The sequence below is a fragment of the Dendrobates tinctorius genome, unplaced genomic scaffold (assembly GCF_039654945.1).
Source record: "Dendrobates tinctorius isolate UK_male_01 unplaced genomic scaffold, ASM3965494v1 ptg000103l, whole genome shotgun sequence".
In the NCBI taxonomy this organism is placed as follows: domain Eukaryota; kingdom Metazoa; phylum Chordata; class Amphibia; order Anura; family Dendrobatidae; genus Dendrobates; species Dendrobates tinctorius.
The window spans coordinates 44,220,944-44,293,032 of record NW_027361771.1 but is presented as its reverse complement, the minus strand read 5'-3'; the positions used below and the strand labels follow the sequence as shown (position 1 = coordinate 44,293,032).

At 44.9% G+C, this 72,089-nt stretch overlaps 1 protein-coding gene across 1 annotated transcript; it reads left to right on the top strand.

The window, feature by feature from the left end:
• The first annotated feature begins 53,794 nt into the window (after window positions 1–53,794).
• LOC141100095 (uncharacterized) lies at window positions 53,795–69,247 on the top strand. The gene is made up of 9 exons (XM_073588310.1): window positions 53,795–54,021; window positions 54,834–54,939; window positions 57,305–57,389; window positions 58,588–59,358; window positions 61,191–61,307; window positions 65,090–65,155; window positions 65,237–65,291; window positions 65,778–65,826; window positions 69,047–69,247. The coding sequence occupies exons 2-9, from the start codon at window positions 54,849–54,851 to the stop codon at window positions 69,061–69,063; spliced, it is 1,251 nt and encodes a 416-aa protein (XP_073444411.1). The 5' UTR covers window positions 53,795–54,021; window positions 54,834–54,848; the 3' UTR covers window positions 69,064–69,247.
• Window positions 69,248–72,089: the final 2,842 nt, after the last annotated feature.

Sequence of the window (72,089 nt, the reverse complement as noted above, 5' to 3'; positions counted from 1 at the left end):
CTTAAATGCTCTGAAATCATTTTTGTTACCAGAAAATGTATCTGGCAATTTAATTGGGGATTCGGGTGGGACTAAAATGACATCTCTATTCCCCACCTGCTGGAAGCCTGCGGAAAGTACCCCCTGAACTGAGTCCTCAACCCGCCGTTGGGACTGGGCCAGAGCTTGGTGTTCCAAACTAAGCTTCTGCAGTGACTGAGTCAAGCATTTCATCTGCTCAGATAAAGCACACATTGGGTCCATGCTGCAGAAGTGAGGAAAGAAAAAAAAAATAGCAGGCCAGTTATAATGTCAGAAACACCGCACTGAACTTGCTCACTGAGCCAGTGCGTGTGTCCTGAGTAAAGCGAACTGTGCTCAAAGATACCTGTGGAGCGGGCAGCAGCCGAGTAGATGCGTACTTCAGAGCCGCAGGACCTGAAGCACGTGACTGCTAGGGGCGTGGCCTAAACTCCAGAGAGCTAGGAGCTGCAAGAGAACTCCTAGCAGGGTAACTGCGAGACAAAGTTACCAAGGGGCATAGACAGGGAGGATAGTCAGGGCGTAGCCAATGAGTCATACACAGAGATAGCTGCACGGTACAAGAGGGGCGAGCAGAGAGTAGTCAGATCACAGGCAATAAGTCATACACAGAGAGGATAGCACAGTACAGAATCAACAGGCAAACTCACAACGGGAAACAGAACCGGGTCAGAACCATATAAACAAGCTATAGCAACGAACAGGCACACAGAGGTCAGCACACTTGGTCAAAGGCAAAAGTATAACTGGCAGGGATTGGAGCTTCCCAGGGGTTTAAGAGGCTCTCCCAGAACCAGAAAGAGGCCTCAATCATTAACCCCAGGTGTGCAGGTCAAAACCTGCACTGAGCTCCAGGCATTAACCCCTGATCATGTGACCCCTGACTCCTCCCCTCCTGTGACCTCATTACAGGTCCTGTGGCACAGCTCTCGGTGTGTGCAGCCGGACTCTACTGTGCTGTTTGCCATGGTGCTGGATGAGTAAGTTTATGTGTGGGGTCAGGGGGGGTTTTACAGGGTGGATGTAGCAGAGCCACGCGTGTGCGAGGTGTACGGAGCAGAGCCATGTGTGTACGAGGTGTACAGAGCGGAGCCGCGCGTGTGCGAGGTGTACGGAGCAGAGCAACGCGTGTGCGAGGTGTGCAGAGCAGAGCCATGTGTGTACAAGGTGTACAGAGCGAAGCTGCTTGTGTGTGAGGTGTACAGAGCGGAGCCATGTGTGTACAAAGTGTATGGAGCAGAGCCGTGTGTGTACAGGGTGTACGGAGCGGAGTCGCGCGTGTTCGAGGTGTACGGAGCGGAGTCGCGCGTGTTCGAGGTGTACGGAGCGGAGTCGCGCGTGTTCGAGGTGTACGGAGCGGAGTCGCGCGTGTTCGAGGTGTACGGAGCGGAGTCGCGCGTGTTCGAGGTGTACGGAGCGGAGTCGCGCGTGTTCGAGGTGTACGGAGCGGAGTCGCGCGTGTTCGAGGTGTACGGAGCGGAGTCGCGCGTGTTCGAGGTGTACGGAGCGGAGTCGCGCGTGTTCGAGGTGTACGGAGCGGAGTCGCGCGTGTTCGAGGTGTACGGAGCGGAGTCGCGCGTGTTCGAGGTGTACGGAGCGGAGTCGCGCGTGTTCGAGGTGTACGGAGTGGAGTCGCGCGTGTTCGAGGTGTACGGAGTGGAGTCGCGCGTGTTCGAGGTGTACGGAGCGGAGCCACGTGTGTACGAAGTGGACGGAGCAGAGCCTTGTGTGTACGAGGTGGATGGAGAGGGGCCGTGTGTGTACGGAGCCACGTGTGAACGAAGTGGACGGAGCAGAGCCATGTGTGTACGAGGTACGAGGCTTCCATCGGGCCACTATGCCATAAAGGCCATACTGGTGGAGGGCTGCAGTGATAGTTGAGTTTGTGGAACTTTCTCCCATCTCCCTACTGCATCTCTGGAGCTCAGCCACAGTGATCTTGGGGTTCTTCTTTACCTCTCACCAAGGCTCTTCTCCCACGATTGCTCTGTTTGGCTGGACGGCCTGGTCTAGGAAGATTTCTGGTGGTGCCAAACTTCTTCTATTTAAGGATTATGGAGGCCACTGTGCTCTTAGAATCCTTGAGTACTGCAGAAATTCTTTTGTAACCTTGGCCAAATCTGTGCATTGCCACAATTCTGTCTCTGAACTCCTTGGCCAGTTGCTTTGACCTCTTGATTCTCATTTGGTCTGACTTGCGCTGTGAGCTGTGAGGTCTTATATAGACAGGTGTGTGCCTTTCCAAATCAAGTCCTATCAGTTTAATTAACCCCTTTCTGCCATCAGATGTACTATCCCGTCCATGTGCCCTGGGACTTAATTCCCAGGGACGGGATAGTGCGTCATAGCGATCAGCGGCGCCCACGTGGTGAGCGCCGCTGACCGCGGCCGGGTGTCAGCTGATTATCACAGCTGACACCCGGCACAATGTGTCAGGGACTAAGACACAGAAACAGAACACAGTATGACAAACGTGCATAAATACTCTGCTGTAAAACATATGTAACTGTAAGTAGCAAGTGCTAGTAAAAGATGTTAACAAAACCAGGGTATTTTGTTGATACGTTTTTTTGCAAAAAAATGTACGCTAAGCCACTCCGCCGCATCAAGGCATACCCTTCTCGGAGCAGTCCTATCTAATATATTTAAAAACCTGAACATGTGAATAATACCTTCATGAGCAGGGTTCAGAAAGGTGCTGCCCGGTATGGGCTCGCTGGGCAAAATGGCTTTTTATGCATGTCCCAAAAGAGAGAGGCAGGGATCTCCCAAAGCTTGCATAAGCAAGAAATCAATGGATTCAGAACACATGTGTCATGTGTTCTGAATCCATTGATTTCTTGCTTATGCAAGCTTTGGGAGATCCCTGCCTCTCTCTTTTGGGACATGCATCCCTGCCTCTCTCTTTTGGGACATGCATAAAAAGCCATTTTGCCCAGCGAGCCCATACCGGGCAGCACCTTTCTGAACCCTGCTCATGAAGGTATTATTCACATGTTCAGGTTTTTAAATATATTAGATAGGACTGCTCCGAGAAGGGTATGCCTTGACGCGGCGGAGTGGCTTAGCGTACATTTTTTTGCAAAAAACGTATCAACAAAATACCCTGGTTTTGTTAACATCTTTTACTAGCACTTGCTACTTACAGTTACATATGTTTTACAGCAGAGTATTTATGCACGTTTGTCATACTGTGTTCTGTTTCTGTGTCTTAGTTCTTGGGTGGTGTGAACAGGGTCTTATTGACCCGTTCAGTTTTTGTGCATGTGTCATGTGTTCTGAATCCATTGATTTCTTGCTTATGCAAGCTTTGGGAGATCCCTGCCTCTCTCTCTTGGGACATGCATAAAAAGCCATTTTGCCCAGCGAGCCCATACCGGGCAGCACCTTTTTGAACCCTGCTCATGAAGGTATTATTCACATGTTCAGGTTTTTAAATATATTAGATAGGACTGCTCCGAGAAGGGTATGCCTTGACGCGGCGGAGTGGCTTAGCGTACATTTTTTGCAAAAAAACGTATCAACAAAATACCCTGGTTTTGTTAACATCTTTTACTAGCACTTTACAGTTACATATGTTTTACAGCAGAGTATTTATGCACGTTTGTCATACTGTGTTCTGTTTCTGTGTCTTAGTTCTTGGGTGGTGTGAACAGGGTCTTATTGACCCGTTCAGTTTTTGTGCATGTGTCATGTGTTCTGAATACAATGTGTCAGGGGTAGAGTTGAGCGACTTTTTCTTTTTTAGGGTCGAGTTTCGTTTCATGAAACCCGACTTTTCCAAAAGTCGGGTCGAGCAAAATCGGCCGACTATAGGGAAAAGTCGGGGTCCGACCGAAACACGAAACCCAATGTAAGTCAATGGGGAATTAAAGTCGGCAGTGAGAGGAGGACAGGAAACACACCTACAGTGCCCATTTGAATGCCAAAAGCATCAATTCTTCTTAATTAAGCTTGTCAACCTTAATTAACTTCGTAATACAAGTTGCGCACTGAAAAATGGGGGTTATTTGGCTAAAGTTGTGGGGGCGTAGGGCTGGCTCCAGGTTTTCATGTGCCCTGGGCGAAAGAGCGCCCCTTTAACACATACCACAACTCATCATGCTCCGATACAGCAGAGAAATAGCGGTATAGTACAATGAAAAATACTTCACTTTTTACATCTCATGACGAGGCCCATCTATTTCTCCATACAGAATCATTGGTCTCATATAATGTTTGAAACAGTATATGATGAGCTCCACATAATGCTACAGTATATGTTGGTCCCCATGGATGAAGCTCCACTGTCTTATGGGCCCAAATAATACTCCAAACATAATGGGCCCCATTTCTAATGCTCTAGTGTATAATGGGCCCTGTAAATGCTGCTCCAGTGTCTGATGTCCACCTTTGGAATGTTCCAGTGTTTGGTGGGCCCCATCTATCATTCTCCAGAGTATAGTGCTCCCCAAAAATTGCTGTCCCAACATTGAAAACAATGAAATAAGTCTCCTCGCTAGGGAATCCCTGTACTAGTCTGGACTCCTCGTCGTCCCCATCTTCCATCTCACTGCACAGTATTTCAACCTTGCAAGTGCTGTGATCCTGAGCAAGCAAGGGGGGCCCACTCGTTGGCGACGGCACTGGCACAGGGCCCCTGATAGTATGATAGTATGACCCCTGATAGGTGGTGTGTCTGACGGTGGTTGGGCCGAACCTGCACTTTCATCTGCAGCTTCCTCTTTGTCACCGTGTAAGATGGAACTGTATATGGGAAGGGTAACCTGAGTTTCATCAGGGTCAGATTCAGGCCGTGTAGCTTGCGAGGGGAATGTAGTGGTCTGGGTCAATGTACCAGCAGATTCATCGAGCAGTGGCTGGGCATCAGTGCACTTGTGTCGCCCCCAGGAGTACGGTCGCCACAGTGGCATTACCTTCCTCCTAGGGAGTGTGATGTCATGCTTGAGAGCAACGAAGGATCTCTCTAGCAGGTTAACTGACTGGGCGGCGATATTCCCACGAGTCACGACCCTCCAAACAGCGTTCATGAATGCAAAGTGTTTGTTTTACGTGGGCAGTATGGTTGCAAAGCTGAACCTTAAAGGAATGTCCAGAAGGGCTCCACCAGGAGTGGAGCCTACGGCGCAATTTGACTCAACACGGGCAACGTCAACCATCCAGCAACAAAAAAGATGCACACATTGCAAGCTTAATTCCGTTAACGAACGAGACTCCGTCATGCCCCGCGGTCCGAGTCCGGCTTACTAGAGGGACACGCGAGGCTCTGGCACATGAGATTGGCCAATAACTGGTGTGTCATGCCCTTACATGTCCATGGCTGCATGTGCGCTACACTGAAAAGGCCAGCGTTTGTCGCTTACAGGTGCAGATAACCCGCTGAACAACGTTAGTGATGGGGATCTGTGATTACAATTATTACCCGCGAACGATGATTTCCCAGTAAGTGCAGGTCAACCGCAGTTCCGGAATTAGGCCTAACCGTCATTCCTGAAAAAATGAAAAACTTACGTGTGCAAACCACAGGTGCTGTAGCTTGCTTAACAGCTCGCCAGCCGTTCTCAGGCCCAGTATGGATTACACGTGATTGCACAAAGGTGAGAAAGGGTACCGTATCCCCGGATAACATGTATGGATAGCATATTGTACACATTCAAAATATATGTCTATAGATCAGGAGGCAGGCTCAGACGGTGTCAGGCCCAGTATGGATTACACGTGATTGCACAAAGGTGAGAAAGGGTACCGTATCCCTGGATAACATGTATGGATAGCATAGTGTACACATTCAAAATATATGTCTATAGATCTGGAGGCAGGCTCAGACGTTGTCATGCCCAGTATGGATTACACGTGATTGCACAAAGGTGAGAAAGGGTACCGTATCCCTGGATAACATGTATGGATAGCATAGTGTACACATTCAAAATATATGTCTATAGATCAGGAGGCAGGCTCAGACGGTGTCAGGCCCAGTATGGATTACACGTGATTGCACAAAGGTGAGAAAGGGTACCGTATCCCTGGATAACATGTATGGATAGCATAGTGTACACATTCAAAATATATGTCTATAGATCAGGAGGCAGGCTCAGACGTTGTCAGGCCCAGTATGGATTACACGTGATTGCACAAAGGTGAGAAAGGGTACCGTATCCCTGGATAACATGTATGGATAGCATAGTGTACACATTCAAAATATATGTCTATAGTTCAGGAGGCAGGCTCAGACGGTGTTAGGCCCAGTATGGATTGCACGTGATTGCACAAAGGTGAGAAAGGGTACCGTATCCCTGGATAACATGTATGGATAGCATAGTGTACACATTCAAAATATATGTCTATAGATCTGGAGGCAGGCTCAGACGGTGTCAGGCCCAGTATGGATTACACGTGATTGCACAAAGGTGAGAAAGGGTACCGTATCCCTGGATAACATGTATGGATAGCATAGTGTACACATTCAAAATATATGTCTATAGATCAGGAGGCAGGCTCAGACGGTGTCAGGCCCAGTATGGATTACACGTGATTGCACAAAGGTGAGAAAGGGTACCGTATCCCTGGATAACATGTATGGATAGCATAGTGTACACATTCAAAATATATGTCTATAGATCAGGAGGCAGGCTCAGACGTTGTCAGGCCCAGTATGGATTACACGTGATTGCACAAAGGTGAGAAAGGGTACCGTATCCCTGGATAACATGTATGGATAGCATAGTGTACACATTCAAAATATATGTCTATAGTTCAGGAGGCAGGCTCAGACGGTGTTAGGCCCAGTATGGATTGCACGTGATTGCACAAAGGTGAGAAAGGGTACCGTATCCCCGAATAACATGTATGGATAGCATATTGTACACATTCAAAATATATGTCTATAGATCAGGAGGCAGGCTCAGACGGTGTCAGGCCCAGTATGGATTACACGTGATTGCACAAAGGTGAGAAAGGGTACCGTATCCCCGGATAACATGTATGGATAGCATAGTGTACACATTCAAAATATATGTCTATAGATCAGGAGGCAGGCTCAGACGGTGTCAGGCCCAGTATGGATTACACGTGATTGCACAAAGGTGAGAAAGGGTACCATATCCCCGGATAACATGTAGGGATAGCATAGTGTACACATTCAAAATATATGTCTATAGATCAGGAGGCAGGCTCAAACGGTGTCAGGCCCAGTATGGATTACACGCTGCAATGAAACAAAGAGTGAAAAATTTAAAGGGGTCTTAATACTTTCGGTACCCACTGTACATTGTGTTGTGTGCAATTCTCTCAATCAAGAGAAAGTGTGGCAAAAAAAGAGGAAATAGAGAATACAAACTGGGTTGCCTATAAATATATTTTTCTGTATGGTTTTGCAATTTTCCTCCTATTTCCCCTTTTTTGTGCCTTGCTCATGCACTGATGTCCTCACAGTAAGGCCAGGTTCACATCACGTTTCAGCTAAATGTCAGTAGCTCCATCATGACTTCTGTCTGAAGCTATTAAAAAGACAGCTGACCAAGTTTTTGCGCACACCTCAAAAAGTCAGACACTGGGAAAAATTAGGTCAGACAGAGCACAAAGAGACTCCACCTGCTTCATTAATGTCTTTGGCCTAATCGGCAGTTATACTTGATTCTTGTGTTTCAGGCCTTCAGGCAGAATCCCCCTGTTGTGTGGCTAAAATATGATGTAAACGCGGCCTAAAGCAAAATATAAATCAGTGCTTGCATTTTTCTTTGTCCAAAACTAGTGATCTACAAAAAAAAATGACTATATTTAACTACAATAACAGAAATGGTTCTAAAACCAGTTATTGCTTCTGGACATGAAAACCAACATGAATTTCCAATACTGCAGTTTTTGCAGTTTTTCTTTTGTATGCCAATTTCATTTTCTGTGACCCTGGGATTGCGATCTCCACCGTTCACATTTTTTTTTACCCTTGCTAGGAATGTTTGTGCCTCATATGACAACGAAGCCCTTGATAAGGGTTGTAAGCTTGAATATTAAAGGGGTTGCCTGGGACTTTTACATTGATGGCTTATCCTTAAGATAGGTCGTCAATATCTAATTGTGGGGTGTGGCACCTGGCACCCTTGACGTTCGGTTGTTACAAGTGACAGATGCATCCAGATGTTAGCAGTTGCAGAACTGCACAGTACAGATCCATCAACTGCATTGCGGTCTTGGCCTTGAACTGCACATCCTCCCACTATTGCTTTGAATAGTTGGCAGATGTGTAGTACCTGGCCACAACCATTAGACAGTTGAAGGAGCTGTTCTGTGTAGCTCCACAATTGAGCACTTCCAGACACTGCCGACTCTGAAAACAGCTGATCAGCGGGGGTGCCAGGTGCCGGACCCTTGCCGATCAGACACTCATGACCTATCCTAAGTATAGGCCATCAATGTAAACGTCCCAGACAACCTATTTAGAGCCAAAAGGTTGCATGCTGAACTTGTGATGTTTGGATAGAATCTATGTGACATAATTTTCGTACCATACTTTTCTTTTTTTCGGGCAACCATTAACACAAACAACTGAGGACTTTTGGGCAAAAGCAGCTTGTGAGTTGCCCTTCTGTTATAATGCCTACTGAAGGGAGTTTGGGAGGATGGATTTAAAATAGAGTACAATAGCAGCTTTACTGTATCATTTCATGCACAGTAAGTTCCACTATTGGCAGCTTTAAGCATCAAAAATCATTTAACAGTGTGTAAAAGTCAGCAAAATATTTGGAGCTCTGCTCCAGAAAAATGGAGCGTCTATCCCTATAGTGGTATCCTGATATTTTTGTATTTAAAAATACATTGGAGTCACATTTTAGTTTATAAAAGCATTAAATAAATAACAGAATGTTGGAACCAGATGGAAAAATGTAATGTTGGAAAAAGATGTAATTGCATAAGTCAACTATAACAAGCAGTGCCGCCATCAGGTCATTATAGATAGTCCTGCCTCAGTGGACTTAACAACTGAGCAAACACACATACACAGAGCACACACACATGTATGTACAGAGCACATGAAAACATGTATGTACAGAGCACACACATACTGTACATGAATGAACAGAGCACACAAATCTATAGAAAGAGCACACACATATATGCAGAGCAAATACATACACACACATACACAGAAGTACATACAACCTCAAATGTATACACAAGGCACAAACACACACACATGTACACAAAGCACACACACGTATTCTTTTGCAAATTGCTCCAGGTCTCTAAGGTTGCCTTCTCCCAACAACAATTTTAAGTTCTCTTCACAGGTTTTCAATGGGATTTACATCACTCATTGCTGGTCACTTCAGAACTCTTCAGTAGAGATGGGCAAACCCCTGGAAGTTCGGGTCCGGTGGGTTCGGCCAAACAGTTAAAAAAGGATTGAGTTTGGTGCCAGAACAGTACCCAGACCCAAACCAAATCCCGGACACCATTCACTTGAATGGGGTGCCTGAACATCCACTGTTTGCCACGCTGTCATGTGTAGCATGGAAAACACTGCTTCTAATCGGTGGTAAATTCATTACTGACGATCAGACAGCCACGGTTCTCTCGCTTTCAAATTACAGCTATAGCCTGCAGCTATGATCAGAGGTAAAAAGTTTACTTCTGTTTACTGGCATTGGCTGATGGGTCTACTAGACACACAACAGCCTATGCCTGCTGCCGCTAATTGCAGCAAGAGCAGGCGGCTGCTGATGGGAGTATGCACCAGCTGGCGCCTGTGCTCTAAATAAATAATTTATAAAAAAAAAAGTGTAGGTTCTCCTGTATTTTTGCTATCCAGCCAGGCAAAACTGACAGCTGGGGGCTACAACCCTCATCTGTTAGCAATTGCAAGGCTGGTTATCAAGTATAAAGGGGTCCCCATGCAGTTTTTTTTAATTATTTAAATAAATACTTTAAAAAAACGTTGTGAGGTCCCCCCCCCATTTTTGACAACCAGCCAAGCTAAAGCAGACAGCTGGGAGCTGGTATTCTCAGGCTGGTAAGGGGTCATGGACATTGGCCCCCCAGCCAAAAAATAGCATCCCGCAACCGCCCAGAAAAGGCGCATCTATTAGATGCGACAATTCTGGTGCTTTGCTTGGCTCTTCCTACTTGCCCAGTGGCAATGCAAGTGGGGTTCATATTTGTGGAGTTGATGTCACCTTTGTATTATCTGGTGACATCAAGCCCACAGCTTAGTAATGGAGAGACGTCTATAAAACACCTGCCCATTACTAATCCTATAGTTATATTGTAAATAAACACACAGCTAGAATAAAGTCCTTTATTTGAAATAAACTTTTACTTTTTTATTTAAAAAAACAAACACAGTTCTAATCGCATAACACCCATTCCATTGAAGCCAATGTCTCCTGTAATAACAGAAAAATAAAAAACAACCATATCCCTCACCTGTCCATTGTTCCTTCCCATGCCATAATCCATGTCTGGGGGTAAATAGCTTTCAACCTGGATGGTACCAAGATGGGACCATCCAGACTGAAAACCACTGATGAATAAGCTGCTGCTAGCTCAGCCTCAGTGATCAGCAGTGACCTCATCGAGGTTAAGATAGGTCACTGGTGCTGCGTTCCCAGCCAGACCAAAGAACTGCAGTAACCTCGGTGAGATCACCACTCACACAGTGAGAAAGTCTCACGGAGCAGAAGTGAGTTCACCGCAGTTCACCAGGAGAAATTTCTCACAGTGAACTGTGGTGAACTCACCACTGCACCGTGAGGCTTTTTCTCATTGTGCTAGCGGTGATCACAGTATTTCAGGGGCCCGCTCACTGCAGCTCATTCTTTCTTGCTTCTCAACATGAAGTGTCGGTCGCATGATGTCACCTTTCATGCTGAAGAGCACATGTCGCACAGATAGATTATGGCATGGGACACTATGGATTCCAGCCTTCCCTTCATCCAGCCACCTCTCTATCCATCCCTCATCCATCCATCCCTCATCCATCCATCCCTCATCCATCTATCTGTCCAGTTATACCTCTATACATCCCTACATCCATCCCTCAACCATCATCCCTTCATCCATCTATCCAGCCATCCATCCATCCAGCCATCCCTCCATCCCATGCAGCGTCAGTGACCGTTTTTAACCTCGATGACGTCACTGCTAGTCACTAATGCTGTGCTCCCAGCTCATTCTCTCAGTTGTTCTCAGCCTGGACTATCACATCTTGGCACTGTCCAGATTGAAAACTGTTTATCCCGAGACATGGATTACATCAGAATGGTGAGGTATATGGTTGTTATTTATTTTAATACAGCAGACAAGGGCTTCAATGGAATGGGTGTTAGGTGAGTATAACTGTGTTTATTATTTTTAAATAAAAAATGAAAAGTTCGGTATGTTTTGTTTTCATTTCAAATAAAAGACTTTATACTGGCTGTGTGTTTATTTACCATACAACTATAGGATTAGTAATGGAAAGGTGTTTTATAAATGCCTCTCCATTACTAACCCATGGGCTTGATATCAGCAGACAATACAAAGGTTACATCAACCCCACAAATATGAACCTCACTTGCCACCGCTACAGGGGAAGTGGGAAGAGCTGGGCAATGCACCAGAATTGACGCATCTTTTCTGGGTAGCTGTAGGCTGCTATTTTTAGGCTGGGGGGGCAATATCCAGGGTCCCTGAGAATATCAGCCTGAGATCCCATGCCTTTTTTAATTTATTTATTTAGAGCGCAGGCGCTGGCTGATTAATACTCCCATCAGCCGTCGCCTGCTCTTGTTGTCATTAGCAGACACAGTCGTAGGCTGATGGGAGCAGTAGTCCCATCTGCTGATGCCAGTGACCGGAGGTAATGCTGTCAATGATTTTACCGCTGAACAGAAGCAGTGTTTGCTGCACTGTCATGCACATGACAGAGTGTAAAACACTTGATGTTCGGGGTGCCGAACCCGAACAGTAACACAGACTTCCTGGTTAAATCAGTCTTCCTTGTTCTTCCCGAACAGTAGGTGTTCGGTACGGATGCCAAACTTTATTATTCGGTTTCGCCCATCTCTACTCTCCAGCACTTTGTTTCCATCCATTTCTGGGTGTTTATGGAAGTATATTTGAGGTCATTGTCTTACTGGAAGACCCATGACCTAGGAAGCAAACCCAGCTTTTTGACACTGAGAACTATATTGTGACCCAAAATCCTTTGGTAGTCTTCAGATTTCATGATGCCTTGCATGCAGGCAAAGCATCAAGAGCCAGAGGCAGAATAACAACCCCAAAAGATCTTTGAACCTCCACCCTATATGACTGTAGGTACTGTGTCCTTTTCTTTGTGGGCCTCATTCTGTTTTTGGTAAACAGTAGGGTGATCTGCTTTACCAGAAATCTTTATCTTGGTCTCATCTGTCCTCAAAATGCTTTCCCAGAAGGATTTTGACTTACGTACATTTTGTCAAACTGCAGTCTAGCTTTTTTATGTTTCTGTTTCAGCAGTTTGGTCCTCCAGGGTCTCCTGCCATAGCATTTAATTTCATTCAAATGTTGACCGATAATTTGTGCTGACACTGATGCATCCTGAGCCTGCAGGACAGTTTAAATTTCTTTGAAAATTGATTGGGACTGCTCATCCACCATCCAGATTATCTTGCATTGCAACCTTTCATCAATTTTTCTCTGCATCCATGTCGGGGGAGATTAGCTACAGTGGCATGGGTTGTAAATCTCTTGATTATGCTGCGCACTGTGAACAAAGGAACATCAAGATCTCTGGAGATGGACATGTAACCTTCTCAAGTTCTCAGATAGTTCTCTTTTCTTCTGTTCTCTATGCTTAGTGTGGCACACACAGACACACAATGCAAAGATTGAGTCAACTTCCCTTTTTATCTGGTTTCAAGAGTAATTTTCATATTGCCCACACCTGTCACTTGCCACAGGTGAGTTTGATGAGGTGAGTATCAGATGCTTAAAACAAAATTGTTTACTCACATTTTTGAAAAAGTGCCAACAATTTTGGCTGGCCCATTTTGGGAATTTTGTGTGAAATTATGTCCAATTTTCCTTTTTTTCTCAGTTTTTTTTTTTGTGTTGTTCACGCAAAAGAAATGTACAGTCATGGCCAAAAGTATTGACACCCCTGCAATTTTGTCAGATAATACTCAGTTTCTTCCTGAAAATTATTGCAAACACAAATTCTTTGCTATTATTATCTTCATTTAATTTGTCTTAAATGAAAAAACACAAAAAGAATTGTCCTAAAGCCAAATTGGATATAATTCCACACCAAACATAAAAAAGAGGGTGGACAAAAGTATTGGCACTGTTCGAAAAATCATGTGATGCTTCCCTAATTTGTGTAATTAACAGCACCTGTAACTTACCTGTGGCACCTAACAGGTGTTGGCAATAACTAAATCACACTTGCAGCCAGTTGACATGGATTAAAGTTGACTCAACCTCTGTCCTGTGTCCTTGTGTGTACCACATTTAGCATGGAGAAAAGAAAGAAGACCAAAGAACTGTCTGAGGACTTGAGAAACCAAATTGTGAGGAAGCATGAGCAATCTCAAGGCTACAAGTCCATCTCCAAAGACCTGAATGTTCCTGTGTCTACCGTGCGCAGTGTCTTCAAGAAGTTTAAAGCCCATGGCACTGTGGCTTACCTCCCTAGATGTGGACGGAAAAGAAAAATTGACAAGAGATTTCAACGCAAGATTGTGCGGATGTTGGATAAAGAACCTCGACTAACATCCAAACAAGTTCAAGCTGCCCTGCAGTCCGAGGGTACAACAGTGTCAACCCGTACTATCCGTCGGCGTCTGAATGAAAAGAGACTGTATGGTAGGAGACCCAGGAAGACCCCACTTCTTACCCTGAGACATAAAAAAGCCAGGCTGGAGTTTGCCAAAACTTACCTGAAAAAGCCTAAAATGTTTTGGAAGAATGTTCTCTGGTCAGATGAGACAAAAGTAGAGTTTTTTGGGCAAAGGCATCAACATAGAGTTTACAGGAGAAAAAAAGAGGTATTCAAAGAAAAAACACGGTCCCTACAGTCAAACATGGCGGAGGTTCCCAGTTGTTTTGGGGTTGCTTTGCTGCCTCTGGCACTGGACTGCTTGACCGTGTGCATGACATTATGAAGTCTGAAGACTACCAACAAATTTTGCAGCATAATGTAGGGCCCAGTGTGAGAAAGCTGGGTCTCCCTCAGAGGTCATTGGTCTTCCAGCAGGACAATGACCCAAAACACACTTCAAAAAGCACTAGAAAATGGTTTGAGAGAAAGCACTGGAGACGTCTAATGTGGCCAGCAATGAGTCCAGACCTAAATCCCATAGAACACCTGTGGAGAGATCTAAAAATGGCAGTTTGGAGAAGGCACCCTTCTAATATCAGGGACCTGAAGCAGTTTGCCAAAGAAGAATGGTCTAAAATTCCAGCAGAGCATTCTAAGAAACACATTGATGGTTACCGGAAGCGGTTGGTCGCAGTTATTTTGGCTAAAGGTTGTGCAACCAAGTATTAGGCTGAGGGTGCCAATACTTTTGTCTGGCCCATTTTTGGAGTTTTGTGGGAAATGATCAATGTTTTGCTTTTTGCTTCATTCTCTTTTGTGTTTTTTCATTTAAGACAAATTAAATGAAGATAATAATACCAAAGAATTTGTGATTGCAATCATTTTCAGGAAGAAACTGAGTATTATCTGACAAAATTGCAGGGGTGTCAATACTTTTGGCCATGACTGTACATGTTTATAACAAAACGTGTAATTTTCTGTGAGAAATACCGTATATACTCGTGTATAAACCGAGATTTTCCCCATTTTTTGGGCTGAAAGTCCCCCTCTCGGCTTATACACGAGTCATATACCTGGGGGTCGGCGGGGGAGGGGGAGCGGGGGTGTCAGAGTTAATTCTGACCCCCCCGATGCGTCTCTGCAGCCCCCCCACTTTTCCCACAGTCTCCCTTACTTCAGCGGTCACGTGGTACCGCTAATTAACTCATGAATATGCGCATATTCATGAGTTTAATGAGCGGTACCACGTGACCGCTGAAGGAAGGAAGGGAGACCGTGGGAGTAGCGGGGGGGCTGCAGAGACTGCGCCAGGAGGGGGTAGGTATATCCAATATTTACCTGTCCCCGGTCCAGAATACAGCCCATATAAGGCTTGTATAGCATATAGTAGCAAGCGTTATTGTACAGTCAAAAAGGACCCTTGCTGGTTACCATCGCCACTTCCCATATAGAAAAAAATGGCCATGAGATTTAAAGTGCAGAGTGCAGTAGTATAGAAAGCATACAACCTTGTAAAGTATGAATCCCCGATGCGCGTTTCACATTAGCTTAGTCTCGGGGGGGTGATATCTCCTTTTAAAATTCTTTTATGTTTTTGGTACTATATATGAATAAAGGCTATCTATTTTATGGCTATGTACTTCCTGTGTCTCATTGGAAGTTATTCTGCATATGATTAGTTATGCAGGTTCTTGTCATGTCACTGCATTGTTACTGTTTTGTTCCTAAAAGTCTAAATTTTAATTATCATTTTGTAAATCTACTTTTGCCTTTCAAAACTGCCTGAATCCTTCTGGGAGTGCTCTTAATCAGCTTTAAGTGATGTCTGGAGCCCTGGGAGGATTTCACCCTGCTGAGGAAGCAGAGTGAAACAAGTTAGGGCTCCGGACAAACTAAGACCGAGTTTAAGAACACAGTGTGTTCTAAACGAGTCCGGTTATCTTCATGATTGAGACCCAACTCTCTCTTTAATTTAACTTTGGCTCTTCACAACAATGCCTTCAATTTTATTGTACTACAATTAAAGATATACATTTTTTATTGGATCGTGTTGGAGCTGGAGTTTTCTACATATATTCCTGCACACTATGAAGAATCTACCTACTGTATTCCATGTGTAGGCAACCTCGCTTTTTATTGTTTGTTTATGTGTTTTTATATATTTCTAAGAATATTTTTATTATATATATTGAATGGATAGTAGCTGCACAATTTGTAAACCTCCATAACAATTGTCAATGGGGATTTTCTGTTTCTGTATTTTGGCTGCAGAATACGAGATCAGGACAAGAGTTGGGCTCCAAACATATGCATGGGAAGAGGTTATCTATGCCATTGGCAGTCCTAATAATCTGTTAAGAGCCAACCGATCACACTACCAATTGCTATTTCTGCATGGTGCCCTCCATACGCAAAGGAGTTTCAAGGAAGAAGTGGACTTTACAGTATCTGAACATTCCACTCGAAATACCCCCAGTACCACCATACAGAATTGCTGATTCCAAAAGCACCAGAAACATTTTCAGTTGAGTCAAGTGAGGAAGAAGAGGGCACTTGATGTCATGAAGCACCTTCCTCTCACAACCCAGACATTCTGTCAGTAACTTCAATTGAACCGCACAGTATAACACAAAGTCAAGTGAACAATCTTGTTAAAGATTTGGATCTGCCCAAGAGTAAGCTTCTAGGTTCCAGGCTATAGCTGTGGAGTCTCCTAGTGGGCAATGTTTGAATTTCTTTGTTCCGCAAGCGTGATAAAGATCTTGTCCAATACTTCTTCATGGAGGGTGGATCTTGTGGCATGCAGCAAAATCAACAATTTAATGGAAGCTCCAAAGAAAAGTGTCACAGTTCCAACCCTCAGGGTGTCTGGAATGCAGTTACTGACAGATCTGGCGTCCAATCCAGTACAGGGGCGTGCTGAAGCTATCAGTATTTTGATTGACAGCATGGCCTACCAGTCTGGTTCAGGGGCATGCTGAGCTGTCAGTGTGTTGATTGACAGCTCGACTTGCCAATCTGTGACTGGGGGTGCCAGCTGTCTCCAGGTGTTCACTATCCCGGGTACTTGCCATGCCTACTTAACTGAGCAGCTTCTCCCAGACCACTGCCAGACGCACATTCATCCTGTGAGGTTTGTGCTTTGTGCTTTCCTGTGCCTTGAGTTCTATATGATTGATCTGTTGCCTGACCATGGACTTTGTTCTGACAATCTGCCTGTTTAACCCATTCAGCTCTGATCCGTTATCCTCCCGGTACTCTGACCTCGGAATGTTACCTGACCACGCTTTTGTCTCTTCCTTCTGTTTATGACGTACCCTCCTGGCTTCTGACTTGGACTCCTTGACCACTCTGACTCACAGCTTGGGAAGTGACTAACCTCACAATAAGTCACCATCCAGGGGAATGGAGGCTCTTCATTGCTGCATAATAATAATGCAATGCGCTACCTCCAATTCCAATTGGTTATGCAGTCCACATGAAAGGAACTTATGACAACATGAAACAGCCATTGAGGTGCCTGAACTATGACCAATATTTGTGGCCCTTACTTGGTGACTTAAAGGTGATTGCCCTCTTACTTGGTCTCCGGGGTGGATACACAAAGTACTGCTGCTTTCTGTGTGAGTAAGATAGTCGTGCTAGAGAATATCACTAAAATACAAGAGTCTCTCTGACATTCACTTCAGCCAGGGAATAAAAATGTCCTGCATCCAGCACTTGTTAACCCACATAAGATTTTGTTACCATCATTGCATATCCACTTGGTTCCTAATGAATAACTATGTAAAAGCAATGGATAAAAATGCAAAAACATTCAAATATCCTGACCCCAATGGTCAGGTTCGCTGACATAGACATCTGCTCGAAGTAACTGGACAGGAAAAGACTCGGACACTGTTCAGACAGCAAAGGTTCTGAGTCATTGGGCAGAACAGATGCTGACACTGAGTCACAGTCAGGGCTGGATTCGGATACTGAAACAGACTCTGACAGTACGGACTCTGGAACGATAATCAGAAGAAACACTGGTGCTGGTTCAAGTACCATCGGAACGGTTACAGGGTTCAGGTACCGCGGTGCAGCTTCAAGATTCAGGTACCACTGGTGCAGCTTCAGGGTTCAGATTCCGTCTGTGCGGCTTCAGGTTTCAGGTACCACCGGAGTGGCTTCAGGGCTTAGGTACCGCTGGTGCAGCTTCTGGGTTTAGGTACTGCCAGAAGCAGTACTAGGTGCTGCTTCAGGCTCAGGTACAACAGGGAGCGGTGTCAGAGTTCAGGTGCCATTTGGAGTGGTGTCAGGGTTCAGGTACCACCGGTACAGCTTCAGGCTCAGGTACCACAGAAAGCAGTGTCAGGGTTCAGGTGCCGCCGATGTGACTTCAAACTCAGGTACCAAAGGGAGCAGTGTCAGGGTTCAGATGCCGTCGGTGTGGCTTCAGGTTCAGGTACCACAGGAAGTGGTGTCAGGATTCAGGTAAAACAGGTTAGGGAACAGGTTCAGGGCTAAACAACATGGGTCATGGGCATAGGTTCTGGTACTAACAGAATGGGAATAGGAACAGGTTCAGAGATAGGTACAGTGACTTGACTACTAACTAGCAGGGACAAATATAAATTAAGACTACAGAGGGCGTTATACAGGCACCTCACTACAGGGGAGTATGCGATAAATACTAGAGGCTTCCCAGCTATTGGCCGGGGGGCATTTTCAAAGTACGTGCACTGCCCCTTTAAGAATTGGGGACCACGTGTATATTAAGTACTCCTCTGGGGCACCATGAAGCAGTTCAAAGCAGGGAGGCATTTGAAGTCTATATGTCTATACTTTTATGAAGTCACTGATATAACCAAATCTAAGTTATAGCCCTGCATCATGAGAACCTGGAAAGACAGACATGACAAATCATCACATAATATTAATTTTCTGATATGACCGGTCTAACCAGTATGTTCCTACACATCATATTGTTTAATATTAAAATTCATTAATTCTTTCAAGTCCAGACTTATTTGTATTTTACATTTGTCACCCAGACCTTCCCTGGGTGAGTATAATCTAACTCGTTTTTCTTATCTTTCAGGTTACATCGGGGGGCTTATCTACAGCATTACAGAATGCTGTAGATAAGTCCCTAATGGCAGTGGCCGCAGGTAATAGGCAAAAAAATAGGTGACAGATTCCCTTTAAAATTAGAGTTATTCTTCATCCTCAACACTTCTGCCATCACTAAGGGACCCTTATCTAAAGCTTCTTGCTATCCACCAACCAAACACTATTTCTCTTTCCAGCTTTTTCTGTTATTTCTGGGCTTTCTCAGCTGAGGTTTACAATAACCTGCACTTCATGGGTTATCAAGAGTTTTCCTCCAATGCTCTGTTCCACCGCCATCCAGGCATTCCCCTCACAACATCCATAATGAATGTCCATAAATATGACACAAGAATGACTCAAGTCCACCAGAATGGCTGCCAGTTATTCAGAGTAGCTTTCCATGTTGATCTGTAGCGGAAGGTCACAAGCAAGGGACTCTCTTCAGAATGTTCATATCTCTTTGTAATTATAGCATATAAGGAAAAATAGAAATAAGGCATTCCCCTATGTAGTACTGCTTGAATGATAGTCTTGGTTTCTAAATACTCAAGCACCTTGAGTGCTATACTTACAGTATAAGATAGCACAATGCAATTTAGATGACTAAAGCAACTACACTGACAACTCAGACCAGAGTTCTTCGCAAGTTCCACTATGCCTCTATCTATATCCCTGGGGTACAACCAGACCAGGACTGGCCATCTGTCTGACAGGGCAAATTCTCAGTGGGCCACACTGAGCAATCATAGTGGGTCGCTGGTCCCATCTTCTCGGTCACTGGCACCTTTAATTATTTTGCAGGCCAATACAGTTGCAGACACAGCATTCTAAGCTGGATGCTGCAGTGGTGGACACCAAGCAGAATTAAGTCCGACACTGGTCAGTATCAGCACTCTCGTGGGTTCTAGTTTTGACTAGAGTTGAGCGAAACGGGTCGAAAAATTTCAAAAGTCGCCGACTTTTGGTAAAGTCGGGTTTCATGAAACGAAACCCGACCCTAGGGTGAGGTCGGCCATGAGCTCGGTGACTTTAGCGCCAAAGTCATGTTTCAAAAGTTTGTTTTCCGCCCTTTTTCAGCCAATCAGGATCCACGGACACTGTGGGCAACGTAATGACATAGGCAGGGGTCACCACCATCTTTGAGAATGACATGCAAGTGATTGGCTTGCTTTGGGGGATGTCACAGGGGGTATAAAAGGGCGTGCACGCCGACCGCCATGTTACTCATGCTGATCTCAGAATAGGGAGAGCTGCTGCTGCTGATTCTGTAGGGAGAGCGTTAGGCAGGGAAGAAGACACCAAAACTGCTTCTGCTGCTAGCAATTTTGCCTGTACAACACACCAGTCACTGTGTGTGCAGTGCAAGTGGAGGCTATATTGTGCTATATCAGCTGTTTTGGTTGTTAGGCTGCCTTATAAGGCTTCCTGATAGCTGCATTGCTGTTGTCCCACTGCTCTGCAAACTGCTTTTTTAATAGCAATCCAAATTTTTTTTTTGTCCTGGTGAGGTACTGAGCGTGCATTTTTTCACACCATACAGCGGTGTACGCTCCTCACACAGTACCGTGTAACGGCTGTTATAACGGCCACAGTGAAGCTATCTGTGTGTCACTCTGTAAGAATAAGTCGAGGACATGTTCCGTTCTTACAGACCTACACCTTCTAGTTTTGTCTGCTTTTCAAACTGTTAAGCATATTTGCTGTTTGATCACATTCAAAACTATAGAGAGACAGCGTGTGTCAGTCCGTATACTTAAAAAACACGGAGCTTGACAATTTTAGGGACACCAGACAGCGGTGTACGTGCACGCTCCTCTCTCAGTACCATGTAATGGCTGTTATGACGGCCACAGTGAAGCTATCTGTGTGTCACTCTGTAAGAATAAGTCGAGGACATGTTCCGTTCTTACAGACCTACACCTTCTAGTTTTGTCTGCTTTTCAAACAGTTAAGTATATTTGCTGTTTGATCACATTCAAAACTATAGAGAGACAGCGTGTGTCAGTCCGTATACTTAAAAAACACGGAGCTTGACAATTTTACGGACACCGGACAGCGGTGTACATGCACGCTCCTCTCTCAGTACCGTGTAACGACTGTTATCACGGCCACAGCGAAGCTATCTGTGTGTCACTCTGTAAGAATAAGTCGAGGACATGTTCCGTTCTTACAGACCTACACTCTAGGGAGATTCCTATTCTGCCCAATTCTATATACACCTTGTAGTTTGTCATACACTAGCCAATTTCTGCCTGTGACATAGCGGTGTGATATTCACTGGGCCTCACACAATCCAACAGTGTCCACAAGTGTGTTCAGAAATTCTACATCTCCCCTGTCCTATAGTGACATTTTTCACACCAGCGACATTAAGCCTGTGACATAGCAGTGTGATATTCACTGGGCCTCACACAACAGTGTCCACAAGTGTGTTCAGAAATTCTACATCTCCCCTGTCCTATAGTGACATTTTTCACACCTGCGACATTGAGCCTGTGACATAGCGGTGTGATATTAACTGGGCCTCACACAACAGTGTCCACAAGTGTGTTCAGAAATTCTACATCTCCCCTGTCCTATAGTGACATTTTTCACAATTGCGACATTGAGCCTGTGACATAGCGGTGTGATATTAACTGGGCCTCACACAACAGTGTCCACACGTGTGTTCAGAAATTCTACATCTCCCCTGTCCTATAGTGACATTTTTCACACCTGCGACATTGAGCCTGTGACATAGCGGTGTGATATTAAGTGGGCCTCACACAACAGTGTCCACAAGTGTGTTCAGAAATTCAACATCTCCCCTGTCCTATAGTGACATTTTTCACACCTGCGACATTGAGCCTGTGACATAGCGGTGTGATATTAATTGTGCCTCACACAACAGTGTCCACAACTGTGTTCAGAAATTCTACATCTCCCCTGTCCTATAGTGACATTTTTCACACCTGCGACATTGAGCCTGTGACATAGCGGTGTGATATTAACTGGGCCTCACACAACAGTGTCCACAAGTGTGTTCAGAAATTCTACATCTCCCCTGTCCTATAGTGACATTTTTCACAACTGCGACATTGAGCCTGTGACTTAGCGGTGTGATATTAACTGGGCCTCACACAACAGTGTCCACAAGTGTGTTCAGAAATTCTACATCTCCCCTGTCCTATAGTGACATTTTTCACACCTGCGACATTGAGCCTGTGACATAGCGGTGTGATATTAACTGGGCCTCACACAATCCAACAGTGTCCACAAGTGTGTTCAGAAATTCGACGTCTCCCCTGTCCTATATACACCTTGTACCTTGTTTTACATTACTATATAGGTTGTGGGATTTTGTGTACATTTTTAGCAAAAATGAGGAAGGCTGGTGGAAGAGGCCGTGGAATTGGGCGGGGGTTGCCAGCTGGTAATGATGGTGTTGGTGGTGGATCTGATGGTAGTGGCAAAAGCAAAATAGGACCGAATGCAGGAGGTGTTGAGCCTGCGTCATCGTCTGGCTCCACAAGGCCTCGAAGGCTTAGTTTTCTAGGAGTTGGCAAACCGCTTTTAAAGCCAGAGCATCAGGAAAAAGTTTTGGCTTACATTGCTGACTCAGCCTCCAGCTCTATCGCCTCCTCTTCTGAAGTTGTAAAAAATAAAAGCACTGAGTCATCATTGGAGGGTCATGTTCATGAACCACACCTTTCCTTGTGTCTTTCACCCCAACCAAGATTGAAGGATGACGCAGGCCATACAACTGATTACTCCATGGAGCTGTTTTCACATAACATGCCTGGGTTATCAAGTGAAATGGTGAATTACCCAGGCCAAGATGAATCTGACATGGAGTGCACTGATGCACAGCCACTGATAGATGATTCTGCTGGTACATTCAGTCAGAGCACTACATTGCCCTCGCAGTGTAATGAGCCAGATTCTAACCCTGATGAGACTCAGGTGCCCCTTCCCGCATACTATACCACCATACACGGTGACACAGAGGAAGGTGCACATGACATTGAAGAGGAGGTGATGGATGACCCAGTTGTTGACCCAGATTGGCATCCATTGGGGGAAGAGGGTGCTGCTTCCAATAGCTCAGATGAGGAGGAGGAGCATCCACAGCAGACATCGACATCGCAACAGCTGTTATCTGGCAGGCCCGGAGCACTGCAAAGACAGGTTCCAAAAATCAAAAGAGTTGCTGGACAGCTTGCTAGGCTGCAAAATGTGTTCCAAAGTAGGAAGAGTGCAGTGTGGCACTTTTTTGAACAAAATCCTCATGATCAGGCCAAGGTTATCTGTAAGAAGTGCGCAAAGACCTTTAGCCGAGGAAAAAAATCTGAAAAATTTGAATACCAGTTGCATGCTTAGACATTTAACCAGCATGCACTTGCAAGCGTGGACACAACACCAAACCTCAAGTACCACATGTGCAACTGATCACAAAGAAGGTAGTCAGCAACGCTACATTGTTTCCCCCACTGTAAGCCCACCGTTTAGCACAGCAGCAAATGTTGAGGTGTCGTTGCAAGGCCAAAGCAGTCAGGGAATCCCACTGTTATATCAACGAAAGACTGAATCTAGGCCATCAGAAATAACACCAACTCCATCACCATCATCAACCCTCTCTCAGTCCGCTGAAAGTCCCCCTCTCGTCTTATATTCGAGTCATATACAAAGGGGGGTCGGAGGGGGAGGGGGGTTGGGGGTGTCAGGTCATACTTACCCGTCCTGACGTTGTGTCTTGAGCCCCCAACTTCTCCCCGTGCTCTCTCTTCCTGCCTTCAGCGGTCACGTGGTGCCGCTCATTAAAACTCATGAATATGCGCATATTCATGAGTTTTAATGAGCGGTACCACGTGACCGCTGAAGGCAGGAAGAGAGAGCACGGGGAGAAGCTGGGGGCTCAAGACACAGCGTCAGGACGGGTAAGTATAGCGATACTCACCTGTCCTGCGTCCATGGCTGCTTGCTACTGTCTGTCATCGGTCAGTAACTTCAGACAGCAGAGGGCGCGGTGACGTGGTTAGTGCGCGCAGCGCCCACTGCAGTCTGAACGTCACTGACTGATGACGTGGCAGATAGCGGTGAGCAGCCATGGACGCAGGACACGTGAGTATCAGGTGCCAGCAGTGACACCGGCACCTGACACCCATCGACGGAGAGGTGAGTATGTCATTTTTTTTATTTTTTCATGCAGCAGCATGGGGGCAGCATGGGGTCAGCATATGGGAGAATACGTGAGTATCAGGTGCCAGCAGTGACACCGGCACCTGACACCCAGCGACGGAGAGGTGAGTATGTCATTTTTTTTATTTTTACATGCAGCAGCCTGGGGGCAGCATGGGGTCAGCATATGGGAGAATAATCTATGGAGCTTCTTCTGGGGTCAGCATATGGGGGAACAATCTATGGAGCTTCTTATGGGGGCAGCATATGGGGGAATAATCTGGAGCTTCTCATGGGGTCAGCATATGAGGGAACAATCTAGGGAGCTTCTTATGGGGGCAGCATATGGGGAAATAATCTGGAGCTTCTTATGGGGGCAGCATATGAGGGAACAATCTATGGAGCTTCTTCTGGGGACACCATATGGGGGAATAATCTATGGAGCATTTCCCACCCTAGGCTTATACTCGAGTCAATAAGTTTTCCCAGTTTTTTGTGGCAAAATTAGGGGGGTCGGCTTATACTCGGGTCGACTTATACTCGAGTATATACGGTATGTGTGCTATTGTAATACCAATAAACAGGCCTACTTCACAACCCTCGCATCTTCCCTATCTTACAACCTCAAACAGTTATTCAAAACTTTTAACTCCCTCCTCCGCCCACCACTGCCCCCTCCAACCTCCATCATTTCTGCCGAGGACTTTGCCACACACTTCAAAAATAAGATCGACCAAACAAGGCAAGTCTTCATTGTTCAACCACCACAACCCCTTTGTATACCAGACCAATGCCCAAACTCCACAATCTCCCTCTCCAACATCACTGAAGGGGAGCCTAACTGTCGCACCTCACAATCTGCGCACTCGACCCCATCCCATCCCACCGCCTCCCCAACCTCACCACCACACTTATCCCATCCCTAACCCACCTCTTCAACCTATCACTAACGTCCGGTACCTTCCCTTCTGCTTTCAAACATGACACAATCACGCCTATCCTTAAAAAGCCAACCCTCGACCCAACCGCTATGTCCAGCTATCGCCCAATATCACTGCTTCCATTCGCTTCCAAACTCCTGGAGCAGCACGCCACGCTGAACTTTCCTCCCACCTATCATCTAACTTGCTCTTTGACAATCTACAATCTGGTTTCCTCCCCCATCACTCCACTGAGACAGCTCCGACCAAAATTACTAATGACCTACTTGCAGCCAAATCAAACGGGCAATACTCTATACTCCTGCTTCTAGACCTTCCTCTGCATTCGACACAGTTGACCACTGCCTCCTACTACAGATCCTCTCTTCCTTTGGCATCAATGACCTCGCCCTATCTTGGATCTCCTCATACCTTTCCAACCACACATTCAGCGTCTCCCACTCCCACACTACCTCCACATCCCACCCTCTCTCTGTTGGAGTCCCCCAAGGCTCTGTTTTAGGACCCCTACTCTTCTCAATCTATACACTTGATCTGGGGCAACTCATAAAGTCCCACAGATTCCAGTACCACCTTTATGCTGATGACACTCAGATCTACCTCTCTGGCCCAGATGTCACCTCTCTGCCGTCCAGAATCCCAGAGTGTCTACCAGCCATATCCTCCCTTTTCTCCTCTCGATTCCTCAAGCTCAATGTGGACAAATCTGAACTCATCATCTTTCCTCCATCTCACAGATCTTCCTTACCCAACCTATCTATAACAATTAATGACATCACGCTTTCCCCAGTACCGGAAGTCCGCTGCCTCGGAGTAACCTTTGACTCTGCCCTGTCCTTCAAACCGCACATCCAAGCTCTTTCCACCTCCTGTCGCCTCCAGCTCAAAAATATTTCCAGATTCCGTCCTTTTGTAAGGGGGTGAAGCACCGAAGGAGCCGAGGGGGAGTTGCCTTCTTAGCTCCGTGCCCGGAACCATTGAGCAGGGCGTTAGGTGTCCCGGGGGATGCTTTAGGGGACCGGACGCATACCAGGAACAGGAAGAGGTCAAGACTGGGAGCGAGCGGATTGTGCAGGCTTTCAGCAGAGCAGCGCAGGGAGGAGAAGCGAGAGGACGCTGACGCAGGAGGGGAGAGGAGACGGGTGCAGCGGCTGGAGACTGAGAAACCACGGACACAGGCGGTGGGCAGTGAGTACCTGAAGCCTGTTACCGCACTGTCAGGAAGGCTGTTGACTCCCCTCCTTGAGGAGACCTTGCCCCACAGACAGACCGCGTACCTTGACAAGACGCTCCCTGACAGAGAGACCGGAATATATGCTGAGACGCTCCCCTGTGACCAAGGGCGTTCAGTAACGAGACACTGACCTGTCATAGCAGAGGCAAGGACCTTGAGCACAGGGGGATAGCGCTATCCTCATACCCCTTGGGGTCCCACGTAAACCCCCATACCATAGCTTGACTATATCAAGGACCCCAGAGACGGATGACATCAAGCACCACTGGTGCTTCAGTGCCAACATGGGACAAGAAGTGATCCTCCAATCAAGATTCCCGAGAACTGATAAGTTTTGCCTTATAAGAGAATAACTTTTCTACTGTTTGTACTCCTTATACTTCTCCTGCTGTCGATTTTACCCCTTCACAGTATTTTCTCTGTTATACTGTACATTGTACCAGTATTATCCCCTGTAAATAAACCTCCCCTTTTACTGTTGGTCTGTCTGCTCTGTGGTGATATATACCTCTCCTGCACGTTATTACACTTTCCTCAATCTACTTAAATGCTTGTGCAGGCCCTCATCATCTCCCACCTCGACTACTGCAACATCCTTTTCTGTGGTCTCCCTGCTAACACCCTCGCACCTCTCCAGTCCATCCTTAACTCTGCTGCTCGACTAATTCATCTTTCTCCTCACTACTCCTTCGCTTCTTCCCTCTGCAAATTACATTTGGCGTAGTCGGCAGGATGTCACACGATGGTGTGGACAGAGCGGACCAAGCAGTCAGGTAAGGCCCCAAGACTAGCATCTCCCTAGGAGCCATGCTGAATAATCTGCCGAGGTTTACGGGGAACAATGTGATGTTATGGAACTCGACTGAGAGAATTCAGGGGTTACTGCGGATGAACCCCTTGGCCCCAGCACTAGAGGCAGAAATAGCATTAATGGCTTTGGAGGGGGAGGCCCGGGACTCTGTCATACATAGACCCCCCCCAAGAAAGGGATACACTGGAGAAGGTGCTACGTATTCTAGAGGAGACACATGGGGACCCCACTGACGTAGGGGAACTACATATGCGACTGTTCCATCGGGTGCAAAGAGAGGGGGAGACCGTGACCCAGTTTATGAACGCCCTGCAAGAGCTTCACACTGCTATTAAAAGAAAGGATGGGGTAGGTGTAGGGTCAGTAGACGTAGTGCTCAGGGACCAGATGGTGACAGGGTTACGTGACGGAATGATGAAGCAGGCTATGCGAGAGCGCCTGGGGGTGAAGACAGACATGACCTTTTCTGAAGTAAGTAGTGAGGCGCGCACGCACGAGCAAGAGCAGGGTGTAACAGGCTCGGAGGGAAAGGTGCGAAGCGGGGAGGCAACTACGACTGAAGACAAAGTCCCCCGATGGGTGGAAGACCTGAGGATGGAGATCAGTCAGTTCTGAGAAGAAATGGTGACTTCCAGGAGAACTCAGTCAGACGGGCCCGGGCCACAGATGCGGGGAAGAGGAGCTGTTCCCCGAAGAGAAGCTGCAGATACCCTGAGAAAATGTCCCCTCACATGCAATACTTGTGGAGAGCCTGGTCATATCGACCGGTGGTGTCCCCAGCGGAGCCGACCATCCCCACGGCTCCCGTTAAACTAGGGGGCTCCAAGCACGAGGGACACCGCCCAGAGTGTGAAGAGCAGAGGAAGAGTGAGAATAGTCCCACCTGCCTTGTTTCCATGTGCCCCTTGCTCTGGGCCGAAATCAACAGGAGAGCTATGCGATGCCTGGTAGACACCGGTTCACAAGTGACCACCATGCCCGAAAATTTTTTTCGTAGACACTTCACAGAGGCGCTGCGGCCTGAATGGGGCCCAGTCATTAAACTTACAGCGGCCAATCACCTACCCATCCCGGTCACAGGGGTGGTGTGGCTGAACATAGAAGTCTGTGGGAAAGATGTGGGGAGAGAAGGAGTAGTATTGGTAGATGGAGAAGCCGCTCGGGATCATACTGTAACCCTGTGCATGAACGTGCTTAAAGACCTCAGAATCCGACTGCTCAACGAGACCCCAGATCAATTCTTGCGACAGTGGAGTGACCAGACTCCACAGAAGAAGGTCTTTCAACAACTGATTCGGGCAGCATGGGTCCGGGAAATATGCAGCAGCGGCAGAGAACTAGGCAAAGTCATCGTCCCTGCTTCCTTGAACCGAGTGTTACCCCCTGGACAGACCGTGCTTCCCCTGCCGATGTAAGCGGAGATACAGGTGGAGCCTAGCCCGACTCATCAAATGCCGTCAGGGATACTAGTCGCACGGACCTTGGCCACTGTGCGAAACGGCACTGTCCTCGTGCGCTGTGTAAACTTGGGAGAGACTGACGTGACCTTGGCTCCCAGAGTAGAGTTGGCCCACATTCTAGGTGAACCGGACAAGCTGGTGCCCTCTGAAACAGTGCAGTTGACTGCCAAAGCAGAAGACCCATGGTTGGTGACTGTGAAAGCGGAGGTCGCCCCGGATCCCAGAGTGTTACAAGAAGGCCTGCGGATACGTGAACAAATGCGGGCAGAGCTATCAGAAATACCCTCTCATCGGTTTCCCCAGTTGGAGGCCTTGCTGGGGAAGTACCAGGAGGTGTTCGCAAGGGATGAAGATCACTTTGGGCACACGATGGCCATTACCTATGAGATACCCACTGGAGACGCAGCACCGATACGGGAGAGATATTGCCAGATACCCCCAGTTAGCCTTTATTGGATAGCCAATAAAGGTATCACACCTTGAATACTTTTTTCAATTTTTTGGGGGGACATAAGTATTTACATCTATTTTTCTGGCTAACACGGTACCACAATTTTATTTTGTATTGTACATCGCCAGATACCCCCACAAATGTATCAGTAGGTTAAGGGGATGCTGTCACAGATGCTGAAGAAGGGAGTGATCCGTGAGAGCCAGAGCCTGTGGGCTGCTTCCATCATCTTGGTGCAAAAAAAAGATGGAACTCTACGTTTCTGTGTGGACTACCGCCGGCTCAACGCTTGCACGGTGCGAGATTCATATCCACTACCACGGATAGAGGAGTCCCTGTCAGCACTGGGAAATGCCCGATATTTCTCCAAACTGGACCTGGCCAGCGGGTACTGGCAAGTACCCATGTCTGAACAAGATCAAGCCAAGACAGCCTTCATTCTTCCGATGGAACTATTTGAGTTCGTCTGCATGCCCTTCGGGCTAGCCAACGCCCCCGGAACATTTCAGCGGCTCATGGAGCGGTGTCTGGGAGACCTGAACTTCAAAGCCACCCTGATTTATCTTGACGATGTAATCATCTTTGCTCCCACCATTGAAGAACATCTCCAGAGGCTGGAGCAAGTTCTGAGTCAGCTACAAAAATTTGGCCTGAAGGTGAAACCCCAGAAGTGCCACCTCTTCCGAACACAAATTGACTATCTGGGGCATGTGGTCTCTGCCGTGGGCGTGAAGCCCTCGCAGGAGAAGATCGCTGCGGTGCAGGAGTGGCCGACCCCGAAAACTGCGAAGGATGTACGAGCATTCCTGGGACTCACGGGATACTTCCGGCGCCTTGTGAAGGACTTCACCCGCATCGTAAACCCCCTCCTGGAATTGCTGAAAGGAGTACCCTCATGTGCGAAGAACAGAAACGTACACTGGGGAGAAAAAGGAGGAGAAAGCATTCCATGCCCTAAAGAAGGCTCTGACTGAGGCTCCGGTCTTGGCCTACGCTGACTTCACGCAGCCATTCATCTTGCACACTGACGGAAGTCTACAGGGACTCGGGGCAGTACTGTCACAGATGCAGAATGGGAAGGAGCATGTTATCGCATATGCCAGTCGCTCCTTACATGACTCAGAAAGAAACCCGGAAAATTACAGCTCATTCAAGCTGGAGTTGTTGGCGCTGGTGTGGGCAATGACTGAACAGTTTGCAGTATTTGGCTGGCTCGTAAGTCCACGTGCGTACGGATAACAATCCATTGGCTCACCTTGAAACAGCAAAGCTAGGGGCCTTAGAACAACGCTGGGTAGCACGAATGGCAAAATTCCGGTACAGGATCTCCTATAAGAGAGGAGCGGAGAATGCTCATGCGGACGCCCTTTCCCGAGTAGATTACCGCCCGCCGGCACCCAGTCGGGATGAAGAATTGGAGGCTATAGAGGTTCCAGAATTTTGAGGGACTGCCAGGACGGTGACAGCGACGCGGGAAACAGTTCAAGAAAGGGCACCCGAGAATTTGTTGGAACAACCCCATGATAAGTGGGTCCGGATACAGCAGGAAGATCGAGAGATAGCTCAGCTGAGGCGGTTGCTCGTAGCCGAACAGGTGCCCAGCCAGAGTGAGTGGGCAGCCATGCCCCCTGAGATGTTGCAAATGTTGCACCAGTGGGAGCGGCTACAGTTACGGGATGGAATCCTGTACGGGAAAGTGTACCTACAATCTGAACTGAGTTTTGTTTGGCAAACGATCATCCCCTCGTCCCTGGTGGAACAGGTGGCTAGGGAAGCACATGAGAAGGGAGCACACTTCGGGGCGGAAAAAACATTCCAGTGGCTGCAACGGTTGTTCTACCATCCCCACATGAGGACCGCCGTAGAGAAAGTATGTCAGCAGTGCCGAAATTGTGAACTAGTTAAGCCGCCGGAACAGCGAGCCCCTACAGAAACAGTGAGGTCCTCTGCACCCATGGAGCTACTGGCCATAGACCTATTGACGATTGGCCCAGCACACCAGGGCTATGAACATTGCCTTGTCATGATCGACCACTATTGCAAATTTGCTGTGGTCACACCTACTCAGGACCATACTGCCGAATCTGCGTCCTATGCTATTTGTAAACATTTCATTCAAGTGTACGGGTGCCCCAAGTGAATTCATTCGGATCAAGGCGCCTGCTTCCTGGGAAAGGTGATGGAGGAGTTGCATCAGCTGTACAAAATTGATAAGTCTCGGACCACCCCTTACCATCCGCAGGGGTACGGGGCTTGTAAGAGATTCAACTGCACCCTGATCCAGATGCTGAGGACACTTGAAGAAGATCAGAAAGCATGCTGGACTGAGTCTGTCCCGAATTGGTGTGGGCATACAATAACCGTAAACACAGTACCACAGGATTCACACCCTATTCATTGTTTTTCGGCCGACCCAGGAAGGGACTGATCGAATTTGCATTAGAGCCCGAGGAGTACTACCCGGGGACGGGGGTGTACTCCTGGGTTCGGGAACATCGTCTTTGACTGCGAACCATTCAGCGGTTGGTGCAGAACCAGTTCCGTGGGTTGGAACACCCGCATGTCCCTCCCCAGAAGGGGACAGCTCTACGACCAGGGGACCGAGTCTTAGTCAGGGAGAAGCACCCTAACAGCAAATTGGAGTGTCGGTGGGAAAAGAGCCCGTATAGGGTGAAGCACCGGCTCGGTAGACGGGGACCCGTCTACGAAGTTCAACCTGAAACAGGTGAAGAACTCCCCACTCGTACATTACATCAGAATATGCTGCGTTCCTGTTTGTCTCAAGATCCTCCAGTGGTGCCATCCATCTCGGCGGCCTTGGTGGCTGAACCCGTGCTCGTTGCTGATGACAACGAAGATGGAGACTCTCTACCCCTTCAGGGAAACACGGAAACAGGGCTGGTGCCTGAAACAACGGAAGTAACAGAGGAGACTCCAACTTCCACTTTTCCGGTGGCTGGTTCCACAACCCCCACTGATGTGATACGTTCTGAATGTTCGACGGCAGGTGTGCCCCCAGATGCTACAACCAGGACAAATTCATCTGGCAGAAAATTGTACGAGGTCTGGACGATTGTCAACAAGAACTCCAAAAACTCTCACCTGTGGAATGGCGAGCTCACAGAGAGGGGGAATGTAAGGGGGTGAAGCCCCGAAGGAGCCGATGGGGAGTTGCCTTCTTAGCTCCGTGCCCGGAACCATCGAGCAGGGCGTTAGGTTCCCCGGGGGATGCTTTAGGGGACCGGACGCATACCAGGAACAGGAAGAGGTCAGGACTGAGAGCGGGAGGATTGCTCGGGCTTTCAGCAGAGAAGCGCAGGGAGGAGAAGCTAGAGGACACTGACGCAGGAGGGGAGAGGAGACGGGTGCAGCGGCTGGAGACTGAGAGACCGCGGACACAGGCGGTGGGCAGTGAGTACGTGAAGCCTGTTACCGCACTGTGAGGAAGGCTGTTGACTCCCCTCCTTGAGGAGACCTTGCCCCACAGACAGACCGCATACCTTGACAAGACGCTCCCTGGCAGAAAGACCGGGATATATGCTGAGACGCTCCCCTGTGACCAAGGGGCGTTCAGTAACGAGACACTGACCTGACGTAGCAGAGGCAAGGACCTTGAGCACAGGGGGATAGCACCATCCTCATACCCCTTGGGCTCCCACGTAAACCCCCATACTACAGCTGGACTATATCAAGGACCCCAGAGACGGATGATATCAAGCACCACTGGTGCCTCGGTGCCAACATAGGACAAGAAGTGATCCTCCAATCAAGATTCCCGAGAACTGATAAGTTTTGCTTTATAAGAGAATAACTTTTCTACTGTTTGTACTCCTTATACTTCTCCTGCTGTCGATATAACCCGTTCACAGTATTTTCTCTGTTATACTGTACATTGTACCAGTATTATCCCCTGTAAATAAACCTCCCCTTTTACTGTTGGTCTGCCTGCTCCGTGGTGACTTATACCTCTCCTGCACGTTATTACACTTTCCTCAATCTACTAAAATGCTTGTGCAGGCCCTCATCATCTCCCACCTCGACTACTGCAACATCCTTTTCTGTGGTCTCCCTGCTAACACCCTCGCACCTCTCCAGTCCATCCTTAACTCTGCTGCTCGACTAATTCATCTTTCTCCTCGCTACTCCTTCGCTTCTTCCCTCTGCAAATCTCTTCACTGGCTCCCATTCCCTCAGCGTATCCAGTTCAAATTACTAATACTGACCTACAATGAAATCTATAACCTGTCTCCAGGGTCGGACTGGGGTGCCTAGGGCCCACCAGGGGAATTGACTCTAGGGGCCCACCCTATATTTACCATAAAAGGTTTTATTACGTGTTCATTTTTTGGCCTCTCCCACTAAAACGTGTGTCTTTTAGCAAACTGTACAGTGTGCAAAAGAGAACGCTCTCAGCCTCCTATATATCATGCAGACCGCACTCTCAGCCTCCTATATATCGCACAGATCACACGCACAGCCTCCTATATATCGTACAGACCGCACTCTCAGCCTCCTATATATCATACAGACCGCTCTCTCAGCCTCCTATATATCGTACAGACTGCGCTTTCAGCCTCCTATATACAGTATCATACAGACCGCACTCTCAGCCTCCTATATATCGTACAGACCGCACTCTCAGCCTCCTATATATCATACAAACAGCTCTCTCAGCCTCCTATATATCATACAGACCGCACTCTCAGCCTTCTATATATCGTACAGATCACACTCTCAGCCTCCTATATATCGTACAGACCGCACTCTCAGCCTCCTATATATCATACAGACCGCACTATCCGCCTCCTATATATCGTACAGACCACACACTCAGCCTCCTATATATCATACAGACTGCACTCTCTGCCTAGGTACGGCATGCAGGAGGATGATAGTGCGGTCTGTACAGTCGGTATACAGGCCTCATATGACATATTAGGCCATATAAGAGTGTGGGGTGTGTGTGTGTATCTTATATAGGAGGCACTGGCAGAGATTATGATCTGTGATGCTGCATCATGTCATGTGTATGAGCAGGGCCGGTTTTGGGTAAAGTGGGGCCCTAGGCCAAGTTTAAAATGGGGCCCCAAATGCTAACATATTGCACACCACACAGAAGAATTTCGATTGTATTCACATGCGCTGAGTTCAGGACGCTAAATGAGTGTGATCGACAATATTGAAGTCCTTCAGCACTTGTTTCCCAGCCTCTTTCCACCATCTGAGAAAGAATGATGGAGACAGAACATTCACTAATGGATCAATCTGTCCCCATACAGTATCATGTTATCAGCAGCACATCTACAGTATACACCCCATAGTCCTCAATATAATATAATGTGCCCCATAGTCCTTCATATAGTATAATACACTCCTCAGTCCTCCATATAGTATAATATACTATATGGAGGACTATGGGGAGTGTATTATACTATATGGAGGACTGAGGAGTGTATTATACTATATACACTCCCCATAGTTCTCTATATAGTATAAAACACTCCTCATAGCCCTCCATATATTAAAATATACTCAGTCCTCCATAGAATATAATACACTCCTCCATATATTAAAATACACTGCTCAGTCCTCCATATACTATAATACACTCCTCATAGTGCTCCATATAGTATAATACACCGCCAGTCATCCATGTAGTACAATTCGCTTCCCATAGTATAATGCACCCCATAGTTCTTCATATAGTATAATGTATTCCCCATAGTCCTCGATACAGTATAATGCAGCCACCCCATAGAGCATAATGCAGCCACCCCACAGAGTATAATGCAGCCCCGCCATACAATATAATGTAACCCCCATAGAGTGTAATGCAGCCCCCCTCTTATGGTATAATGCAGCCACCCCTTAGAGCATAATGTAGCCACCCCACAGAATATAATGCAGCTCCTCCATAGAATATATGGCAGCCCCCTATATAGTATAATGTAGCCCCTCAATAGAATACAATGTAGCCCTCCTCATAGTATAATGCAGCCCAAATATAATATAATGTAGCCCCCTCAAAAAGTATAATAAAGTCCCCATACAATATAATGCAGCCCCCCATAGAATACAATGTAGCCTCCTCATATAGTATAATGTAGCCCCTTCATAGAGTATGATGCGATCACCCCCCATAGAATATAATAAAGATAATACAGCCCCCCATAGAATATAATGTAACCCCGAATAGAATAGAATACAGCCCACCTCCCCATAGAATATAACGTAGCCCCCCATATTATATAACACAGCTTCCCCCATAGAATATAATGTATAATGTACCCCCCATGGCATATACCACAGCCCACATAGTATATAACACAGCACCACACGGTATGTAACACAGCACCACACGGTATATAGCACAGCACCACACGGTATACAGCACAGCACCACATAGTATATAACACAGCCCCACATAGCATATAGCACAGCCTCACATGGTATACAGCACAGCACCATGGTATACAGCACAGCCCCACATGGTATACACTGTGTAACTAAATCCTTATACAGGGGTATAATGAGGCCTCACTGTACAGGAGAGACCGGAGCGAGGGGCTGGGGCCTGATCACAAGAGCTGACAATCTGAGGAAACAGCAATGCTGAATAACAGTCTACACTGCGTCACTAGATCCTTATACAGGTGTATAATGAGGCCTCACTGTACAGGAGAGACCGGAGCGAGGATCCGGGGCCTGATCACAAGAGCTGACAATCTGAGGAAGCAGCAATACTGAATAACAGTCTACACTGCATCACTAGATCCTTATACAGGTGTATAATGAGGCCTCACTGTACAGGAGAGACCGGAGCGAGGAGCCGGGGCCTGATCACAAGAGCTGACAATCTGAGGAAACAGCAATGCTGAATAACAGTCTACACTGCGTCACTAGATCCTTATACAGGGGTATAATGAGGCCTCACTGTACAGGAGAGACCGGAGCGAGGAGCCGGGGCCTGATCACAAGAGCTGACAATCTGAGGAAGCAGCAATACTGAATAACAGTCTACACTGCATCACTAGATCCTTATACAGGTGTATAATGAGGCCTCACTGTACAGGAGAGACCGGAGCGAGGAGCCGGGGCCTGATCACAAGAGCTGACAATCTGAGGAAACAGCAATGCTGAATAACAGTCTACACTGCGTCACTAGATCCTTATACAGGGGTATAATGAGGCCTCACTGTACAGGAGAGACCGGAACAAGGAGCAGGGACATGATCACAAGAGCTGACAATCTGAGGAAACAGCAATGCTGAATAACAGCCTACACTGCATCACTAGATCCTTATACAGGGGTATAATGAGGCCTCACTGTACAGGAGAGACCGGAGCGAGGAGCAGGGGCCTGATCACAAGAGCTGACAATCTGAGGAAACAGCAATGCTGAATAACAGCCTACACTGCATCACTAGATCCTTATACAGGAGTATAATGAGGCCTCACTGTACAGGAGAGACCGGAGCGAGGAGCAGGGGCCTAATCACAAGAGCTGGCAATCTGAGGAAACAGCAATGCTGAATAACAGTCTACACTGCGTCACTAGATCCTTATACAGGGGTATAATGAGGCCTCACTGTACAGGAGAGACCGGAGCGAGGAGCAGGGGCCTGATCACAAGAGCTGACAATCTGAGGAAACAGCAATGCTGAATAACAGTCTACACTGCGTCACTAGATCCTTATACAGGGGTATAATGAGGCCTCACTGTACAGGAGAGACCGGAGCGAGGAGCCGGGGCCTGATCACTAGAGCTGACAATCTGAGGAAACGGCAATGCTGATAACAGTCTACACTGCATCACTAGATCCTTATACAGGGTCCAGGGGTGTAATGAGGCCTCACTGTACAGGAGAGACCGGAGCGAGGAGCCGGGGCCTGATCACAAGAGCTGACAATCTGAGGAATCGTCAATGCTGATAACAGTCTACACTGTGTCACTAGATCCTTATACAGGGCCCAGGGGTGTAATGAGGCCTCACTGTACAGGAGAGACCGGAGCGAGGAGCCGGGGCCTGATCACAAGAGCTGACAATCTGAGTAAATGGCAATGCTGATAACAGTCTACACTGCGTCACTAGATCCTTATACAGGGCCCAGGGGTAACATAGTAACATAGTTTTGAAGGCTGAAGGAAGACCTTGTGTCCATCTAGTTGAGCCTATTTTTAGTGCAGCTGTTCTGCATTGTTGATCCTGGGGAAGGCAAAAAACCCACAGAGTAGAAGCCAATTTTCTCCATAGGGAAAAAAATTCCTTCCCCTAAGCTGGGTCAACCATCTACCTATAATATTCTGTTATTCGTAACCTTCTATACTGTTACTCACAAGAAAAGCATCCATTCCTTTCTTAAATTCATTCAGTGAGTTGGCCATCACCACTTCCTCAGGAAGAGAATTCCAGAGCCTCACTGCTCTTACCGTGAAGAACCCTCTTCTATGCTGGTGCAGAAATTGTCTTTCCTCCAAACGAAGAGAATGCCCCCTTGTTCTTGTCACAGTCCTTGGTACAAACAGTTCATTGGAGAGATCTCTGTATTGCTCTCTGATATACTTGTACATATATATTAAGTCTCCCCTAAGTCTTCTCTTTTCTAGAGTAAATAGACCTAATTTTGATAACATTTCTGGGTATTGTAGTGAACCAACTCCATTTATCATTTAAGTAGCCCGCCTTTGAACCCTTTCAAGTTCAGTAATGTCTTTCTTGAGCACCGGCTTCCAAAATTGCACACAATACTCCAAGTGTGGTCTGACGAGTGACTTGTACAGAGGCAGAACTATGTTTTCATCTCGTGTCCCCAGACCTCTTCTAATGCATCCCATGACCCTATTTGCTTTGGTGGCAGCTGCCTGACACTGGGCACTCCAATTTAGCTTCTTATTAACTAAGATGCCTAAGTCTTTTTCCATGTCTGATTTCCCCAGCAGTTTCCCATTTAGTAAGTAATTATAGCATCTGTTTCTCCTTCCCTTGTGCATAACCTTACACTTATCTGTGTTAAACCTCATTTGCCATTTTTCAGCCCAATTCTCCAATTTACTCAAATCTGTCTGTAGTTTCAATTTACTCAAATATGTGAGGCCTCACTGTACAGGAGAGACCGGAGCGAGGAGCAGGGGCCTGATCACAAGAGCTGACAATCTGAGGAAGGAGCAATGCTGAATAACAGTCTCTACTGCGTCACTAGATCCTTAGATCCCAGGGGTATAATGAGGCCTCACTGTACAGGAGAGACCAGAGCGCGGAGCCGGGGCCTGATCACAAGCGCTGACAATCTGAGAAAGCAGCAATGATGATAACAGTCTACACTGCGTCACTAGATCCTTATACAGGGTCCAGGGGTATAATCAGGTAGTAACTCACCAGACCCGGAGGGCTGTGTTTACACACACACTGAGGTGCAGAGGGAGCGGGAGCAGTAGGGTGAGCACAGTGCACTGCAGAGAGCGGCGGCCTCCTCCTCTTGTCTGTGTGCTGGCGCTGCCATTAACCAGGCAGCAGCAGCCAGCTACAGAACTGGAACTCAGTCACGTGGGGCGGTTGTCACTGCCCATCAAGAGCAGGCCGATGAAGGTCACACAGCGGCGCTGGTGAGCAGATGAGTCATCACAGCGAGGAACCGCCGGCGGCCGGAGCCAGCCAGGGGGTCGCCGCCCGACCGCGCCGCACTCTAAGGTATGTGCACGCGCGCGGCGCGACGCTGAAGCTCTTAAAGGGCCATCATCATTAAACGGGCAGCAATTTTAAAGGGCCCTCGCTACCCTCGGGGCCCACCGGGCATTTACCCGGTACCCCGCCAGGCCAGAACGAGCCTGCCTGTCTCCCCCATATGTCTTTGAACTAATCTTCCGATACCTTCCCTCACGTAATCTCCGGTCCTCCCAAGACCTTCTTCTCTCCTCCACACTTATTCGCTCCTCACCCAACCGCCTCCAAGACTTCTCCCGAATAACCCCTATCCTCTGGAATTCTTTGCCCCAACATGTCCGACTATCAACCACATTTGGATCCTTCAGAGGGAACCTGTAGACCCACCTCTTTAAGAAAGCCTACAGTCTGCAATGACCCCGCTACCTCCTCACCACTACTGGAGATATCACCTCAACCATCACCGGAACGGCTGCAACCCACCAACCTACTGTCTCCTTCCCCACCATCCTGTAGCATGTAAGCCCGAAAGGGCAGGGTCCTCTCCCCTCTGTATCAGTCTGTCATTGTTAGTTTGTTTAGGCTACTTTCACACATCAGTTTTTTGCCGTCAGGCAGGATCCGGCTATTTTTAGAAAAAACGGATCCGGCATAAATTTTGGAGAACTGTAGAAACGGATCCGTTTTTCTGCTGGATCCGTCCAGCAGGTTATATCTGTTTCCTGGGGGCTGGCCAATTGGATCTGAGCATGCGCAGACTTAAAAAAACGGATCCGGTGGCTGGATCCGTCTTTTTCTGGATCCGGCGCATTCCGGCGCCCATAGACTTTCATTATGGCAAAAACATAGTAACATAGTAACATAGTAACATAGTCCGGATCCGGCGCCGGATCCGGCGCTTCCGGCTTTTTCGCCGGAGACAAAAAACGTTACAGTAGCCGTTTTTTCCAGACGCCGGAATGAGACAAGTAGCTGGATCCGGCAAAAAACGGATGAAACGCAATGCCATCCGGCGCGATCCGGCGCTAATGCAAGTCAATGGGGAAAAACTGGATCCGGCATTGCATTTCGCCGGATCCGGTTTTACAAAAAAAAGCCGGATCGCGCCTGACGGCAAAAAACTGATGTGTGAAAGAGGCCTTACTGTGAGTGATATCTGTAATTTGTATGTAACCCCTTCTCATGTACAGCACCATGGAATCAATGGTGCTATATAAATAATTAATAATAATCCATAACCCCAAACCTTGTGTGCTAACTGCACTAACTGCATTACATTCTGTATTAGGAAAGTTTCACTTCCAGGGAAGAATATAGTGCCTCACAGAGACATCATAAAACTTTATCATGAAACAACACAACTAGATGTAGCTGTAAGGGGCAATAGTGGGGAAGTTGATTTCTTCTACATAATATATGGGATTATTTTTATGAAATTGAGAGTAGTGTTGCTAATAGAAGCAAATTGCTCTAAATGATGGCCCTTGGAGCTTTATGGACATTGGGAACATCTGCCGAGAATTTTAAAGTCACATTTTAGGAGATCTAAACAAAAAGTTAACAAAATATGCCACTTAACCCCTTAACGACCCATGTAAAAATGTACATCAGGATCATGTGCTAGTTCCATCACCCTGACGTCACACTGATCTCACATATATTGTCAGTGCACCTATGAGATTACTGGCTTGAGTTGCCTGTGTAACGTATCGCCTGGTCCTGTTGCAACTGCCAGCTAGTGTGCATCAAGGCAGTATAGCACTCTAAATGATGCTGTCAATACTGATGGCAATTAAGTATTTAGACAGAGGGAGGGGTCTCTGTCACCCTGTAAGGTTATGGACATAGTGTCCCCGTTTCCCCATTCAAAAACAAGTGTATTGTTATATTGTTTAATGTGAATTGTACTATGCATTTATAGTGTTGATAATGTGTGTTGTATGACAAAAGGGAAAGTAAAAGTTAATGGCTGGGACTAGCCCAGAGTGCGAGGAGCAATGCTGAAAGGAGAAAAGACAGTTCCTTTCAGAAAAGGCCCAGAGTACATAGAAAAAGACCTTATGTCTGATGTGACCAGTGTCAATTTATGTGGGTGTCTTTAACGAAAGAGGAATGAGAAAAAGGAAACGGTCTTAGGAGCGCAAGAGAAAGACTCAGACAAGAGATGGGTTTAAACCACAACGTGTTTCGACGGAGGATCCCTCTTCATCAGGTGGAAGTTCATGAAGACGGATCCTCCGTTGAAACGCGTTGTGGTTTAAACCCATCTCTTGTCTGAGTCTCTTTCCTGCGCTCCTAAGACCGTTTCCTTTTTCTCATTGCTCCTTTCCTCCATTGGAGGTTTTCGGCTGGAGCTGCAGTGGAAACCTGACATCTTTGTCTGCCCCTGGGTTGCTTCCTAAGCGCTCCTCTATGGCCACTTATCACTGACTCTTTTAACGAAAGAGGAGACAGAGGGTAGCGAGATCTTAGCGGACAGTAAGAGAGAGAGAAGTGACAGAAGTAACAGAGTAATCGATCAGAGACAAGTCTTGGGTCAGGACACCTAGTAGTATGGCCCAGAGTTTATAACTCACAGTGGTAAGGGCCTAAACGGGACGTAAGACGAAGAGAGTGCCCCAGGCGGGAGTTCAAGAGCGTTGGAGACAGAATGGCTAAGTATCGGCTATACTGGCAATATAGCTTCTTAGAGGTGAAAGAAGAAACGGAACTCTTAAAAACTGGACTGTAGTAATAAGCTGGGCTGTAGTGATGTAAATAGAAAAGTCAAAGATAGACGATAAGTGAGTAAAGAGGAAGGAATTTAAACTGTGTGTGGAAAATGCTCCTTATAGTAAAGGAAACGTTCATCAAGTTGTGTGCCCACTATCTACTGTATATAATCACCCCAAGTATTCATTGAGTAAGAAGTTTCCCTCAATGAATTATCAAACATCTGGTAATGGCCAACCAACGTCAAAGAATCATAGAATCGTAGAGTTGGAAGGGACCTCCTGGCCATCTGGTCCAACCCCCTGCTCAAAGCAGGATTCGCTAAATCATCCCAGACAGATGTCTGTCCAGCCTCTATTTGAAGACTTCTATTGAAGGAGAACTCACCACGTCTCGTGGCAGCCTGTTCCACTCATTGATCACTCTAACTGTCAAAAAGTTTTTTCTAATATCTAATCTGTGTCTCCTCCCATTAAATTTCATCCCATTGCTTCTCGTCTTTCCTTGTGCAAATGAGAATAAAGATGTGATAGCCCTTGAGATATTTGTAGACAGCTATTAAGTCTCCTCTCAGTCTTCTCTTCTGCAAGCTAAACATTCCCAAATCCTGCAATCTTTCCTCATATGACAGGGTTTGCAGACCGGTTACCATTCTGGTCGCTCTTTTATGAACTTTCTCCAGTTTGTTGATGTCTTTTTTAAAATGTGGCGCCCAAAACTGGACACAGTATTACAGATGAGGTCTGACCAAAGAGGAGTAGAGGGCAATAATGACTTCACGTGATCTAGACTGTATGCTTCTGTTAATACATCCTAGAATTGCATTTGCCTTTTTTGCTGCTGCATCACACTGTTGACTCATATTCAGTCTGTGATCTATGAGTATACCCAAGTCTTTTTCACATGTGCTGCTGCATAGCCCTATTCCTCCCATTCTGTATATGCTTTTTTCATTTTTATTGCCCAGATGTAGTACTTTGCATTTTTCCATGTTAAAAACCATTCTGTTAGTTGCTGCCCACTGCGCCAGTTTATTTATATCTTTTTGAATCCTCTCTCTCTTCTCTAGTATTAGCTATCCCTCCAAGCTTTGTGTCATCAGCAAATTTAATCAGTTTGCCCTCAATTCCTTCATCTAAATCGTTGATAAAAATGATGAACAACACAGAGCCCAAGACAGAGCCATGTGGTACCCCACTTGAGACATTCTTCCAACTGGATGTGCAGCCATTTACGACCACTCTTTGGTTGCCTTGTCCATTCCATACTTAGCCATTTTTCAATAAGGATTGTGTGAGATACTTTGTCAAATGCTTTGCTGAAGTCAAGATATACTATATCTACAGCATTTCCCTGATCCACCCAATCAGTGATTCTGTCACAGAAGGAAATTAAGTTAGTCTGACATGACTTATTAGTTACAAACCCATGCTGACTCTGTTTAATTACTTCATTCTTATCCAGGTACTTACATACATGTTGTTTAATAATTTCTTCAAAGATCTTTCCTGGTATAGAAGTCAGACTCACCGGCCTATAGTTGCCTGGGTCCACCTTCTTCCCCTTTTTGAAGATAGGAACAGCATTTGCTCTTCTCCAGTCTTCTGGGACTTCTGTTCTCCAAGAATTTTCAAAGATTATGGAGAGGGGTTCAAAAATTTCTTCTACTATCTCCTTCAGTACTCTGGGGTATAATTCATCTGGCCCTGGAGACTTGAATTCATTTAGGTTAGCTAAGTGTTTCCTCACTATCTTTCTGTTTATAGATATCCTGGATTCTTCTATTCCCTTAATAGGACAGTGAGGAACAGTTGATGTTACATTTCCTTTCTGAGAGAAAACAGATGCAAAATAGGAATTTAAGAGTTCGTCCTTCTCAACATCCTGTCTTACCATTTCATCATTTTCCTCCTGTAAAAATCCTATAGCATCTTTGCTATAGGATTCATGCGGCCTGCAAGGGAGTAGCACCATCACAGCATAAGTCCACACACCCAGACAGGATCCCCACCTTCATGTAACGTGCCGGGATGCAAGCAAAGGATACTTTGCCCTCGGCTTTCGCCCTTTGCAGAGAACATGTAACTGATGTTGTACTTGCTCCTCTCTTCTCTTTTTCTCCCGGATTATGCTTGCTATCTATCATGACTTGGTGACAGAGGATGCTCGTCCAGGGGTGGGGAGCACTTCCAGAGTCAGGGGGGGAACCACTGGCATCTGGGCCTCCAAGCGCTTGGCTCTTCCACATGCCATGAGCCAGGCTTTAGTCAGAAGCTCAGGCTCCTGCTAATAGGCCTTCACCACGGCTCTGCCTTTCGGTGGGTGGGTTTCTCTTCAGGTCACCATCTTGTTTCTCCAGCCATTTTTTTGAGTCTTACCTTAGTGGGTGGTCCTTTTCCTTCCACTTTGTTTTACTGCAGCAGCAACTCCTCGCTGTAGGCTGGCACTACCAAACCCGATACTCACTCCAGAAGGCATAACCTCTGGAGGGGGGGCATCTCTTTTGTACCTTCTACGCATAGTACTTTCTCATTGTTTTGCACCACTAACTGTCATTATAAAGTTCATGCTCAGCTCGATCTTAGACCACGCAACGGTCGCCATCCTCCACATAATTCTTGTCTTCCCCGCTGCACTCTTTCCTTCCAACTGCAAGACTTGATACTGCTGACTACGTCAAGTGTACCAGTACTACAGTCCAGTTTGTAGGAGTCCTATTCTCAACCTGCAGTTATGTGTCTTCTTTCCCCTCTAGAAAACTATATTGCCAGTATGGCCAGTATGAAGAATATTGAAGATATAATTTCATGTCAATCATTTATATCCTAATTGACAGGGTATTACACAACCTCCTTCCCATGTGCAGCTGTATCAGCACAGATAGCTCAGCAGAGGGTCAAACCTCAAAAGGCTGTGAGTACAGATCTCAAACCTTGAGCCTGCTAAGCTTAGGACAAAAGGCATTCTTGCAAAATAGATACCATGCGGTCTAACTGCTTTGTCAAGTTAACTACGATTTCATAAGAAGAATATGGACTTATCGTGCAACCTGGTTACATACCAGTCACATTTTCGAGATCTCTGGACTGGACCAAACGCCTTCTGGGATTTCATTCCGTTCTAGCACCACAGGGTGGGGCAGATACGTATAATGACTAGTAAGAGCCAGCTAGCAAAGCTGTGTTTGGTCTCAACGCATATCAGTGGCCTGGCCGGATCCGATGATGCCAAAAATGCCTCCCTAGAACTGTCCATTAAGAAGTTATGGCCCATCTTTGGTTTTGGAGTTTTTAGCTGCTAGAGGCAATGGGAGGAGATTTAGGATCAGCCCAGAGGGCATGAGGGGAGTGATCCAAAGGGGATAAAGGCTAGTGTAAGGTCATGTGGCTTCTGTCTATGTTATGCTTGTGGTCTACTACAAAAGTGAGGGCCACGTTGAGTAACATGCTGTGAAGGACCTAGGAACCAGCTGGCAGTCCATGCCACCTGAGGCCCAGCACACACACACACATGGTTGAACATCAACCTGGTAATTGACAAGATCCATCTGCTTATATCTTTTGTCCTACCACTATTTGGATTTGCATATCTGACCACTGTATACATGTAATCATTGTGTATATAATGTATTGTCTAGTGTACACTTAAGGCAATTAAATATATAATTTAACCATGGGCTGCTATTTTATCTCAATCCATGAATCCACACGTCCGTTTCTCGGGTTTAACTTTCCATGCTAGTGGGGCTGGTTTTTGGCACAATATAAATCCGTTAATGGAGCGGACTTATATCTAATGAGGAACTGGTGGCAGTCCTACCAATCTGGCAGCACTCTATTTCACAGGGGCCTCTCAGCCTGTTAGGGTTGTTTGTGAGTGTGGTGCCACCTCAGTGACTGCGTGGGCCACATCCTCTCAACTCCCCATGCCTCCCTGGTCCCAGAGGGACAGGGGTTATCTCTGTAAAACTATACCCAGTGGGGAGATCACATTACATGATCCTTCTGATATAATAGTGATGTCAGGCGGAGTAGCAAGGAGCGGGTTTATCACAACCGGTGTTTAGCGTCTCTGATGCCCTGGAACTCCCGCCTAGGGCACTCTCTTCATCTACGTACTCTGTCCCATTTAGGCCAGTTACCTTTGTGATTTATAAACTCTTTGTCATACTGCTAGACACCGTGACCCAGTCTCTGATTGATCACTGTCTTCTTTCTATCACTTCTCTCTCTTACTCTCTGCTGGGATCTAGCTATCCTCTGCCTCTGTCTCCTCTTTTGTTAGGGGCACCCACATAATCACATCAGGTTTTCTTTCTGCGCACGCACTCTGGGCCCTTTCTGATGTCTTGTCCCTTCAACCTGGTCATTCCCATTCTGGGCTATTCCCAACCATTAACTCTTACTTCCCCTACTGTCAAAGAACACAAACTGTCAACACCATTAACACATAGCACACTTCACATTACATGATATAACAAGACACATGTTCTTCAAGGTGTAAATGCAGACAATATGTCATTCTCCTTACAACCCCATGCCCCCTTCTATGTTGTTTGTGTCAATGTGTTGCAATGGCAGATGCAGACCCAGCGATCGCCCAAATACTTGCCATCTTTGTACACCTATTAGACGCTGCCTAATAGAATGTCTCTCGGTTTTACTAAAGTGTGCGCTCAGGCTCATACCAGTTTAAGTGCCAGAGTGTAGCTTAAATAAAAAGGTTAAAAACATTTTACAAAGTAATCTATAATAATAAATGCCCTAAGCAGCTTCCGGTTGTAACAACTTCCGTCCAGTTGTAACCGGTGACGTCACCACACACACGCACATGTTAACCCTCAACACACCACACCGCCTCAACACACACTCCTCTCACCTTTCACCTCCACTCACGTCCACTCACTCTTTCACTCCACATACGTTCCTTTCTCTCACTCCGTTTCTCATACTCACACCGTCATCGTCGCTGCCCCGACATCTTCCTCCGCCGCCGCGATCCTGGATCCAGACGTTCTCCAGGCCGCCGACATGTTCTTGCAGCGACGCCATCTTGGATTTCGTGAAATCCCGCGAGATTCAAGATGGCGTCGCCGCAAGAACATGTCGCTGGCGTGGACAACTCGGGATCCAAAAAGATGGCGTCGGCGAAATCTCGCGAGATTACGCCGACGCCATTTTGGATCCCGATGTCGTCCACGCCGGCGACATGTTCTTGCGGCGACGCCATTTTGGATCGGCGAAATCCCGCGATAGTCAAGATGGCGTCGCCGCAAGAACATGTCGCCGGCGAGGACGACGTCGGGATCGAAAATGGCATCGGCGAAAACTCGCGAGATTTCGCCGACGCCATTTTGGATCCCAACGTCGTCCACGCCGGCGACATGTTCTTCCGGCGACGCTATCTTGACTATCGCGGGATTTCACGATACTCAAGATGGCGTCGCCGCAAGAACATGTCGCCGGCGTGGACAACGTCTGGAACCAGGATGGCGCCGGCGGAAGAAGATGTCGGGGATCGTGGAGCAGCGGCGATGACGGCGTGAGTATGAGAGACGGAGTGAGAGAAGGGGTCGTATGTGGAGTGAAAGAGTGAGTGGAGATGGTGAAAGGTGAGAGGAGTGTGTGTTGAGGAGTGTGTGTGTTGAGGGTTAACATGGCAAGAGGTGTGATGCTATCGCATCCTCCTGATGCGATAGCATCGGGCCATAATCTAGTAGAACAATAAAATGCCTAAAACCAATTCCCCTTACTGTATACAAATTGTTTTATTTAAAAGATAAAAAGTAAAAAAAAGACTCATACTGTACTTGGTATCACTATGTCTGGAATAATGTGAAATATAAAAAAGTGATGCTTTAAACCCATACAATGAACTCTGTAAAAACGAGATATGAAATAAAAATTTAAAAATTGTTTTTTATTCACTCCAACTCACAAAGAATGGAATAAAAGTTAATTGAAAGGTCATATAAACCCAAAAACCCACAATGCTAACTCATCCCGCAAAAAAACCAACCCCTCACATAGCTCCATCAGTGCCAAAACTAAAGAATGATGGCTCTCTGAAAATGGAAGAAAAAAAAGCAATTATTTCAATGTTTTAGTGTGCAATAACTAATAAAAACACTGTTGTGGCCAAAAGTATTGACACCCCTGCAATTCTGTCAGATAATACTCAGTTTCTTCCTGAAAATGATTGCAAACACAAATTCTTTGGTATTATTATCTTCATTTAATTTGTATTAAATGAAAAAACACAAAAGAGAATGAAGCAAAAAGCAAAACATTGATCATTTCACACACAACTCCAAAAATGGGCCAGACAAAAGTATTGGCACCCTCAGCCTAATACTTGATTGCACAACCTCTAGCCAAAATAACTGCGACCAACCGCTTCCGGTAACCATCAATGAGTTTCTTACAATGCTCTGCTGGAATTTTAGACCATTCTTCTTTGGCAAACTGCTCCAGGTCCCTGATATTTGAAGGGTGCCTTCTCCAAACTGCCATTTTTAGATCTCTCCACAGGTGTTCTATGGGATTCAGGTCTGGACTCATTGCTGGCCACCTTAGAAGTCTCCAGTGCTTTCTCTCAAACCATTTTCTAGTGCTTTTTGAAGTGTGTTTTGGGTCATTGTCCTGCTGGAAGACCCATGACCTCTGAGGGAGACCCAGCTTTCTCACACTGGGCCCTACATTATGCTGCAAAATTTGTTGGTAGTCTTCTGACTTCATAATGCCATGCACACGGTCAAGCAGTCCAGTGCCAGAGGCAGCAAAGCAACCCCAAAACATCAGGGAACGTCCGCCATGTTTGACTGTAGGGACCGTGTTCTTTTCTTTGAATGCCTCTTTTTTTCTCCTGTAAACTCTATGTTGATGCCTTTGCCCAAAAAGCTCTACTTTTGTCTCATCTGACCAGAGAACATTCTTCCAAAACGTTTTAGGCTTTTTCAGGTAAGTTTTGGCAAACTCCAGCCTGGCTTTTTTATGTCTCGGGGTAAGAAGTGGGGTCTTCCTGGGTCCCCTACCATACAGTCCCTTTTCATTCAGACGCCGACGGATAGTACGGGTTGACACTGTCGTACCCTTGGACTGCAGGGCAGCTTGAACTTGTTTGGATGTTAGTCGAGGTTCTTTATCCAACATCCGCACAATCTTGCGTTGAAATCTCTTGTCAATTTTTCTTTTCCGTCCACATCTAGGGAGGTTAGCCACAGTGCCATGGGCTTTAATCTTCTTGATGACACTGCGCACGGTAGACACAGGAATATTCTGGTCTTTGGAGATGGACTTGTAGCCTTGAGATTGCTCATGCTTCCTCACAATTTGGTTTCGCAAGTCCTCAGACAGTTCTTTGGTCTTCTTTCTTTTCTCCATGCTCAATGTGGTACACACAAGGACACAGGACAGAGGTTGAGTCAACTTTAATCCATGTCAACTTGCTGCAAGTGTGATTTAGTTATTGCCAACACCTGTTAGGTGCCACAGGTAAGTTACAGGTGCTGTTAATTACACAAATTAGAGAAGCATCACATGATTTTTCGAACAGTGCCAATACTTTTGTCCACCCTCTTTTTTATGTTTGGTGTGGAATTATATCCAATTTGGCTTTAGGACAATTCTTTTTGTGTTTTTTCATTTAAGACAAATTAAATGAAGATAATAATACCAAAGAATTTGTGTTTGCAATCATTTTCAGGAAGAAACTGAGTATTATCTGACAGAATTGCAGGGGTGTCAATACTTTTGGCCACAACTGTATAAGGTGCGCTGAATTCTGTGAAACCAAGATCTGAAAAACAAACCCCAGAAGTGCAAAATAACCAACCCCCCCCAAAAAAAGGGCCTAATCTCTGTTTTTTCAGCATTTTTGTCACACTAGGAATATATTTTCCAATACACTGTATGATAAAAAATAAATTATAATCAAATTACAACTCAGCCTGCAAATAAAAAAGCCTTAGATATGTCGACAGAAATAAAAATAAAATGAAAGAGCTATGGATTTTGGAAGAAGGGGAGAAAAAAACAAAAATGCAAACATTTTAAATCATTTTGGCAGGGGTTAAGATTGGTGTCTCAATCTTTGTACCTAAAAAGAAGTCTGGAGCTATACCAACAGAAACACAAATAACAAGTTATTCCTGAAAGAAGAGTTCTCATCATCTTTAGTCTCCACCCTATGATACACCAGGCAGATGGGAGCGCTTGATTACAATTTCTACATATTTTGCAGAAAAAGTTCTATCTTGTAATTTTATCTTCTTTTGAAATCAGATTGAACAGCTTGAATTGGAACATTTGTTCATTTATTTGGGGCGCTTTTTTCAGGCTTAGGTCCTAAATTTGCATCTGACTGGCTGAGGGATCTCACCAAGAGGCGTCTTGTGTCTCATTTTTACCAAAGCATGCTTCATTCACCCTCTTTTTGCTTGTGTTGTCCTGAGGAAAGAAAGCTTATACGGCTGCAATTATAAATATATGTTTTGAGGTTCAAGAGTGATTTTCCATACTTAGACAGTCATAAGTTGGAATCAGTAGCATAGCTACCGTGGGGGCAGAGGGGGCAGTCGCACAGGGCCCCGCACTCGTAACTGCAGAGCGCTGATACAGTTACACTTCGGCAGAGCATGGTCTGCCCCCAGCCGCTATGGGGTCACTGAGCAGGTGGGGTGGGCCCGGGGCCAGCAGTGGGGCCCCCTGCCCGTCATCGCAGGGTCAACTGTATCGACGCCGATACAGCTGACCGCACTGATGAGAGAAGGAGCGTCACGCTCCCTCTCCCATCATCCCCCTCTCAATGTCTGACGTTACCAATGCCGGCACTGACAGGGGGTCACGATGACGTCACTACTCGGCGCCCGCAGTCTGGAGATGTGCCGGTTCTCAGAGCAGCGCAGGAACCAGGAGAAAGAGATGTGAGTATTGGATTTATTTTTTTATGAGGCTGCATTATGCTATACAGGCTGCCTATGGGGTGCATTACATTATACAGGCTGCCTATCGGGGTGCATTATACTATACAGGCCTATAGGGGTGCATTATACTATACAGGCTGCCTATGGCGGTGCATTACATTATACACGCTGCTGCCTATGGGGGTGCATTACATTATACAGGCTTTCTATGGGGGTGCATTTCATTATACAGGCTGCCTATTGGGATGCATTACATTATACAGGCTGCCTATGGGGGTGCATTATATTATACAGGCCTATGGAGGTGCAATATACTATACCGGCTGCCTATGGGGGTGCAATATACTGTACAATAGAGGCTGCCAATAGGGGTGCAACATATTAGGGGTTGCATTATACTATAGAGGCTGCCTATGGGGGTGCATTACATTATACAGGCTGCCTATGGGGGTGCATTACATTATACAGGCTGCCTATGGGGGTGCAATATACTATACAGGCTGCCTATGGGGGTGCATTATACTATACAGACTGAAAATGGGGAGTGCATTATACTATACAGGCTGCCTATGGGAGTGCAATATACAATAGAGGCTGCCTATGGGGGTGCAATATATAAGAGATTGCATTATACTATAGAGTCTGCCTATGGGGTGCATTATATTAGAGGCTGCATTATACTATAGAGGCTGCCTATGGGGGCTGCATTATACTATACAGGCTGCCTACAGGGGTGCATTATGTTGGGGGCTGCATTATACTATAGAGGCTGCCTATGGGGGTGCATTATATTAGGGGCTGCATTATACTATAGAGTCTGCCTATGGGGGTGCATTATGTTGGGGCTGCATTATACTATAGAGTCTGCCTATGGGGGTTCATTATATTAGGGGCTGCATTATACTATAGAGGCTGCCTATGATGGTGCATTATATTAGGGGCTGCATTATACTATAGAGGCTGCCTATGGGGAGTGAATTGTACTATATACAGTCTGCCTATGGGAGGTGCATTATACTATATAGTCTGCCTGTGGGGAGTGCATTATACTATATGGAGGCCTATGAGGAGTGCATTATACTATATTGAGGATTGTCTGGTGCATTGTACTATATGGAGGTTATCTAGGGGGCATCATACAGTGTGGAGATTAGTGCTAGAGCTAGCAAACAGTTTGGGGATACTAAAGGGTCAGTATATATACAGTGAGGGGTAAATAGACTGTATAAGAGAGCATCATACTGTGTAGAGGGAAGCTTTAAAGGGGTGAGACTCAGGACATTATTAAATGTAAAGTGGGCACTTATTGTTATAGGGCAGCTCAGGTTACTATGACTATCAAAGGGGCACACAGGGCAATATTACTTTCTAGGGGATAAAATGTGAGCACTGTTTTCTAGGGTACTTGCACCTGGCATTACTATATTCTAGAGCTTTGTTTTACTAGCTAGAGGTCACACAGAACCACACAGCAGGTGCAGTAATAAGGACACATATGGCAGCAGCGGCTCAGTATTGAGTTATCAGCAGGATAAGGAGTTTGTGCAGGTTGGGAAGAGTCCCAATGAGGATGGTGCTGAAAATGTGAGAAGTGAAATGTGTCTTTGTTGTAATCTCTGCAGCCGAGTGCTGACTGGAAGAAGTTGTCATGTCGGTCTGGGCCAGATGGAAAAGACACGAAAAGTGAACGACTCCTTCAGAAAGAACGTCCTCTGTAAGTCACCATTTATAACTGTGCTGTGATCTCTTATATGTTCTGTAGGACTGGTATCTACCACTGACCATATGGCGGTAATATCAGTGTTGTTTTTTGTATAGAGATTATTTTCAGTAACAGCGCAGTCATCTGCTGAGGTTCTCCTCCACTATTAGGGTGCGTCACCAAGTTGTAATCAAGGTTACCTGGTTAGTGGCCCACTCAGAAGTTTCGCCCTCCCTGAACCAAAACCCTAGCTACTTCTCTGGTTGGAATTCATGAAGACGTGGATCCAGAACACAGCACAAGCAAATCCATATCTTTACTAAACACAAAGCAGCAAAACAGCATAATAATGAATGGATGGGTTTCAACATAGGCTCTTCATTAAATGAAGTGACTACGTGTGGCATGAGATCCAGAAGCATATTTTCTGTTTAAGGTCAATAAAGCATCAAGTACAACTGCAGATTGATGATATTTTGTATTACTTCTGCTGGTGGAGCAGCTCTATATGTACCAATACAAGAATTTGGGGCTTTTTCTTTCTTCTCTCTAGAAGCCCCATAGCTGCTGCATAGGCTGGCAAAGCAATATGCGAAACGCGCTTCAGGGTACTGGGCAATGTGAGTCACTTGGGTTACCTATTATGGCGTGTGGCGGATACTTCTCTAAGGACTCATGCTCACAAGCGAGAAACTCGGACAAGACTTGTACATCAATATCCAGCACTGCTGCTGGCACTCGGATCAGAGCTTTCAGCTGCATGTATTTCTGTGCAGCTGAACACTCCAATCCAAGTGCTGGCGGCAGTGCCGGGTATTGACTTGCGAGATTCGTCTGAGTTTCTTGCATATGAGTATGAGCCCTAATTGTCTTTCTTGACTTTCTGTCCTGGTAGGAGCTTTATTAGTTGGCCAGCTAATCTTTATATCAGTGTTCCACAACTCCAGTCTTCAAGAGCCACCATGAGATCATGTTTTCAGGATTTCCTTAGTACTGTACAGGTGATAAATCCATCACCTGGGAAACACTAAGGAAATCCAGAAAACATGACCTGTTGGTGGCTCTTGAGGACTGGAGTTGGGGAACACTGCCTTATGTGGTCAGACTGAATACATTCATTATTTGAATTATTAATTTTTACTATAATCATGTATTTTTGATTCCCATCTCATGATTGTTTATTGGTTTATGTGTAGTTTCCTTCATTGTACCCCCTATTGCTTTACTGTGATATTTGATGCTTGCCGATTGATATTACATAGTGCCATTGTGAGACTTACCTTTGTAGGCACAATGTCTTTTTGGGGTTATAATAGTTTGTCCTTGCTTGTCATTTTGTTTTTGTTTTTTTGCATTTAATAAAGTTTGCATATTTGTTTTCAATACAGTATGATTGTTTATCACATTTTGGAATTTATGGCTTTACCGTAATTTGTAGGTATCTATCCTTATAGGAACCCTTTAATACTTTCTAATTTCATTAGGAATTTATTATGGGTCTTTTGGTCCAATTTCAATTATTTACTCTTAAGAAATGCTTCTAAACCTTGAGTCCAGTTTAGAAACTTAACTGAAAGAAACTAAGTATAAGTTAATGTACATGCAACATGTAGGAGCATGGTCACAATGGCCATTAAAAAGTACTAGAGGCTAGGATGTCCTGATTGGGTACACCTTGGCACTGGTGAGATGGCTTTTATGCTTTTTTTTAATCAAAAACAGTGTTTACTAAGTTCCCTATGTTATTTCTATGCACTATTGTTTTTTTTTAACTTCGTTACAGCAGGGTATATATTTATTTTGCTTAAATCTTAGGTTTTGTTAGTTTAGAAGCTTGGAGAGCAAGACACCTTCATAGACATACTACTCATAGCCTTAAAGAGTAAAAGTTATGAGGTTTGGATAGAAGCCCAAAATGCTCCACCTGTTACTCAGGATCCGCCTAGATCTCATTTGCCTATCAGCCAAGATTTAGACTATATTATAGCTTCTCTTCTCTGCTTCTTCTTGTTCTTGGACAGGACTTTTACACCTCCAACCAACAAGCCTTACTTGTCTCCTTTGTCTGTAGAGATTAAGGTAAGTCAAATTTTTCTTTACATTTTGCTTTTATCAAATATATATATGGACACTTGCATAGCATACCACAGTATATATATATATAATGTACAATAACAAAAATAAAGGCTTTAGCTAAAACTGTATTTTATTATTAGATATATTGTATAAAAAGTATTTAATCGCAAAACATAAAAGACGAACGTACATCCACCCATTAATATGTACAGTGAAGAGCAAAAGGGTAACAATGCTTTTATGTTTTTACATTTTTTATTTCAGGCTCCATATCTCATTATCCACTTAAGCTTTGAACTTGAGGTTGCCATCATTTTATAGACAATCATCTTGGATATCTCATTCTTAAATTCGGCTTGACACTATTTAGCACATGATAAGTTATACAGATTCTTGTCATGTCACTGCATTGTTACTGTTTTGTTCCTAAAGATCTAAGTGTTAATTTTTATTATTTTGCTAGTATTTTGTAAATCCACCTTTGGCTTTCAACATTGCCTGAATCTTTCTGGGCATGCTCTCGATCAGATTCAAACATGTGTTGACCAAAATATGATCTCAGGTATCTTCTACACGTTTCCAATCTTGATGCATACTGTTCGACTCACTTGGGCACGTATACATTTTTTTCTTCAATTCTACCCACAAGTGTTTAATTGGGTTGAGGTCTGGGGACTTTGGGGGCACTTCTACTTCATAATCATTGAACCATTGTGTATGGGATGAAAAGCTCTTACTACCAATAATGTGATGCACCATACACTACAGAGAGATATAGAAGTACAAAATCCAACTATATACTTTGTCACACACAGATTATCTTGATAAAAATGTGGAAAATGTTATATTTTGTTACGGTCATTGGAGTCTTCCTCCAAACCATCAATGGTCAGCGATGGGACATTGAGAAGCTGGAACAATGTGAGTATTCTGTCAAATCTTAGTAGTAGGAGCAACTATTATAACCTCGTCTGGCTGTATTACATACTGTGATGAAAAATACAATGTGCTTTTTAATTACTGTAATGGAATCCAAAAAATCAATACATAACAAGGAAGAGGTACCGTAAGGCCGGGGTCACACTGGCGAGGAATACGGCCGAGTGAGAGGCGCTAAAAGCACGCATTAGACACGGACAAATGATTCTCTATGGGGCAGCTCTCATCAGACGTATATTTCTCGTCCATATTCTACGGTCCATGCCAATCGCAGCATGCTGCAATTATCAGCGTACTACGGCCGTAGTACGCCAATGCAAGTCTATGGGTGCGCAAAAAATACGGATTACACACGGACCACACATGTGACTTGCGAGAAATACGCACCCGGTGTCTTTTAGCAAAGCCGGCAATTCAGTGCGCTATACAGTAAAATCACACTGACAGTTTTAATAAAGAAATGAAAGAATAGATATAGACACATAGAATACATATATATATATATATGCATTCTATGTGTCTATATCTATTCTTTCATTTCTTTATTAAAACTGTCATAGGGCTCCATTATATGTCCATTTTGCAAGCCTGCGAGAAAATCTCGCCATACGGATGCCATACGGATTACATACGGATGCTGACATGCGCAAAATACGCGACCACACCTTGCTTACGGATGACATACGGAGCACTATTTAGGGGCAATTGATCCGTATTACGCATGTAAACTACTGACCGTATTTTGCGTTGGTTAGTGTGACCCCGGCCTTAGTTAGAGACACTGATGGGGGATGTAGACAGTCGGTAAACGTATAAGATGTAGGTTGTTGCTGAGTACAAGGAGATGTTGTTTTTAATGAAATGAGGATTATCATACATTGATCATGGTGAATAAGAATGGTAGACACAAGAAACTGGTAAAAGTGAATAAAGAGAATGAGTGACTACTGAATTCCAGAAGTTTTAGCATTCACAAACTTAATAAAGAGTAGAACGTTGTTGAGGGCCAGGGTGATTAGACATAGAATTTTTGTGTCACATTATAGTTAAAGTGCTGGTAATGTGTAGGAAACATGATATCAGTGCTGAAAGTTATTAGTGTGCTGGGTTCGATCAGATCGTGGCAGAGACAAGAAGGTGCACAGCATTGTGTGGGTATTAATAAGGCTGGAAAGAAAACAAGGTGGAGTCCAAGGGTTGACAATACAACTGAGCATTTGTGCTAATAAATGGGTGGATAATTAAGCATGAATTATATAAATCAGGGAGGGTGAATTCAGAGAATATATGATGAAGGTGTGTTGATATTTTGAGGTGGATAACTTTAATAATTTTGAATTGGAGCCAACTTACCACGTAAAACACTTATAAAAGAAAATGGCTGGGTGTAAGGAAAGCTCTAGCAGTATAATTAACTGTTTATGGTTACTAGTAGGTTCCTAAATAAGCCCTCTCATCAGTTTATATTCTCTTAACATATTGAAATCATCATCTTATGTAGCAGAATTAGCTGGGTAGAAAGCCAATATTAGCAATTGTAAGTATACAGTGCTATATAACATGATGATTGCAATATATTAAGAGACTAAAAACTTTCATGGGAGGGTTTCTTTAAAGGTAAAAAAAAGGTTTTCGATTTCTTGAGAAAGCATTCTACCCCCACACTTGTGCTGTCTTTTTTGTTACGCCCAATGGGGGCACAAGTGGATTTTGAACCTACTGTGCCACAGGACTGGGCCTGCCTAGTAAGGGGCGTAGCTAAATGGATACCAAGTGTTCACTGGAGCTGCTCATGGTGGAGACTGGGCTGCAGGTAGCCTCCAGGTACCACTCTTGGGCAGATCCCGGTTCTGTAGCTGCTTACCCCATGGGTCTGGTTCCCTGAAACGGACTAGGACTATGTTTAGACACACTGGTCTAGGATACTGTATCAGGTACTGGTTGCACATTGACTGGGGGACAATGTTCAGGACTTGCAGCACTGGGACCAGGGGACTTCGGGAACAGGACACTGGTAGCACTGGGACCAGTGACGAGGTTCAGGACACGGGCCACACCAGGACCAGATGATGAGGTTCAGGGCTCTGACCACACCGGCACTAGGGGACAACATTCAGGCACTGCCGTACCGGGACCAGGGATTTGGGTCCAGGACCTAGCCACATCGGGACCAGGGATTCTGGTTCATGAACTGACCACACCGGGACCAGTGATTCTGGTTCAGGACACTGACCACACCCGGACCAGTGATTCAGATTCAGGACTCTGGCCACACCGGGATCTTAATGTAGGTGAATGGCCAGCCTTACTGGTGAATTAATACTGCCTTGTTTTCTATTTATTATAGGTCCATGTGCAAATAACGTAATAGAAGACTTTTTAGATTCTGTGACCAAAAATACTCTTGAAATTGGTAATGGTCAAAAACTTAGGTAGGTATGAGGTCTGCATCTTAGATATCTGACAAGACAAAATTATCGACACTTTATTAGGAAGATTGCAGTTTGTAAAGAACTTTTTTTTTATTCCACCCCTGACACCCAGAAATGTAAATGTATGACCCAATCTGTGTAACACCAAAACATTAAATGTACAGCTAATATAGTCTACAGTTAAAAAGAGCAATAACTCTCTTAATTTGTCTTGTCTGCAATGTCTACTGAAAAATAATTTTTGCTAGGTTGATGCTTTGCTGGTTCAGATCCATTATCTGCAGAAATGATGGCAGGTTTGTTTTGTGAGACCAGAGCCTTCTTGTTCTAAGCCTGAATAGTGTCGGACTTGGATCCCAATTCCCAAGTGTCCACCAGTGACATTGATTCTGGCGACCCACTGTTGAGCAACATGCAATATTAGCTGACCCTTGTTCACAAACTTGCCTATGCCTGTATATAATAATGAAGTGGATAGTTTGTTAAATGAATGATCAGATGCTGCCTTATCTGTACTTGTTGCACTAAGTATACTGAGCCAAACACTGCTGTTATATTAGAGTGGATGTCCACTCCAGTACAGGGGCCCACTAGGGTATACACCTATTCCCCTGTTAGCCAGTCCAAGCCTGCTGACACAAATTGGTTAAAGGGTTGTCCACTACTTGGAAAACCCCTTCTCAATCAAGATGTTTCTCGCTTGTAAAAAAAAACCTATACTCAACTTCACTGCTGACGCATTTCCAGGGTGTCGGCATTGGATTTCCCAGGGCTCCCCTGATATTGTTATGTGAAACTATCCATGCGACCAATTAGCGGCCTCTTCACTCGCCACTCCTTCGGACATTATTGACATTTGGATGAAACAATCAATATGGTCGATCTCTCACTCGCTCTGGATGTATGGTTTATCGAAAGGAGGGGACAGTGAAGCGGCTGTTTGGCCACATGGATCACGTGACGTAATGTTACATGAGCCCTGGGAGACTCAGTGCCGATATTGCTGAAATGGTGCCAGCACTGGAGGCGAGTATAAGTGTTATTATTTCATACTGATTGAGAAGGGGTTGCCTGAGTATTGGATAAGCCCTTTAAATTACCCCTGACAACATTAGAAATCTGAATTATTTTACTGTCAGCATCGCTTTCTATCATAGAATTAACAATGACAATCTATGAAACCTATTGTATATTACAGATTAATATTACGGCAATTGAGTAAAGAGGACTGCACAGTCCATGTTCAGGATGAATCTCCACAACCTGGACAAATAGAAATCAGTATGGTGTATAGTGGAAATGTACACATTACAGAAATGGGTGAAAGTGATGATGCGGAAGACCAACGAACAAGTGATGAAGAGCAGCAAAGAATAATATATTCTGGACAACAGCAAGAATTTGGGGACATTGGACAACAACAAGTTGATATCGGGCAACAGCAAGAAGATGGGGACATTGGACAACAGCAAATGGATATTGGGCAACAGGAAGAAGATTGGGACATTGGACAACAAGTGGATATCGGGCAACAGGAAGAAGATTGGGACATTGGACAACAACAAGTGGATATCGGGCAACAGGAAGAAGATTGGGACATTGGACAACAGCAAGTGGATATCGGGCAACAGGAAGAAGATTGGGACATTGGACAACAGCAAGTGGATATCGGGCAACAGGAAGAAGATTGGGACATTGTACAACAGCAAGTGCCTATCAGACAGCAGCAAGAAGATGGGGACATTGGACAACAGCAAGTGTCTATTGGACAGCAGCAAGAGGTTGGGGACATTGGACAACAGCAAGTGACTATCGGACAACAGCAAACAGCTCACGATATTGGATCAATGCAAGATAAATATATTGAAGACATGCTAGGAAGTATAGATTTTGAACAACTGCAACAAGGTATTGAACAAGTGCATGATGTGGATCTTGGACAAGAGCAAACTAATATTGGACAAGAACAGTAAGTAAAACTGAATTCTATATTTTTGTTACCTTTGAATACAAACAAGCAGAGAGAATATGGAACTCTCTTCTGCATGATGTAATTGTAGACTTACTGAAAAAGGTCACGGAGGGCCTGGATGCCATTCTTGAAAAATATAATATTACACTCTATGGGCACTAGATTCTCTGATAAAACATTGCCCATGGAACTAGTTTGATGTGAAGTTGGGAAGGAATTTTTCCCCCATTATGGGGCAATTAGCATCTGCATTGAGGGATTTTCACCTTTCTCTGTATCAACATGTTAGGCTATAGGTTGAGGTTAATGGACTTGTGTCTTGTTTCAACTTTAAAACCATGAAACTACAATAGGGCTATGGTCACACTTTGTGTTTTTGCTGTGTTTTTTTTTTACTGGCAAAACCTGCAATCTTGGCAGTAAATAAGCTTTTTACAAAAAGCAGGTTTTGCTGCGTTTTTCAGGATCCCAAAGTTTTTCTTTGCTTCCACCACAGAAGCATGACCACAGGTCAGCAATGCAAGATATATGTGAAATCATGAAACCATTTTTGAAAAAAGGGTAATTTGATCAAATTATTTACTAGAAAAGATTTTTATGTCTGAAAAAATAGCAACTATTCTGAACAAAAAAGTTCACATGAGTTAATGAAAATATACACAATTACAAATGTAATAGTAGGGGGGAGGTGAATTGCTCAGGAATAGTTTACCTAAGACATGGACAGAGCATTGAGTTTGTAGGACACTGTTTACTTTTACACTTTGGTGGGCCACAGGCATTGTTCAATTTCACACCTTGGTGGGCCAATGTTTACTGGTTTCACATTAGTGTTTGTGTATGCAGCTTAAGGGCTGTGTACTTCTTTCCTTAAGATCTGCATAGATCCGCATGCGTCTTGTATAGCTATATTTAACACTGGGTACGCAGGGGCATGCGTTGTATGTGGTTAGGTTCCCTTGCTTCGTTTTGATGTGCCCATCAAACGCAACATGTTGCATCCCCTTGTGTTCGGCGGGCATGTCAAAACGACGCACGGGGACGCATCCGCAAACAACGCATGTCCCTGCGTACCCAGTGTTAAATATAGGTACACAAGGTGCATGCGGATCTATGCAGATCTTAAGGAAAGAAGTACACAGCCCCTAAGCTGCATACACAAACGCTAGTGTGAAACCAGCCTTAGTGATGTGTACAAAGTAATGATGTGTACAAAGAAGTATGCAGCCCTATGCTGCGTACACCAACACTAGTGTGAAACCAGCCTAAGATAATTAAACTGTGCTAATCCCAAATGCCATGCTAATGTGAGGAGATCAAGACATTATGGTTTACATTTGGGAAAATCACAAAAATAAATGGGTTTCACATCCTGATGTTCCTGCTTTTTTTCACTGAAAAAAAATGCAGCAAAACCTGATACCTGTGTTTTTTACTGGATTTTTTCACTTACTCTTTGCTTTCTATGGGTGAAAAAATGCTGCAAAAACGCTGAAAGAAGTGAGATATTGCAGTTTCAAAAACACAGCAGTTTTCCAAATCAGTCAGGAAAAGAAATGCAATGTGTGTGCACAAGTTTTCTGAAATATCCTAGATTTTGCTGATACTGTAAAACACAGCTTAAAATTTACATAAAAATGCAGCAAAAACACGATGTGTGAACATGGCCTAGGATTTTATTATATTACATATTAGGGTCCTGGCTATGGTATAAGATAGAGCTACGATTCTCCCTTTCTGGTAGATCACTATGGTTTATCACTAATTTTTATTAAAATGTAAAATTTTAAACATTTTAAAAAATTTTCTAAACAATTTTGAATCCACAGGTCAGAACTATCTGATGACTCACATTTAGAAACTGGGAGTGATGAGCACTATTCAGCCAAGTATTCCTTCATAGTGGATGTGAATTCAGGAACACTCTCAGAATTTACAGGACCTATGTGAGTTTACTTTATTAACACAGTCTGAAAAACACTCAATACACAATTTTAAGTTGTGGAGGGACTCCTCAATATTTCTCTTCTTTTAAATTATGGTACTTGACTGTAGGTAAAGCTTTTTTACAAGAACAATCAGTAATATTGGCAAAGTCAAATTTACCATTGTTCATTGAAGATGACTAATAAAATATTTAATAATGAAGTAAACCCCTTCCCGATGTACAACCAATTAGTACATCACGTGTCAGATGCCGCTACTACGGAGCTGAGCCCTCACCATTCCAGGGCCCGGGGTTGTTAAGGGCACTTTTCAGCTGTTCAAAACAGCTGACATGTATCGGGAAAGATGTGGGCTCACCGCCGAAGCCCACATCAAAGGGAGGGAAGCAACTTGCACAGTACTAGTATGGCGCAGTTCGCAAAGGGGTTAAACCTCCTAAAAGGCTAACAACATAAAATAACATTTTACAAATGGTTCTGATGTAAAGGAGACATGTGGGAAATGTTATTTATTAATGTTTTTCTGTGGTATGACTATCTGGATCAGGCCGGGATCACACTACCATGTGTGATGCGAGAAACTCGCACGAGTCTCTCGCATCAACACCCGGTGCTGCCGCCGACACTCAGGACCAGAGCTGCAGCTGCATATATTTCTATGCAGCCGCACATTCCGGTCCTGAGTGCCGGCAGAAGCACCGGGTGTTGATGCGAGAGACTCGTGCGAGTTTCTCGCATCACACACGGTAGTGTGATCCTGACCTTAAAGGGATAATCATTCAAAGTTTGAAAATTGCATTTTTTTTTACATTTTTGTCAAATTTCTGATATTTTTTATAAATAAACACAAAACATATCGACCAACATTTACCATTATCATAAATTATAATATGCCACTAAAAACAATCTCAAAATCACTGGGATTTGTTGAAGCACTCCAGAGTTATCACCACATAAAGTGACACTGGTCAGATTTACAAAATTTGGCTCGCCCCGTCACTAAGGGGTTAAATGACAGTATTCATTTCATAGTACAATGTACTGAAAAAGGGGGGAAAATATCTAAGTGTGTTGAAATGGTGAACACATTTTTTTTTGTGTTTTATTTTTTTTACAGTGTTCATTATATAGTAAAAGTGACCTGACAACACAATTTCTCAGGTCTGTACGATTACGGTGATACCAATTTTTTTTTATTTTTATGTAAAGTGGTGAAAAAAAGATAGAAATAAAAATATATAGTTTGTGTTGACATTTTCATTTTTCGATGGTCCTGCGGCAGGAGTTGTTTTTGTGCAATATACTAAAGGAACAGAAAAGCGCAATAGGGTCTTATCCGAGTTAATATTAAAAGAAATTCACTCACCTATTTGTAGGAGAGATCAAGCACATAGGATTCGTAGTCAGCTGCTGCACGTCCAAAGGTCAAACCGAGTGACCGCTGATACATCAATTCTTATGGAAATAATTTATGGACTTCCATGCGCTGCCTGACAAAATACAGAATCCCACTTACGGTGAAAGATTAATCATTAATTCCCAACGCGTTTCGAAGTAAGGACTACTTCTTCCTCAGGGGATGACAAGCATAAACATGACGTTTATGGATGTGATGTTACCAAATCTACTTAGATTATTTCATTATTACATGGGGGTAAAAAGGACGATTTGAATTTTTGTAATTTTTTTTCTTTGTATTTTTAAAAGTCTTTTTATTTTTTACTTCTCTTAGGGGACTTGGGTAATTTTATTTTTTCTTATATATATTGCCATAAGGACTAATATTGCAGCCAGAGAGGCCTTCAGCTGGTCCTTAGCTGATATTGCACTGACAACCCATTGGCTCCTGCCTCCCTGCGATCAGCATGTAATAGAGTCAACATCTGGAATCGCGATCTAGTCACGGGTATTGACTCGTTAAGTGCCACTGTCAAACTCTGACAGCGGCATTTAATGCACGCTTTCGGCCATCGGGCCGGAAATCTGCCCACCAGTGATCGAGGGGCACCGGTGGGTTGGCATGACAACCAGAGGTCTCCTGCAGACCTCTATGGTTGTCAGTGCCGGACTGCTATGAGCGCCACCCTTTGGTCGGCGCTCATGGCAAGTCAGCAGTTCTGCTACATACAGGTTATGGCAGCTTCTAGCCTCCCATGGAGACTATTGAAGAATGCTAAAAGTAAAAAAAAAGTTTTAAAAAATATTAAACATAAAAAAATAAAAGTTTAAATCACCCCCTGTTGCCCCATTCAAAATAAAACAATTAAAAAAAATCAAACATAACATATTTGGTATCCCCGTGTTCTGAATCGCCCAATCTATCAATAAAAAAAGGATTAACCTGATCGCTAAATGGCGTAGCGAGAAAAAAAGTCAAAACGCCAGAATTACGGTTTTTGGTCGCCGCGACATTGCATTAAAAGGCAATAACGGGCGATCAAAAGATCGTATCTGCACCAAAATGGTATCAATAAAAACGTCAGCCCGGCATGCAAAAAAAATAAGCCCTCTCCCAACCTGAGATCACGAAAAATGGAGACGCTACGGATATCGGAAAATGAAGCAATTTTTGCTTTTAACAAACTTTACATTTTTTTCACCACTTAAATAAAAAAAGAACCTAGACATGTTTGGTGTCTATGAATCATAATTACCAGGAGAATCATAATGGCAGGACAGTTTTAGCATTTGATGAACATGGTAAAAAAAATCCAAAAAACCATTGTTGAATTGCACTTTTTTTTGCAATTTCACCGCACTTGGTATTTTTTTCCTGTTTTTCAGTACACAATATGATAAAACCAATGATGTCATTCAAAAGTACAACTTGTCCCACAAAAAACAAGCCCTCACATGGCCATATTGATGGAAAAATAAAAAAGGGGAGCAAAAAACAGAAACGCAAAAACGAAAAAGGGCAAGGTCTCAAAGGGTTTAAAAATGTAGCAGTAATTTTTCGCTTTTTCAAGGAAATTTACAAAAAAAATTTATTTGAGGGAACTATCCACATTTGAGCTTATTTTGTAGGTCCTATGTATTGGAAAACCTCCAAAAGTAATAGCATTTTAAAAACAGCACCCCCTGACATATTGAAAACTTCTGTCAGGTAGTTTATTTATCCTTCAGGTGAGTTGCAGGATTTAATGTACAGTGGCATGACAGGATTGAAAAAGTGTATTTTTACCACCTAAATGTCACAAACTACTGAACAGGTCACTGTAACCGGCAGACTCTAAGGCCACTATTTGGCTGTGAATTGCCATGGCAAACATCTGGATCACAAAATCATGATCTCAGGGTGCCAATGGGGTTAAAGAGGAAGCCCCCACACTCTGTTAACCAGTTATATGATGTAGTCATACATACAGCAGCACCTAAGGAGTTAAATGACCATAGTCGGCGGCAACACTGATCGTGGCTGATACAGCAAGTTGTCAGCTATAGTGGACAGCCGACAGCTGCTGGATTGTAACCTGTCGGGGTATGCTATTCTCTTATATCTCAGGTCAGTAAAAAGACGTATTGGCGGTCATTAAAAGGTTTTAAAGCTACAACTCGTCCCGCAAAATCGAAATCCTCATATGATTATGTGAACTAAAAAATAAAACTTATAGAGAAGAAAAAATGGAAGGGCAAAAATGAAAAATTTCCTAGTCACGAAGAGCTTAATATAAAACCAACCGTGGGAAGTCCTTGAAGTAGTGTTATATATAGATAACCCATGTCTACAACATCAGTCTCCATCTCTCTTATCATGTTTCTCACCTATTATTCTCTAGTAGGATAAACAGAAGGAAGCGGGAGCTCATGCCCTTTAAAACAGTTACAATTAATATAACAATTAACAAGTAAGTACTGATAATATTGGGTTAACATGGTAATGGTACTCAGAATTGCAGATTTATTTCGTCCATTTTTTTCTCTTCTAGTGATCAGAAGTCAGATTCTGGTGACGGCACAAGAAATGATCAGATAAAATCTCTGGTAAGGTTTAGTCCTGTAGACAAATAATAACTACTCTTATGACTCATCTGGACTTGACAGGGTCTGATTTCAAAAAGATAAGCGTTGTAAATAAGGATACTTCTCTCATTGTGTCACAACAATAATTTTCAAAAGTTGTCTGTAATTGTTTACATCTTCTTCAAGTATCTTACTCACCAAAATCCTTTGCCAGTATTGTCCACAGACTATAACGCACATGGGCTATGGCTGTTTCACATCACACGTTCTTTTTTGTGACCTTGAGAAAGTGTGCGTGTGATGCAAAACTCTCAAAGGGACAAGGTTCCTTTGGCTTGGGAGCATTGCCAGTCGGAATGGCCTAGTGGGAATAATATTTTGGACACCTGGAGGAGCTTTGACTACAGTAGTGCCAGCGAATATAGCAGAGTCTCATTTCGTTTTATGAGTGTAAGAAAATTGTATACTCACATCTCATTGATGAAATAACTTTCTATTTTTCTACAGTTAAAAAAGGGCTTGAAGGAATACTGGCTGGCAATGGCCTTTTGCTTATGTAAGGATCATTCATAAATGTTATCTTATCTTGATAATGAAAAATGATTAGTGCCTGTTAAATGCTATAATAGATATAAGTACAACATTTTTTTGTGGGGGTTATCAATTTGTCAAAAATGATACTTGAGAGTACAGTGGCCCAAAGAATTGAGAATTGCGTCACTTTAGAACAAGGCAGACTTGTGGTTGACAACTAGAAACCTAAGTGACTGAGTAGTGTTAGTTTTAGTTTTAACTTTGTTTTCCCAGAAACAAATTTAAAGAGATTGTTCCACTTAGAAGAGTAATCGCACATCCTGAATATCCGATAGTAGAGGATCCCATTTCATGCACGATAATGTCCTGAGCTCCCAAATAAATTAATAGAGACAGATGACCATCTCTCCATTACTGATAGCATGCATTGGGGTCATCGTTCTCAAAATAATCTGCAAGACATTTATGGCATATATCTAATATATAAAGCTCAAATGTATGTATGTATGTATGTATGTGTGTGTGTATGTATGTATGTGTGTGTGTATGTATGTGTGTATGTATGTATGTATGTAAGTATGTATGTATGTCCGGGATTGGCATCCGCACCGTCACAGCTGCAGCCACAAAATTTGGCACAGTCACACGTCTGGACCCCGAGAGTGTCCTAGGCTATGTTGTGAGGCGAAATTTTAACCCCGCGCGTTCCAATTCACCAAACAATTTTGCCCCTATCTACATAATGGGGAAAAAGTGTGTGTATCAAGCCCCGCCCCTCATTATGATGTCATAACGGTTGCCATGGCGACGCTGATGTCATCATAGGTTGCAAGCCCCGCCGCTCATTATGATGTCATAATGGTTGACTATGGCATGGAGGATGTGTGATGGGTATATGGGCACTGGACTATGGGATGGAGGATATGTATGACTTGTATATGGGCACGGGACTATGGGATGGAGGATGTGTGATGGGTATATGGGCACTGGACTATGGGATGGAGGATATGTATGATGGGTATATGGGCATAGGACTATGGGATGGAGGATGTGTGATGGGTATATGGGCACTCGACTATGGGATGGAGGATATGTGATGGGTATATGGGCACTCAACTATGAGATGGAGGATATGTATGATGGGTATGTGGGCACGGGACTATGGGATGGAGGATATGTATGATGGGTATATGGGCACGGGCCTATGGGATCGTGGATATGTGGATATGTATGATGGGCATATGGGCACGAGACTATGGGATGGAGGATAATTATAATTTGCTATAACTAACCACAGTTAGTTACTATGCCCGGGCAGCACCGGGCTCTTCATCTAGCTATTGATAAAAATCCCAAAAAATGGCTGGTTCCATGAAGCTTAACATGTCCCCAAAGTTTTCTTAAACTGAAAGTTTTGATTTTAGAGCTTTATTGGACTTTTAATAAAGCCCATGCTGATCATGACAACTGAGTAACATTAATTTGATTTGGCAGGCAGAATAGGACATTTTCTGTTATTATACCTAGTGCAGGTTCCAAGGCATCATAGATGGATTCTTCTTCATCCTTTCAATATAAGCTAGTGCCATATAACAGCACTTAAAATGTACACTAGTATAAATACTAATTGCAGGATCATCTTCAATAACATTTTCAACCATTTCTAAAGATATCTATAGGTATACTGTAATATAGAGGATTTTAAAGACCTTGTAAAAATCCCTGAGCTGCCTCCCGTATTTCTGCCTCTTTTTTTTTCTGCACCTCGTCAATCCATTGCAGACATATTCACATTTTGGTTCATCTGAAGCGCACTGGGAGAAATCTCTTCTTACAGTCCAACTGGCTTCTCTTGGTCATGCACTTTCATCCATCTCTCCTGTATGCTCTCAATTTCAGGTCAGCAGTTTATCTAACAGTCTATCAATGTCCAATGCTGCCGAGCTGTGATTAGCAGTCTCTGGGGGGGTGGAGTGACATGGCCGCCCCCAGAAAAGACACTGAAAAAACGCACAGTTTGACTGAAAAGTAGAGATTTCATGTAGTGTGCCCTAGAAGAAACAAGTATAAATATCTCTGTGCCCCTTATTGGATGTAGCAATCCTAAAAGTCAATATCGACCCTTTAATGAGCCTTGCCACATGACTTAAGGCCCCGTCACACACAACGATATCGCCAGCGAGATCGCTGATTTTGTGACGCCACAGCGATCTCGCCAGCGACATCGCTGTGTGTGACATGTATCAGCGACCGACCCCCCTGCCGGGTATCGCTGTTTGCACTCGAACGTCCTGGGACGTTTTTTGATCGTTGGTCTCCCGCTGGCCATTGCGCATCACTGTGTGTGGCAGCGAGAGACCAGTGATCAGCGACGCTGGGAGCTGGTTTCCAAGGTAAACAGCGGGTATCTAAGAGCTGCGCGGCTCTTAGTTACCCGCTGTTTACCTTGGAAACCAGCATGCACGCTGGTTTCCAAGGTAAACAGCGGGTAATCAAGAGCCGCGTGGCTCTTAGATACCCGCTGTTTACATTGGAAACCAGCTTGCTCGCTGGTCCTGATCGCTGGTGGGGCTGTCTATGTGACAGCTCACCAGCGATCAGCTAACTTTGTCCCAGCGATCCAATCCACGTCAGATCGTTGGTGGGATCGCTGGGACATTGATGCGTGTAACGGGGCCCTTAGGATAAGAAACCAAACTAAACACTCCATTTGCAGACATGTGCTTGGAGGTGTTTGCCCCTCCTTAGTACAAAGCAGGAGATCTGATTTGGCTAGTTGAGATATCTCTGACAAAGGGAGAACGTTACTCTTTGTGGAGTGCTACATCAATGCTTCTTTCCAATCTGTGACAGTTAGTGATGGGCGATCATGCTCGGTACTGCGCGATACTTGATCGAGCTTCCTGGAGCTACATTGAGTATCAAGCAGTGCCGAGTAGCTCGTGGTGCTTGAATTCTCAGATTCCCATAAGAAGCTTATTTGAATTATCTGAGCCAGGCACCGCATGAAAGAGAGAGAGCTAGAGCGCTCTGGAAAAATGCTTGAGTTTGCCATTCATTTTCATAATGATCACTACTCGAATAGAGCATGTCCGAATGTCCGACGTGCCTGATTCGGCTACCGAGCTCTTGAGCATTTCAGTGCCCTATCAACAATAGTGACACTGTAATATGTTATTAGAGTGGTGTTTTTTGTTTATATTTATACTTGATATCACAGTGTTTTGGCATTTTTCTTACAGTTGATGTTCAAGAATGAGCACGTGAAAATCGGGTTTTAAATAAACCGGATGGAGTCCAAAATCTCTTCAATTGAAACAGCTTAGATCCTTAACACATGAGTTGTGAATTTGTAAAAATATCTTTACTCCTTTTCTTTTTACCCAAGTCAATAAGACATTCTAAAAGGATCAATTAAAATATCAAATAAATCACTAATTTTACGCCAGTCTCTGAGTTTTTGTGTGACGATACTTCAATCTATTTACATCTTGAATGCTTAGATGTATGCTTGATGATTCGTGAATTGAACCCATCTCCTGGACCAGTACCGGCACACCACCCTAGCCAATCGGACACCCACCAGTCTCCTGGTACAAATAATGTCATGTGACAACTTCATCCAATCAGCAGCTACTGACCAGCAGCAGCCAACATGTGACATTCTTTATGCCAGGAGACTGGTGATGAACCAAGTGGCCAGTTTGGAGGCCCAGTACTGGGCCAAAAGAGTACAGTTCTTAGTGCAGGTTTTTTTTTGTTTGGAATTTCTCTCTTGGGACACATACACAATAATTTTTAAAGTATGGGAAACCCCTTTAAAGTGGCTTCCTCAAGCAGATTATTTATATGCTGTTGACAGGCTACTTTTTTCTGGGGGATGTTATATCATCTATAGAGATGAGCAAATATTTCAATGTTCAGTTCGGATTACGATCGCCGAATTTGCAATATTCGACGATTTATTCGTTGAATATTCGCCGAACATAGCCGAATGCCATTTAAGTCAATAGCCAAACGCCATTTAGGTTAATGGGAGGCAAAACCAAATGTATGCACAACACCTTCACATTGCCCCAAAAGCTGTTAAAACACATCAAATTAGGGGCAGACACCAGGAAAGTGGCCTCAATTCACCCACAGTACAAATTGTAGCATGGCACGGCAGCAATCAGCCATGCATGAGGTATCGAGGTCTGGGCTAGCATTTACAGCTTTCAATTGAACGTCAAAGTAAGACGAGGTGGATGAGAGCTCAGTGTAGGCCTGTTGTGCTGGGAGCCCTGATATCACATGCAACAGATCAACTTGCGTTCATCCTCAGCCACACTCAGGTGGCACAAATATCAGTTTCGTAGGCTACTATTGTCTAAGGACAGCAGTAACACGTGTAGTTAACTCCAAGGAAGTGGAGGCCTGACAGTCTCGGAGACCTACTGCTACAGGCAACACACATAAAGGAGACCCAACCAGGAGTGTTCACATTTCCAAAAATTAGTGGCAGACACCACCAAAGTGGCATCAATATCCAAAGAGTAGAAATAGTATTATAGGGATCGACATCTCTTCCACTACAGCCAAACCATCACATGGACATCAAACCAGGAGTGTTCACATTTCCAAAAATTAGGGCCTGACACCACAGAAGTAGCATCAATTTCACCAGAGTAGATATAGCATAATGTGTTAGCACCACGCCAGATCTCTGCTCTGACAGGCAGGGTCTACGGCGTGTCACTTCACTCACCTGCGCTGTGGTCGGTTCTTCCCTTCCCCAGGCTCTGCTTGCTTCCAGCACAGCTTCCAGCTGGGCCTCCTGCCATGTCCTTAGAGCACGCGCACGTGTCCAGCCTTCTTAACGGGCCAGCACGTGCACTTGCTATTTCCTCTCCAGCCAATAGCTGTGGGACATTATGTATATATTACTTCCTCCTCACTCAGGAGGTGCCTGAGCAACCTTCCTGTTCTGCAGTCTAGTTGTGTAAGGTTGCGTACCTGTCCCTGCTGCACTCTGGTGCTGATCTTGCCTGCTGCACTCTGGTGCAGATCTTGTCTGCTGCACTCTGGTGCAGATCCTGCCTGCTGCACTCTGGTGCATGTCTTGCTTTCTGCACTCTAGTGCATATCCTGCCTGCTGCACTCTGATAAAAACTCTGCCTGCTGCACCATCCAATCTGTCCTACTGGGTCCAGCTGCTGTGCCTCCGTTGGTCTGTACTGGAATGGCACTTGGCGTTCATCGGGAGCCAACTCTAACCTCACCATCAGAGGCTTTAGTGAACAGTCCAGTGCTCACTTAGTCAAGCCCCTCCAGGCTCTCTGCGGACCGTGGCACAGTGGTTCCACAAACCATGGAGATCGATATCTCCTTCACTACAGCCAACCCAGCAGATGGAGAGACCCAATCAGGACTCTCCACATTTCCAAATATTATTGGCAAGCACCACCAAAGTGGCATCAATTTCACAAGAGTAGAAATACTATCATAGAAACTGACATGTCTTCCACTACAGCCTACCCAGCAGATCTAAACCCAAACAGAAGCATTCACATTTAAAAAAAAATGAGGGCCTGACACCACCGAAGTGACATCAAATTCACGAGAGTAGAAATAGTAAAATAGGGACCGACACGTCTTCCACTACAGCCAACCCAGCAGAAGGAGACCAACCATAACTATTCACATTTCCAGAAATTTCTGTTAACATCTACAGCAGCAGCAATAGCAGGCACAGAAACCACACTAAAGCTATCACAGAGTGCTGTTACGCGAGATTAAAGGGAATCTGTCACCCCATTTTTCGACTATGAGCTGCCGGCACCGACATCAGGGGCTTATCTACAGCATTCTGTAATGCTGTAGATAAGCCCCCGATGTAACCTGAAAGATAAGAAAAAAGTTAGATTATACTCACCTGGGCGTTTGGTCCGGTCCGATGGGTGTCGCCGTCCGGTCCGGCGCCGTACCATACCACCCATAGGACCAAGACTGGACTGCGCCCCGGTGAGTATAATGTAACTCCTTTTTCTTCTCTTTCAGGTTACATCGGGGGCTTATTTATAGCATTACAGAATGCAGTAGATAATCCCCTGATGGCGGCGCCGGCAGCTCATAGTCGAAAAATGGGGTGACAGATTCACTTTAATGCAGCACACAAAAAATGCAACATCGCCTAGTTTGTACAGTCTGCCATTGGGGTGCAAAAGTCTTTGGAGATCCATGACTTGTCCATCTTGATGAAAGTTAGGCGATCTACACAGTGGACAGCCTGCTGTACTTATCCGT

Bases quoted from the DNA above. Each gene is read 5' to 3' on its own strand.
- LOC141100095 (XM_073588310.1), top strand. From the start codon at position 54,849: ATGTGGAAAATGTTATATTTTGTTACGGTCATTGGAGTCTTCCTCCAA. The intron at 65,156-65,236 runs GTAAGTACTGAT...TTTCTCTTCTAG, and splicing joins ATTAATATAACAATTAACAA to TGATCAGAAGTCAGATTCTG. The intron at 65,292-65,777 runs GTAAGGTTTAGT...ATTTTTCTACAG, and splicing joins ATGATCAGATAAAATCTCTG to TTAAAAAAGGGCTTGAAGGA.